General features: G+C 34.3%; 2 protein-coding genes across 6 annotated transcripts; both read left to right on the top strand.

The window, feature by feature from the left end:
* The first annotated feature begins 1,516 nt into the window (after window positions 1-1,516).
* LOC142339891 (uncharacterized) lies at window positions 1,517-22,753 on the top strand. Of its 5 annotated transcripts, none has more exons than XM_075390224.1 (7): window positions 1,517-1,541; window positions 2,226-2,450; window positions 10,398-10,543; window positions 11,011-11,514; window positions 15,034-15,237; window positions 15,536-15,758; window positions 22,452-22,753. In XM_075390224.1, the coding sequence occupies exons 2-7, from the start codon at window positions 2,257-2,259 to the stop codon at window positions 22,570-22,572; spliced, it is 1,392 nt and encodes a 463-aa protein (XP_075246339.1). In that variant the 5' UTR covers window positions 1,517-1,541; window positions 2,226-2,256; the 3' UTR covers window positions 22,573-22,753. The 5 variants fall into 5 exon arrangements, with proteins under 5 accessions (XP_075246339.1, XP_075246337.1, XP_075246338.1 ...); XM_075390222.1 differs by having other exon boundaries at window positions 1,521-1,541; window positions 2,209-2,450; XM_075390223.1 differs by lacking the exon at window positions 1,517-1,541 and adding an exon at window positions 1,699-1,925.
* Window positions 22,754-26,854: 4,101 nt separating this feature from the next.
* LOC142339890 (uncharacterized) lies at window positions 26,855-60,939 on the top strand. The gene is made up of 7 exons (XM_075390218.1): window positions 26,855-27,489; window positions 33,132-33,266; window positions 40,659-40,875; window positions 43,936-44,078; window positions 55,283-55,585; window positions 55,847-55,938; window positions 60,755-60,939. Exons 1-7 carry the CDS (start codon window positions 27,231-27,233, stop codon window positions 60,773-60,775), a joined length of 1,170 nt encoding a protein of 389 aa, XP_075246333.1. The 5' UTR covers window positions 26,855-27,230; the 3' UTR covers window positions 60,776-60,939.
* Window positions 60,940-72,089: the final 11,150 nt, after the last annotated feature.

The following is a 72,089-nucleotide window of genomic DNA, read 5'->3' as shown; positions in this document are numbered from 1 at the left end:
ACTTGTGTGATCATAAACGGTTCGAGTGCAACGAGCTCGGTTCAAAATGGCTCAAGCGCAAGATAGTCGACAATCTTGTACTCAAAACTTCTCGATCAGAGACCATTTCGAGCGCATTATTTCGTCAGTTTTGTATTTTATATTTTCTACTGAGAGATGTTGGTTCGGCCACGAGACAGAAATTAAGCAGCGTTCTTAGCACAGACTCTTCTAAAGTCCGATGGTTCTCATCGGTACAAAGGTGTCTAATACCGGTCTCTTTTAGAGGAATTTAATTTACTGCAGATCAAGACGGTTCCTATGGACTAGTGAATATTTTTAAGATTTGTGCCTTTTAGCGGTGAATTTTTTTTTCTGCCTTCACGGGAGTGTGATCATAAGTACAGTCTTGCCCAGGTGGGTCCGATCAGGAACGCAGGTCTTTTGAGCGCACAGAAACTGTCGAGCGCGCATGAGTCTGGTGAGAGGCGGATTCGAACGCACTGTGTGCGCAAAAAAACTGTCAGCGCGGTTGAGTCTGATCAGAGGCATTATCGGTCTGGGACGGTCTGATGAGGACGATTTTGAGCGCACACCTCAGCCTGGGTAATAATTGCCATGAGCTGCTGTGAAGACTGCTTTTACTCAAATCACATCATTATGCAACTTTTATAACGCTCCGCAGCGTTGACCGCAAGGCGGATCTCTTATGTCCCTCCTCCCCACTGTTTTTATGACTCCTGCTTCTCAATTATATTATGTTATAACACTTTTCTATTTAAAAACCCTCTAAGATGGGGTTGGCGTGGGAGTGGGTGCTTAGTCGGAAAATAGGAAACTAACTGAAATTCAATTGGTCGTAAGGTGTTTAAAATCGTTTCCGGAAAACTAGAAACCACATTAGAAATGGACAGCAACCCAAAACCATGAAAATTATATCGCTTCACTGAATTCAATCCCACTCATTGTTCGCAGATTTTCAGCCAAATCATATTTTGGCGATTGGAAATGATTATCGAATCCCCGGTCTCCTCATAAATCATTTCACGCAGACCTCTGTCGCTATTTGCCACCAGGTTCCCCCGTAGTACAAACCGGGAATTAGGATTACTACCTATGGTTGATTATAACCATTGTCAGGCCGGCAAGAAACCTAAGACGAGATTTTGTTGGCGAACATGATAAGAAAACAGTCACGGCTAACTAATACGAGAAAATTTTGCTCAAGTTACGTTGGGGGATTTTGTTTGGGAATTTTGTCATGGAAAAGTTTAACTCCATTATCAAATTTAAACCCGACAATTTGCCCATTCAAGATAGCCTCTATAATGAATGTTTGTAAACCAAACTACCCGATTCGCCGGAAATACGGGAAAAGTTAAAATTCACACCGAGCTTAAATAGGCAACCTAAGTGAAGGTTATAAACTTTCAAAGTTTTCTTGAGTTTGTTGAGAGTGGAACTAAACTATTGAGCATGTATTTCTTGTTTATATTAGGCTATAGTGTTTTGTGGCTGTAAAAGAGCAAAGCAAGCTCTAGGCTTTCAAAGTTTAATTTCAGGTAATTCTAATCAATTTATTCAAAACGCATTCGGAACAAAGTTTTCTACGAATTCAAAACGAATAAGGATATTTATTGTCACACTGTTCTTTTTTTTACCAATACACGATTTAGTGATTATGATATAACGTTTTCGAGTCAAAATTTAAATTCTGTGTGGTTTTTCTCTCTGTGAAGCCGAGTTTTATTGTTGTTAGAATAGCTAAAACGTTTCACGCACAAACATTAGCGTTATTTGTTTTCATTCAAGTGCTTTTGTGTATATATCGTATACCATTTTATACTAGTAAAACTTGTTACCATTCGAGAACGTTAAGTGCGCCGACGAAAGTAGACTGAACACGTTTCAGATCTTTCGCACACAAAAGTTTATCGCGTTTTGAGGTTATTTCTTCACTAATAAAAGATTTTCTTAACAGTCTCTCACTAAAAAGAAAACCGATTAAATTCCGAGAAACGACTATAACTTTAACCCTAAAAAGTTGCAACGCAAGCGAGAATTTCAAACCTTTTGATATTAGAGTTTGTTCGAAGGTAAAAGTTCAAAATTCAGAATTTTATATCTGAAATTCAGTTTGATGAAAAAAACTTTGACAATCAAATCAACATGCTGAGTTTCATTTCCAATTCTAGAATTTTAACTTTTTGCATGCGTTGAAACTTTAAGGAATTGACTTAAACTAGAAAACTGCGAAACGTGAAGTCATCAGAAGAAATGCAAAATAGCCCAGGATATTCGCCCAATCCAGATGGTTATTATTCCCCAAGTGGCAATGTGAACAACCCTCCTCCGAATCCAAGGAATCGTGCTACGACTCGGGTTACCCTGAACGTTCCGGCCGAGGACAGACGGCCTCGAACCCCCGACACTTTTGAGAGGGATTTCAACTCGTTCTTTCAGAGGAGCGCGTTAGTAGTTAGGATTTTCATCCCGGTTGTAATGACGCCTATATTATCAGAATATATTTAAATTTATGGGGGACTTTTTTTGGACGGAAGCAACGGAGTGAATAGTTTTATAAGAAATCTGTGCTCATCTTTGTCTTAAATACCAAAACGTGATGTTTGTAAAAAGTAATTTGAACTTGGTATCATATTGATTCGAGCGCACTTTTATCAATTTTGCATTCAAAGTCACCATTTTGGATTTTGAACGCAAACCAAGTGCATCATGTTGAAAATAGTTCATTTGATATTTTTAGGCTTTTCGGGCTTTTCGTGGACAACCGTGACAATACCTGGTCACATATTTTGTGTTTCGTCACTTTTATCCACGATGGAAATTTGATACGTAAACTGCACACAGCAGTGTCGAGAAAACCATAGTTACGGTCACTCGTAAGCACAGATAACTTATACCCATTTTCCACTATTTTGATCATTTTTCCTTCACAAAACGCTAGCCGTGATATGTGAAGCTGCAATATGGTCTTCTTCATCCTCCATTTGCATTGCAGCGGACTTTTCTGCAATCACAAACCAGTTAGATTTTCGTCATTTCTGTCCAATTGACTGGTTGATAACTGTCGATAACTGTTGAAATATGATACTTCAATCCTGGATAACATTGATGGTGTAAAATATCTTGACGAATAGCGGGGACAACAATGGCAAAATTGGTTGTCACCGTGGTCCATGTTTCCTTGAGATTAGACATCGTGACAAATGAGACGGATAATTGAAATATTGAATAATTGACGGATACTTCAATATACAAATATACAGGAAGCATTAGGCGGTGCCCAATCCAAAAATTTTTGGAATGAACTGACCCAAAAACGCGGAAATAGAGTCTATTGGGCCAATTCTTATTTAAATTGTTACCAATATTGTTGAGCTAAAAGGAAACTATTCTACTCTAAACGAATCCTGGTTGACACTGAAATACTGAAAAGTAAAATTTTTGATACTGCAACAATTTTATATCTTTCACGGTCCTGATAGACACTAATGCCATGTTTTGTTTTCCTTATTGCCTTGTACAACATTTTGCAGAACAGTTAAACCCTATTTTCGTCTTTCTGGAAAGTTATCGTTTAAATCTTTTGAGACTTCAACCGACCAATTTTTGTTAAATACGTTGCTTGAAAATGTGAACGCAAAAAAGTGAAAGACTCACATTTAAGCTTAACTTCTCGATTCTCACTCAATCATGTCAATTAATTTTTTGGGCGTTGCCTGCGCTTCTCTTTTCTCTAGTTTTGATTTCTGCCTTTTATTGTTTTTGCTATCTTGTTGCGTTTTTTATTCTATTCTGACATATTTACTTTTGTTTTGTGTGCTTAATCTCCCTTTTGTCTTCATTTGTTTAACGAACACCAGTTAAATTAAAATTAAATGATGTTCAGCTAAAGCATAAATAGATGATGTCCTGCTAAAGCCTATCTTGGTAAATTGGGCCTTAGTCAGATTGGGTAATTGCGGTTCAATTGCAACTTTATTAAGTTTGATTTTGTAATTTACTTTCAAAATTGGGAAATCGCAACGAGAATGACTAGTTTGGTATCTGAGATGAATTTTGAAACTCAAATTATAATTTTTAATTGCAACTGTTTTTGAACACAAATGAAGCTATGAAATTAAAATTTACAAATTAGATTAGAAAGTAGCTCATACGGTGATAACGCAAAAGAGAGGAACTTGAAGTTTGTTTACAGCGTGAATAGACAGTTTCTTGGCTAGAACATGAAAAAACTGGAAATCGAGACAATTTTGATGAATGAAATAAAGATAAGGGAAAATTGAACCAGATTACTGCCCTTGAAAATAAAGAAACATATATAAAAAAAATAAAATTAGAAACTTAATGATTATTCAACCGTTAACTAGTAAGAAAATAGTATTTTATAAAAATCGAGTTTGTCGAGTTTAAATAGTTTAAATCTGAATTTTCTGATTGTTGTTTTTCCGCTCACATTACCGTTATTTCCATTTCTGTGGAAATATTAGAATTTGGATTCACTGTCCAACGTTCATTTGGTTTCTAGATAATGCCGTTCCAATGAAATTTTGTCTCTGACAGGTATTTCAGTCCAATAACCATGGGTTTGTTGAATATCCTGTATTTTCGTATCCGTTAGTTGAATTGTCTCATTTCGTTGTTTCTTCATTTTTCTCTTACTTCGCCTGCCTGAAGAAGATTCCGAGTCAAATGTATCACTGTTTTGCAGTGTACGTTGCTCTTTTCTGAGAATTGAGGTTAGTTGCTGCGCGGATGGTCCTGATGAGGATTTGTGAGTCGGTGGTGCTGCAATTAGCTGAATCGGGCTGTAGTGTAACATTTGTTTGAGGTCAGGTCTCTTCCTAAATGATTCGAGTTTTGGGTTGCTCCTCGAAAAGCGCATTTTGAGAGCTCTGCCATGTTAATCATTGAGATGCAATAACGAGTGCAACAGACCACGCTGAAGGGTCCAGTTGTTTCTTAGAGAGTTTAATTTTTTACCATCTAGATACTTTATTCTGAGGAAGTCTTTTCTGTGGTTAACTTTCTGTTCAAGTGTTTTTTCGTTGCTTTTAGGCGGCTTTTTGTCTGCATGTTGAGCCAGGTCGGTGTCTCTTTGATGCTTTGCTCCAAAATTTGCGATGTTTGAGTTTTGCACCCCCACTTCTTCCTGCTTATTCGGTTTCTTATTAACGCTTGTTGATGGGTTCTATTTGACCAAGGTAACGCCAGGTGCTAAAACCTCATACAGTTCATACAGATTTTTCTGTTGTCTATTGCAGGGTGCATTCTGCGGGCTATTTAACTTGAACACTTCTTTCGATGCGTGGGTTGGGTCGCGAAGTTCCATCTGACCTGTAGGAATCCGTTATCTTCGTCTTGCACTTTTTGTTGTTGTTCATAAGCTCGCGCATTCGCGGTGCAAATAAACTTCTCACTCCACATCTGAACAAATTCCCGTGTCCGCCTACTGTTCGTCGGTTAAATAAGTGCGGCCTGGGTTTGTATCTTCGTCTAAATAATATTTAATCATTTTTGGTATAATTAAGATTTTTACTATTTGATTTAGTTGCTATATTAGATGCTCATGTATTACACTTTCTGCCAAAACCAGCTTTAAATGGTGTTATATTAGTTGTTTTGTCTTGGTTATTCCTAATTTGTTAATAATTGCATATATTACACGTTGTAAATTAATTTTTTCTATTAAATGTGGCTTCCTACAAGATAATTGTTGTCTTACAGTTTGAATGAGGCGTTTAACAAGACCTATTGCTCTATGATCATGAGCAGAAACATTTATTGGGTCAATTTTTTTTCAGAAATCTTCAAATGTTTAACCTGTTAAGCTTCTAGCTTGATCTAGTCTAACTGTTTTTGGTACCTTTGATATATTAAAAATTTTAGTACAATCGGACTGGAGGCAATTTTTACTTTTTCTATTGTAAGGTAATTGGATTATCTATCAATGCCTATTAAAAAATATTTTTCTGTTCCTTTCTGGTTAATAATAGGACCGCGAAAATCTTTGTAGTTCGTCATTTGTTTCAAAGCAATTCGATTGTGGTGACCGTTAAGAAATTTTAATGAAGTATTATAATGTGGCAAATGCTTTGCAATTACCTTAATCTGTAATTGTAATTTTCCACTTTTTAATATGAGTGTTTGCGGAGCAAATGGCCTGTTTTATTTTGAATTGGATGAACTCTGCTTTAGAATGCTTTTTATTTTCTGTAATGGTGGTGGTCTATGTTTAATAAGTTGTTTGAAGGAATATCGGTTTTTAAAAATTGCTACCACAAAATGTTCGTCGTATGCTTAATTTTTCTCTGCTTTTGAAAAAAAATTTCTAGAGATACAGTCTACAAGGCCTATTTCTGCTCCTGGCATGATCTATGGCAAAATAGTAGGAAAGTAGTCAATCAGTCTATCCGGAAAGCCGACTTTTGCAAAAATTTGAACGATTTTTCTAGTTGCCCTAGTTTTGATACTAGGGCTCTGTGATCTGTAATTACTGTAATATCGTTACCGTAAAGGTAATGCTGGAAATAGTTATTTGACCATCCAATTCCCAATAGTTCCAATTCATTTACGCTATATCGTTCTTCTGTGGAATTTAGAGGAGTTGCATTTTACTCTAACATCTATTTGGGGATTATAGTGGCAGCTTTCGGTACTTTGTGCTATTTTATCTTTAATTGTACTGAAATGTTTGGTATGTTATATAGTCGAAAGGCATTTGGCGGACTTTTCCAATATTGTTCTGAGAGGGTGACAAAGTTGTGCTAGATGTTTTATGAATTTGCTAATGTAGTGTACTGATGATTTGCTAAGAAATGATCTTAAATTTTAAGTGTAGTTGGTGGTAGTATTGCTAAAACTGCTGGGGTTTCGCTTTCGAGTGACCAAATACCTGATTGAGTAAGCCTATAACCAAGCCATTCAATTTCGTTTTTAGCTAACTGAAATATTGGGAGATTGATGAGCAAATTGTCTTCATTTAACTTTTTGAGGCATTTGGTAACATAATTGATGAAATCGGATTCTGATCCAGTACTAACTATTATGATGTCGAAGAAACAATGTGTTTTGAAGGCCTTTCAGTGTATAGTCTATTGCTTTTTGAAATTCAGCTGGCTTGTCAGTGAGGCCGTAAAATCCAGTTTTAAGTTGACATGTATCTGTTGATTCACTTGAAATGATAAAATTAGTGTTTTGCATTGTTTTTATGTAATTGTAATTGTCTGTATGCATATTTAAGATCTATGGTTGAAAAATGATTATTGTGTAATTGTTAAATGTAGTGAAACTGAGTCTATTAAGGTTTCTGTTGGACTTTTGATATTTGTTTTTATGATTTGATTTGTTGAGAACTTCGGAATCTAGTGCTTATTCTAAAAAGTGATCTTTCTTTACCGTAATTACTATAGGTGAACTGAAATTATCGTCAGAACAACTAGACAGCTTTTCGATATGTCCGTTTGGTAATCGGTTCAACTCTGCAGTAACTCTAGATTGTAGGTTAATCGGAACGCGACAACTTTTTGATGCCTTGCTGTAAACTTTTGATGAAACTTTTATCTTATGACGTGTCTCTCTGATAGTCCAGTTGTTGAAACAGGTTCGGTAAATTGCGATTTGGTAGCTTGTTCTACTTTTGCGCGTAGAGTTATCAAAATTGTTAACACATTTGCCCTTTTTTTGCTTGTTGTTCTACCACTGACACTCAAAGACTACTGAACAGGCCCCTTCCAATGAAGAATTTGTGGCCATCATCTACCACTGTAAGGCATGCATCCTCACATATCCAATCATTTCTGGAGGCTTTAGTTGCTATCTTCTTGGGGACCTTTATCGGTTCCTTCAAGGGTGATTTCAGATCTTTTTCACAGGCCCAGGCAATCCATCGTGCTGTTGGGGTTGTCTTTAAGAGATTATTTACCAAAGTTTTGGTTATGATGCTATAAACACTACCGGAATCAATCATTGAATTTTCTGTGATTTTTTCAATTTGAATTTTTGCTTTGAGTGGTTTGAGTTGATTTGCCGCATTACTGGAGAGAGCTGAACTGTTTATGTAATTGACAGATTTTTGTCAACGCTTTTGGTAGTTGTTGCTTCAATCTGATTGACATATGGTTGTCGGGGTTGTGACGTTTGAGACTGCGATTTTTTAGGTTCCGACACTCTTTGGCAAAGGGGTTTAGGATTCCGCAGTTGTTACATTTCTTTCGTTTTGTGGAGAAAATTTGACGGTGATTATAGAACCACAATTTGCCCAGATACTAGTTTATTGGTAACTGTTTGAGACATTTATATTGCGATTGTAACCATGTTGTTGTTGGTAGTTCGTGGTGCGATTGCAATTTTGAAAGTTGTTGGCTACATTCACAGATTGAGTGTTTGTGTTAAGATTTTGGTTAATCTTTTGTTGGTTTTTTGTTGGTTTTGAGCTGCCATCCCATGAGAATATCTATTTCTAATGCTTTTGTTGATGACACCGTTTCCTTGAAGTTTTTTTGTCTCGTAGATCAACATAATCCAGATGAAATTATAGCAATTCTCTAAAAGTTCAATGGGTCACCCATAGAACCTCGCTACACATTCTCCTTTTCGCCGCTTCGATGAGAACACAAAGCGATCAAATGTTATGATGCGGGTTTTTTATGAAGGATTCCTCCATTAAAAACGCCAGAGTTCTTTCATCGGCGCCTTTTGCATTGAGGAGATGTGGATGTTTGCTTTTGAATATCCTGCGGCCTTCTGTTCCGATGCAAAGATATAGAAGTGAAGTTGTTTTTTGATCGCAGATGTCCCAAGGTTTGTCACCACGCAGATTGTCAATCTGATCGATCTTTTTACATCGGTTTTGCCTCGTCACCTTCAGTTGCTGATTGCAAATTATTGTCGGGTTCGTTTGCTTGTGTTTGGTTTTCCTCTGGTTCCTCATACACAAGTTCGGGAGGGTATATGACTCCTGGAGGTGGTCCGTTGAGAAGGGTTTTTAGTTGTACTCCCTCTTTTGCCAGCAATGCTAATTTCTTTTGTTGAGTCCATTTCTCCCATGAAAGGGGTGGAGTGTTAGTTGCTTTTTCCCAGAATGCGTCGATATGCAAGAGTTTTTCTTGAATCATTTGCTAACTGCGCCATGTTGTACTGCTAAAGCCTATCTTTGGTCAATTGTGCCATGAATGATTACCACTTAGTCAGATTGGGCAATTGCGGTGCAATTGCAACTTTATTAAGTTTGAAATTGTAATTTAGTTTCGAAATTGGGAATTCGTGATGCGAATGACTAGTTTGATTTCTGAGATGAAGTCTGAAAAGCAAATTGCTTATTTTTAATTGCAACTGATTTTGAGGAACACAAATAAAGCTTTTAAATGAAAATTTACAAATTAGTTTAGAATGGAAGTTAAGAGATCACAAGGTGATCACGCAAATAAAAGGAAGTTGAATTTTGTTTACAGTGTGAATAGACAGCTTCCTGTCTAGAAGATGAACAAACTGAAGTTGAAACAATAATGATGAATGAAATAAAGATGGAAAATTAAACTAGATTGCTACCCTTGTAAATAAATAAAATAAATTTAACTTAATACGGTAATGGATACTTTGAATAAATATCCAGTCCGTATGACAGTATAGATCATTCTTCATTCAGTGATTGCTATGCATATATTTGAGCTGCAGACAACTCCTAAGTTTAGGAGAGCATAGTAATACTCTGAATGTGAACCTATTGTCTCAGCTGCGACCAGAGGACTTGGGATGGCAACCCTAAAATTTCCCAAACTTTACTCTCATTGCGATGGTGTAGACATTCGGTCAACAATAACAGCTGATAGTGGCTAATAATTAATAAGAAAATTGCATATTCCAAAAAAATTGACAAAGTAAATTTATCAGGTCAATGATTGTTTCAGGTTTGCAGAATTGCTTCATAGGTTGAGAGTTTCTGTTTTGCTGACCATAGTGGTCTTAAGATGTGTCGTATTGCACATTTTTTATTTCCTTTTCAAAAATTTTCAGATAATTGCTGATTTGTACAACACAACAAAGACGTGAAAAGGATGTTTTCCTCCTTTGAAAAAATCCAGAGGACTTTTCAACTGTTAAAAATCTGTAAGAGCTAACTAAAGCCCTATTTTAAATTGCTTTTGTTGCTGCTGGTCAAAATGGCAAATTTTTTCGGGAAGGAGATTTCTTGAAAAGGTTCTGGAAATTTTAGATCTGGTTTAAATGATGCTGAGAACTTTTCGCTGTTCTAGAATCATCGAGGAACGATTGGTTTTAATCCTGATTATTAATAACCGGAAGCTGTTTTTCCTCAAAACTTAATTATTTGCAGAATTGATGTAAGGTAGAATCTAGCGTCTACATCAGCTAGTTTTTCAGTTTGCCTTTTGTCTTAGAGCAGACATGTTTGACCCCGGTCAAATGCCCTCTGCAGCCTTCCACCCGATGATGATGTCAGGTGGAATGACAGGTGGAAACCCTCACCCAATGAGTGGATTCTCTGACTTCGCCAGTCGTCATCACAACCCGCGAATGATGCACGGTAAATAGAACCAAAAGAGCCCAACCAATTTAGCTCTCAAGAGAGTAGACAATATAAGGTTTTTTGAATGCAGAACTAACCGGAAATTGCGTGAACTACAAAAATTTTTGAAAAATTGGATGGCAACGTATTGATCTTTTACGAGTTAATTTTAAACACTGTGTTTTACCCCTATAATTTACCACAGCATGCAGCCGTGTATTTAACCACGCCAAATTAGTCAAGTTATGTATAGGCAGCCGTGTATTATATAGCCACCTTAAAATAGCGAAGCATGCTATTTAACTGCTGAAAAGCGTGTCCAAATTGGTACACAAATTTGGAGACAGTGGCGTGGATCATATGCGAGCGCAACTTTAGAGGTCTGAATAAAATTTGATGTCATCAGTTAGACAAACTGAATTCAATAACGGAAATCGTTTGCTTTGCAAATTTTTCCCTAGTTTTATAACGCCTCAATGTTTCAGCTTTCCCTGTTTCCGGCTTCCAAGACGAATTCTTCAACCCGAATGTCTTTCATAGCCCGTCTCCGAAGAACTCCCCAAACTACTACAACTACCCTCCACAATATGGACAGGCCGGATACCAGAGCCGGGGGGAACCTATGACGTCACACTCCGCACAAGGACAAAATAGCCCAAATCATAACCAGAGGAGCCCACAGTTTAGTCAACAAATTTACAACCAAGCAAATCCATACAAACAAATGCCGTCGCCAAAAAGTGCCAACTGTGGGAATTTGAACGGAAGCGTCCAATCACCAACACAACGTGATTTAGTGGACCAAACGGCAAACATGAAAGTGAAATCGGCAGACGAAATGAAATCTGATCACGCCAAGGGCAATCAAGGTCAAAGTGTTGAAGACAGTGGAAATGTGTCCTCTAACCGAATGTCTCAAACTGACGAAGAACTCAGAACTCATGGACCGAGTTATACCATGTTTAAAATGGACAATCCTCAATTGGAAAGTAAGTTGGTGAACTCAATCTAAGACTTGCCCCCCCCCCCCCCCCAATTTAGCCGCTTTAGCCGCTCAATATTTTTCAGAGTTACATTATACAGCTTCATTTGCTAAACTTATTGTTGAAATCTTCATAAGCTGTTGAAATCATAAGCTTATTGTTGAAATCTTCAGAGCTGATTAAAGAACAGCGCGCAGACTATTGCAGACAGTGGTAGAAGATAGCCGTTTCTGATCCTAATCAGACGAAAACCGCTAACTTGCAACGGCTTCAAAAATTCAGAAAAATTCATTTCTTCAGGATGCAAGATCGAGTCTATTTTATAAGAGTCGTATAGTATAAGTTTGGAAACCACATTTGTAGCACAACATTAATATTTTTGTTTCAATTTGCAAGAGTTTTTTAATTTAACCAATCTATTTATCAAAAAATCTTGGTGTCGAATTGAATATCCTTAAAAATACACGTAAAAATCGAAAATCAATGACAAAAGAACCTACCCGGACTGGACCTGCAGTGTATTTCAGCACTGTATATAAAGTCCATTGTAAATATGAATGATTCAATTCAAATGAAGTAAAAAACGCAATTCCGGCTGTTCAGAACTACATCCGACCGTTTGACCGCTGGTTAGAACTTTAGGCCAACAGCCATGTCTCTGGACAGACTTTAGCACCGGACAGACTGCACTGACTATAAACAGAGTGCACGTCAGCTCTATCTGAAATCAGTATGTGCAGATTAAAACAGTGGAAAGTAGTAATCGAAAATTTCAAAATGAGCACAAGATGCTAGTCGTAAAGATGACGACCACACCATGCGTAAATGCATGCATTCCGGGTCGGCAGCTGCAGTCGGGGGAATAAGATTCTGGGTCAGGGGCAGCCGTCAGAATAAGATTACCGTACTTTATTATCTTCAAAATAAGGTTTCCGAAAGTTCTTAAGACCTTTTTTGGTTTTTAAATTATGACCGACTACATAACGAGGTTCAACTATACAGGACAAGCTAACTTGATTCTCCGTCGATTCTCCGGTCACAGATACGAAATTGAGTCTGAGCCCAAACTCAGTTTTGCTTTGAAAACTTTTGCATGATTCTAGTGTATGAATAGGTTGAACAGTAACTATCTTCCATATAATAGTCTGCTTCTTGCAAATTATTGATTATTTTGATACAACAACGAGTAATGTTGAGACCTCAAATATATTTTTTGGAAAAACACAGACAGTTCATCATTGTTCCGATACCAATTGTGGGGGAAGAACTATATGCTCAAATAGTCTTTTGTTCAATTTAGGCTTATTGATACTTCGTCGTAGAGAGCTGTGACGGGTATCAATAGAAAGTCCGTAAAGCATAGTGTGAAGTTCAAAAGGTTTTTCGAAATTTCGTCTTGAGTGGTTTTCTAGGTTTAAAGTTTTGTGAACATTTTTAACATTAATTTTTAAAAGAAATTTGACTTCTCTGAAGTTTGATTGTTAATTTTGACCAACTTTGTTGGCAATTTAACATCAACATATTTTAATAACCCCGAGGTGATATCGAGACAGATTTTCAATTGAAATTTCATGCGATCATTTGACTTCAATTTAATTTTTTCTTGTGACTTTCTGGCGATGTATACTAATTAGATTCACTTGTGTTAATGGTCAATTTGTGCTGCTGTCTAATTTGGTTTGTGCGCAACCGATGATTTTGTTGACGCAAACACTAAAATTTTTCATTAAATTGCAAACTTTCCTTGTTTTTTTTTGTTTATCACGTTGTTTCTATTTACTCAGTGGTGTTCCAATGCTGTAAGTTCCAATACTGACTGGTGTTGTTTAAGTCCCAAAATAGTTCTAAATGAACGTATATAACTTCCATAGTTGAAATTTTGTTATTGTGTACTGGAAAGCCATTCAATTACGTTTAATTTGCTCAAATCTTGAATTTTGAATACAGATTTCACTTGCAAAATAAAAGAAGCCTATAAGGCTTATGTTCATTGAAATGGTTTTTCTGTTTTCGAAAACTTGATGTTCAGTCTGAACAATTCTTGGTTTTTTTTTATTTTGTCGTGCATTTCAATCGCAAATATTAAATCTTAAAAGTAAAAAATTGGAGCATAATTGGATTCCAATTTCTTTTCCATTTGATGCCCTATCGTAGCTCAAACAAATTTCCTGTTCAGTTTCTCTGAAATTTAGAGATAAGGTCTGATTTTTTCCTTACTTGGTTTTTCACATATTTTGCTTGGTTAAACCTTGTGGTTTACAATTGGTCTTATGGATTATTCTGATTGCTTACAAGAACTTATTTTCGAAGGAAGCATAAATGAAGACACTGGATCTTTTCATTTGACACTGAATGGTTTTGAAACTTTGAATCAAAAGTAAACCCACCAGGGAAAGATTTTGCCATCAATAATGTCGACTTTCAAATTTTTCTCATTAAATGGATGTTTTAGATGCTTCAGGCCCAAATTTTTTGCTTTTTTTATTTTAGTGTTCAGAAAATTATGTGAGGTTGTGTTTTCTTTTTAAAATCTCAACAACAGAAAATCTAAACCTCGAGAAAGGGCTATAGAAGTGATATCATCTCTCTCGTTTCGTTTGCCGAGTGTTCACTTTAATGAAATAAGAAGTTGGTCTCATTTGTGCTGACCTTTTTGGGACCTTGTTATAACGAATCTTAAAGTTCAAACAACAAAATATGAACTAATTCTTTAAAGGTAGTCTATCTCTGCTTCCATTGGTAGACAACTGAGACAACATTGTTGATCAGCGAGTTCGGAACATTATGCGTCGCTGCAGATTAGCGGGCCTACTTGTTTTCTTTTATTCACAATTTTTTTCGAACCGGGCCTTTCTTCACTTTACGTGAAAAAGAGCTTAACCGCAAAATTTTATGAAATTACAGAAAAACCCTCATGGTTGATAACCGGTGTTCTTTTTATTATGTAAAAACTACCTACAATTGAACAAAACGTGTCATTTTGGACTCAAAGCCGCCAAATATGTTGGTTTGCTCATCTTTAACATTAAGTTGACAATCTGAACATTGCACTGTCAAAACAGAGTAGCAACCAGTTATGAATTAGAAAAAAAGAGCAATTAAGAAGGGCGGGCACATTTTAATGAAAGAAATTTTAAATGTTCATTAGGGTTCTGGCGCAGAACCTTGCCGCGGAGCCCTTACTTGAAACAAATTTTGCAGGATTTTTATCTAGCTCTGTATATATAGCCAACCCTTGTACTCTAGAATCTGGCAGTGTGGAGATCCGGCGTTTGAAAACTTTCACGGAGTGTTCAAGCTGTGAAATATTTTGTAACATTATATCTGACAATGGCTTCCCAAGGCGTACCTAACTCTTGCAAGATGTTGATTGGTTATCTTACACTCTTTCTTTTCGGACGGTTATCTAGCATGATTTAGGAACCACGATAGTCTGTCTGTATTTGACCACAGCACACCTTAAAATTTTTTTAAAAATTCTTTTTGATCTTTAATGTAATTTTTTTTACTTGAACGTTGTTTTAGTATCTGAGGAGTTTCCGAACAGAGAAAGAATTCGAAAACTGTCAATCAAGAAGCAGAAAGACAGAGAGAAGAGACAATCTCTGCAGAACCAACAGCAGGAGCAGAAACAACAAGAAAGTAATCAAAATGATGCCCCCAAGATAAAAGGAGTCAAAGAAGCTCAGTCCAGTGTGATCCACAATCAGGATACCGAAACTGCTTCACGTTAGTAAATTTGTGACGTCCAATAACTCCTGCGCAGATAATATGCTCCGCTCTCACTACAATGCCCCGTCATTATAGCCTAACGGCAAAATGTGTACAAGGTTTTATTACACAGTAGATTTGTTTATATTGCATATGGGGGGTGGGGTGGAGGGGGAAGGGTGGGTGCTTGAAACAGAATTGGTAGAATTCTATATATAAAATAAACAGACACGAGAGCCTTATATGTCACTGCCGTTAAGTACATTTGCTAACTCTTGATGTCAGTAGATTAACTTGGTCACTTGCACAATTTCAGATCGAAGTCTGGATTCTCCTTCCATTTCATCGGTAGCCTCCTCCGAAGATGCCTCCCCCTCACCACGTGGGGTGGTGCCAGACTGGCAGGCCAACGTGCAAACTGGGGAGCACTTCCAGAAGAGACACTTGAAGACCATCAGACAGGGTCACACTGTACACGTGAAGGCTGAGAAGACAACTGAGAGTGTGAGAAGTGGTAGAAGCACTGTCACTAGAGAGTGGTCAGTTTATTCAATCAAACGTCTAAATTGTCTACTAATTTAAAAATTTGGGTCTTTCCCATTAGAACCCCATTATCACACAAATGGTACCTGGGCTATGCTAGGTGCATTTGTGAGCAGAAATTTTCTGGATTGGTGTTTTCACAGGTCATTTAGAACACTGAGCACAACCTGGGATTATTTTAACTTGTGAAAGATTTCACAAAACAATCGTTAAGTGTGAAAGTTATTATAGCTGCGAAACTGTAAGCTAATCGTAGCTATGTTGCGGTGCTCTTGGTTTTTATTACGACTCGAAGAGGAGTATTGGTTTTCTTAACTGGAAGTACTATTCGTTCTAACCTAAAAGCGAAAGTGAGTATGTAGCTGTATAAAAACTCAATAATCAGACTACCGGAATGTTAATTCATATAAGCACTCTATATCATAACGCTGAGGCAACTGTATTCAAAAGGTACAATCTATTTTGTCCAACTATACTCGGCTTACATCAAGCATAAACATTATATCGAAACTTTACGGCATCTGTTTCGTAGCATCATCACGGCGAAAAAACATCGTTTACTTACAGGCAAATCTAGCTTGATCTTTTTTAGCAGGTATTTGTCTGAGTTGATTTTTGGCTCAGATCGGTCACCAATACGTTTTCGAAACATAAAAATATTAAGCCTAAAAGGAGCGCAATCGACTCAGTATATTAGTAGGCTCAACGAAAATAATGTTAAACGAACCTTTTCGGAGCTTTCTACGTATATTAGAAGAGAATTTGTGTGCATTTAAATGGTTAAGAAATATGACGTATTAGATTGCTCATTTCTCGCTCTATTCGAATAGCGTTGCTCATTTACTCGGTAACAGAGTAAAATTGCCATTTGAACTAATTTTGAGCGAGAAAAGTTTTTTTGATCAAGCGCTGCATTCAGTGAATAACTTTTCGACTTCGAAAACTGTCTTTGACAAAGTGGCGTAAATAGACAACTAGACAATCGTTCTTAGCTCAATTTTTTTGTTTAATTTGGTTCTATGTGGACATAATTACAACTCGTACAACTCGAAGAGGAGTATTGGTGAAGTGTCTTTTTAAATTTCTCTCAAACGAAGTTTGTAGCAATTATATTAGTTCTGTCGGGCTTTTTTTCGTCTAACGCATCGCCCTCAAAAACTGGATAAACAGGTAGCAACCAGTGGGCATTAAGTGCTCTTAGAGCCTTTCAGCTCTCTAGTCCTCTAGTATGCGATTCACCGAATCTGTTTTGGAGACCTATACTTGACCCCACCCCCAACTGTCCCCCCCCCCAGTGCTGCCACCCCATCAGCCCCCGGTGCTTCCCCCCCCCAACCCGCTGCGCGGTCACTTACGCCCCTTCAATTAAGCCAAAGCTAGCCTCACTAAACCGTGCCTAGCTACTGGCGAAGCCAACCGCTAGCCGGTTGTTTGAGAGCAATTCGCCCGACGTTAGTTGGTTATGTTAAGTCATTTCTGTTGGAGTGAATTTTGAAGCAGGAAACGAAAAGCGTGAAAATAGTGGTCTGAGTATTGAACAGAATTGTGGAGTGGAGTGAATTTGTGTTTTTCATGTTGCTGTTCTCGAGAGAGTGGGAAATAAAGATGCGAAAACAATATCTTTAAACCAGCCAAATTCGTTTTATCACGTTCGGGTTTTTCAAGCATTTTTTTTGTTAAGTTTTTTGGTTAATAGGTTTGAAAGGACTATGCTAAAAGCTTAGGGACTGTTTTGTTAGTGTTGTGAACCTTTTGTTAATTGACACGATTTTTAAGCTAATTTTGAGGTTTTTCAGCTATTTTGCTGATTTTGTTCTATTTGACCTATGATTTGTTTTTTTGAATTCGTTGGAAATTGGGCAAACGTTTATTGCTCAAAACTGTTTTAGTCAGCAATTGGTTACACTTTTGCTGGCAAAGAAACTGAGAGGTTTGTGAGCCAGAGAGGTTTTTGAGGTTATTATGGCATTCCTATTGTTGCTTGAGCCTTTTGCGTTTTGCATTTTTAAGCGAAATTTTTTATTCCACCAGGACAATTAAACTTATTTTCTCGACTAATTTGGTTTCTAGGGCTAAATATTTCCTTCATTGACGTAATATTGCATTTTTTTTTTACTTTTCATGAGTAGTTTCAATAGTGAATAGTTTTCTGAAAAGTTTCCAAAAAGCAGAGACGATTCTTCGAAACGCTTTTCAGATTTCCTCCGGCCAGTTTCTTATGAAAGAGCGAGTAAAACAAAAGAACCCTGTTTTTCAGGTGTACAAAGAGTTTGAAAATTTGTTTAAAAATTTCTTTCAGATCAAAACGGAATTGCAGAGAAAAAAGAGTGGATTTCGTTCATTTTTTTTTAAACAGAGCAAGAAATTTAGGTATAAAAAATGTTGCGTAAACTTGCGAAATATTCTGTTTACTAAGCGCTCTTTGAAGCTGGATTTGTTGAAATTCAAACGTTTTGCTTGTCTAAGAAGTCGTTTTAGACTCTAGAGATAAAAGATAGGTTTTTTGTTTGCGTTTTGGTACACAAGGTGTTAAGCAGTAACTTGAAAGTTTTTAAACTATTTTGCGTTTTTTTAAAATTTATCTTGCAATTTTGGCTCATTGTACTGCTTAATGGAACCTATTAGCAACTGAATTGGAGTCTATTGCTTATAAACACTGTAAACTGCAGTTTGAGTTAAATTTTTGAGTACAAATATTCCACTCTAATCAAATTTGACAAACGAATTGAGCAATTGGATTCAAATTTGACAGTCTTTTTTTTAATCCCTTTTTTCCAAAAAAAAATCAAACTTAGTTCTTTCATTTCTTTTTGATAAAAAGGACGTTGGTGAGACCAATATATCTTCCCAATTTTGTGTGGGCAGATTAATAGCTTTGCTGGTAGGAAACAAAATTCTTTGTTTGTATTTTTATACTATATAAAAAAGTAGTTGTTTTTCTTTTTTTCAGGACAAGGCCTATTTTTTATCTGAATAAGGATCGTAAATTGTCTGACGTGAAGCGTTTTGACAGGAGATTGTCATGGTTTCAGGTGTTGTTTTTTCGTCTACATTTTTTCAATTTCCTTTTTAGGAATTTTTCCGGCAATGATTAATTGCTTTACCAGAAAATAAAACTATAAACTTGATACCACAGTGTCTTTGGGATCCTAACAATCCGTTTTAGATTTAGGTTTAGTTCTTTTTTGTAGATTTTTTTGGTTTTTTTTCCTTAGTCTTTAATTTTTAGATTTTAAGAGTACTCTTTTCAAAACCCCATATATATGGCAACTTCAATTTGATAATTTGTGCATTAAACGCATCTATCCGCGGTTTTTTGTTTTATATATTAAAAATCTTGCACAGACTTATCAGTTTTTGGCAGTGTTTGCTCACTTTTTCTGAGGTTTTGTTTTGTATTTGGTTTTAACTACTAAAGTCGTTTTTGCACCCTCGGGGTTATTTTAACTTCGTCATATTTCAATTTTTGATGTAATTTCCAGCGTTGAGTTTTTACATTCTTGCATGAAAAGTTTTATAAAAGCAAATTTAAAAAAGTTCTGACGTTTCTATTTTAAAAACTGTTTGTGTTCCAATTTTCAAACTGTTTTGACTAGACATGAAGATAGCTCGTAACATGAGGATAGCTATGTAATTTTTTAAGCATTGATTGCGAAATAAGGAAATGTATGTTTTTATATTTCAATTTTGATCAGTTTGATTTCCAACTGTCAAAATAAAAAAAATGGTTTAATTCTATGTTTTTTCACAACTTGTCCTTGTTCTCCACATTCTAGCTTGCATCAATCTATCCCTAAACTCAGAACTACAGTTTTCTCTGATCTACTTCTATCAGTTGTCTAAAAAAATTTATAGTTTGAGCTCTTTTCTTAGGCTTTTTTCAAATGTTCTGGTTTGAAATTTATTTCTAAAAATTAAGCACTTAGAATCTACTGAAACTCCGCTTAGATAAATTGCCTTTTTTTACTTTCAACGACAATTTCTGGGGCCTCATTTTTGGTGATAAACTAATTATTGCTTTGAGTCTTATTCCTTTTTAGTCTTATTACTCGCATTGTTATTGAATGATGTAGTGGTTTTTGTTTATTTTTACTTTTTCCATTTATGTTAACGCTCAAATCTTTATCGTTATAAGTTAGGTGTGAATATTACTAATTTTTTAATCAATTTTTGTGATGTAAAACCTTAATTTTTCAGACAACAGATTATGGTTTTGCCTGGAATTATGGTTATGTGAAGTTGAGAGGTTGCGAGGCTCTTATGGATTTCTCACGGCTACTCTTTTCGTTTCGTCGTCTGACGCTCTTTATTGTTTCATGCAGTGAAACAAAATCGGTTGTTTGAAAATTCGTGACCAGAACCTTATAACCGAGTGATCAATGCTCTCATCATTACGCCGGAAAATGAGGTTCAAACTTCACCCTTGTCAAAGTTTGTTGCGCCTAAAACTCTTCTCAATGATACACTTCCCTGGAATCAAATTTGTAAGTTCCGTAACGGCAATTTTTTTCACAACTCCTTTCCGTATCTGTGTTTGTCGGATTTTTACTTCAAGCAAGTCTACTTGGCAGCTATTCCGGTAGTCTATCGGCTTTGTTTTTACTTTTTGGACATACAGTGGTCCACTATTGGTTGCAGCTTTTTGTCTCTGGAAAAGTTATTTATTATTAGTCAGTCGGCTGGCAACGACAACTTCTATTGAACTGTTTTATCTGGACTCGAAAGCGATTATTTTTTTTATTAACTGCTCGAACAACGGCCCATGTACTGAATTGATGCATTTTTTTTTACTTATGAGCTATTTTACATCAAGAGATATTACGTAGAAGATATTACCTAGGTTGAGGTCTCAGAGCAACGAAGCAACGTCTGATGAAACCATCCTCGCGGGCTCTTGTTTTTGTGCGTTCCATCAAATTGTCTGCAAAAGCGATCTGGAGGAATATGCAAGAAAGAATAGTCAATTATCGAAGTGTGGTCTGATCAAAGAGCATTTGTCTTGAACAGCCTAATAGAAAGTCATTTTGAGAGCGAAATAGCTATAAGAGCTTGTTTCAATAACGGCTGAATAGGTTACCATTGTGAGGGTGGTTTTAAATCAAGGGCAGAGCCAATTTTTATTTTTCAACTGTTTCAAGAATTTGTGTTCCCAATTTAAATTACGAGTGATCATTTGCAGAGTTCTCTAAGTCCGCTCAAATTTATTTTGATCTATATCCCCGTGTTGACCTTTCTTGACAGCCATATCCAAGAGCCATATATGGTTCCATACACGCCATAGAAAATTTTCGTTGCATGATCTTCCATGGTTGCCAAGTTTTCTATGCAATTTTTTTTGCGTTTCAGCGAATCCATCGAGTGGTTGGTATACACGAACAAAGTAAACACGGTGCATCACAAACATAACATTTTTGGTCTCTATGGTTCTTGTATATATCTTTCTTTAATTGATTTACTTAAAAAAATCGAGATTTAAAAAAAATTCTTGGCAACCATATCCAAGACCATAAAGTTTCATGGTACCTGTAAGAACCATGAAGATGCATGGTCTTGCATATGGTTGCCAAGAAACCATAAACAACAAGCTTTCTGCAATACGTCTTCAAACACTTTTTTAGAGAGAAGGTCTTTTTCGGAATCTGCTCAAAATTGCATTTGAACGATTGAAATTTTACCATATATGGTCATCCATGGCACCATGAACGTTTATGGTCATATATATGGTTGCCAAGAAACCATGAACTTGAACTTTTTTCAAAATTTCAACCGAGACTTTTCACCACTAAAATATGTCAGAGGCACTTATTTCACGCTTTTTCAACCTAAGTTTGAAATTTCGTATGGTCGGGTATGTGGTTGCCAAGTTTTCTTGGTCACCATATATGGCTTGGATATGGTTGCCAAGATTTATTTATGGTGGTCAACCCGCCTATGGATTTATAGCTATTGTGTCTACTTATTTTTGTTGTCCAAGCTTAATCAGTATTAATCACTCAAAGAATGTTGCTCACAAGAATGTTGCTTGAGCTCATTAAATTTTATATTTTTTATTGTTTCTCAATGTTATATCTCCCTAAAACAATAATATATACACAAGGAAAACTTTTTGAAAAAGTTTTACGTCGGTAGTGAATCGGCCGGAGAGAAACCTTAATGAACGGGAAACATAAAATTGCCATCAAAGTCGCGTCGAACGACGAATTCTGGAACTGAAAACAGCTGACGTGCAGTACTTGCGCAGCCACGCAGGCCTACAAATTACTGGTTATAATCCTACACACTCAGTAGTTCCAATTTCCTATAGACTCCTCTAATACGCTTTTTTTCAAATTGACATTCATCGCAACCTAGAGATTACGAATACCAAATATTTAATTAGAAACTTATCAGTAATAAGTAGATTATAATAATAATAATATGAATTAATGACCCTATAGGTTTTAGTGAGCCTGGTGGTGTTCGATTGCCCATCGATCAAAACTGAACTTTTTATGCGAAACAACTTTTTGCGTAAATGATTGTTTTTTACTTGTTATTTTAAAATTTTGTTGTCTATCTTTAAAGAAATATAGTAAATTGGTTTCGCGGGCATTAAACAGGAAAACTTTGAAAAAATCCCATTTCAATAGTAAAGGACGTCCCAAATCTCTGATCTGCTTTCATAATGGTTAGTTTTTATTTTTTTACAGGCGAGTGGTGGCACCCGAGGTGGTTGATCAATTCTCAATCTCGGCACAATTCGACGAACAAGAAAAACGACTTGTGATCACTGGCTTCTTTGACACAATGCACGACATCGAAATCAAATGAAAATGGTCCATCCATTCTCTAAAATTGTGACGTCCAATAAAGCTCGGTTGTCTGGCGTAGTCTTAATAACTCATAATGTAGTAGTGAAAGTTTTGTCAGTTTATTAACAGAATGGTAATGTTCGATGCAAGTTTTGTGTTTAAATATCCTGTCTAAAATTTATTCTTATTAATATGGTAAACGGATATTGCCTTGATGTTGTGCAATTTTGGAAGCTGAGCAAGGAGGCAAAACAAAAACGAAAGTTTATATGCATGTACGCTGAATCTCTTGGAATATATGAGCTCAAAATCTACTGTCTTTAAATAATTTTGTAGCTGACAGTTATCGTTCTCAAAAAACGTTGTTATGGTGGTCCCCGACTCCCTGTAAAGCTAGAAATTGTGGCTTGATAATGAGGCTGACCCGGTGAGGGCTCCTAGAAGACTTTCCTAGCTCTCTGTTAATATTACTGACCGACTCAAGTTGTACTGTAAACACGATGAAGTATAACTTTAATTATTACGGCACCAGAATAAGATGCCGGAGTAAAAAAGTATGCATACATGCAGTAGTACAATAATTACTGGAAACTAGACTACTAAGTGCGAACAATCCCTTTTTCTAAAATTGACAAATGTTACTTCGTTTGTTCACAATGATAATCTGCTCAAATATATTAAACAACAGCAAGACCTAAGCCAGCCGGAGAGTGGTTCAAACAATTAGTCTTTTAGAAACCTTTCGCGGAAAACGCCAGATTTCAATCAAATTTTTTGACAAATCAGATTTGTCGACAAAGTGTTAAAAGGCTCAGCTGGCAATTTTCAAGCCGTAAGGGTCAATGAGAGTGACTATATGGGGATGACTCTGTAAGAAATCCGCTGAATGCGTGGGAAGTATGTAGGAAATTGTGTAGCGAAGTCGCGAAATAGTCAAGAAATGTGAAGAAATCGTAAAACGTGAGGCAGAAAGTGTGTTTGTTGTGCATGTAAAGTGTTTAAACTTTTGAATATATTTGCTGAGACCTATAAGAGCGTTGAAGAGCGTTGAACGTTTTGTAAGATATTTGCTGATCGGCTCTGAATTGAAAAATCGGGAAAATCTTAATGTGTTGGCGAATGATGAAGTTATAAAAATAAGTAACTCAGTAAAACTGAAGTCTGGAGGCTCTATTAAGGCTTAAGAATATATCAAAAACGCAAATAAAGACAGCAACCTAAATTTTCGTATAAAAAAACGTGTAGGAATGCCTCAAAAATTCAGCTCATTAAGCGAATCATTGTAAAATTTATCCACTCTAAAATGTTTTGGTCTGAGATTCTGCACATTTAGAAATAAAATCTCGCAATGGTGATAAAAATATATGTTGAAGAAAAATTCAAATAATTTAGCTTCAATTGTAACAAAGTTATTAATTTGCGCCAACGATGATGAGTTCAAAATTATTATTCTTGATTTGATCGGAACAAGTAGTAATTTTTTTATTTCTTTTTAATCTGAAAGGCAAAAAAAGTGTTACACAAAACCGCTTCTATATTCAGCGTTATTACAGAGATTAAGAAACTGTATGGATTTTCACTGTTTTTCTGAACTACGTCATCTTTCACCTCCACTTTTATCGCTTATTGTCTGAATTTTGTACATTTGCATGTACTATTACGCCCAAACTCATTTTCGGTTTAAAGATGCAGCGAAGTTTTGAAACAAACACATTTGCTGCAGTGAATAAGATTTGCTTATAATAAATGTAGGCAAAGAATTCTGCGCTTTGTAACTTCTTTTGCTCTTACCTTTGGTCGGAATATCCAGTATTTTTTTTACAACCGGAAACCAAACTCCATACAAATTTCTACAGGTTGCAGCCATTACGACGCAGAAGTATACCCAAATCGTCACGGGCAGATATGCCCGATGCATGTATCTCGTGTTCGTTTTTACTGTGTTCATACATTGAAAATGGAACAATATTGCGGAAAATAGCTACTTTAGCAGAAACGGGCAAAATGGAAGAAAAATTAGCAACCCGTGTTCCCAAAAGTGTCCTAATCCTAGCAGCGAAATACAAGTACAAACTTTATAACCTATTTTTTGCACGGCTTGTATCACACATCTGCTCCATTTATGTATCGATTTTTTGCACGCAATGTAGCTCGACTTCGCATACAATCCGCAATTAATCCTTAACTTAATTACTACATATTTGATTAAGCCTAAATTATTACTACTAGCAGTACTTCATTACTACTTTATTACTACCCATAGTACTTTTTTACTACTTATTACTACATATTAGTACCATTTATTACTACTTTTTAAAATCTTCCAGTCCAGCATTGATATACATGTGCGAGGGATTTTTCGGAAAAAAATCAGTTTTTGTAGTTGCACGTATTTAAAGCACTTTAATGCTTTGAAAGCTTCAATTAAACCTTTATTAAAGTGCTTATTGCATGCTCAAAATGCGCGCGAATAATAGATACCTAAATTGAGCGGAAACGTGCTACAAGATTGTAACCTACTTTTCGTTCCGATTGTTCTTTTATTTCGCAAAATTGGCGCAACCCCTTTTGCGAAAAGTAAGATACAAAGGATGTCTCCTAATTTCGTTCATTGTATGTATCTAATTTTCGAGCCAATTTTACTAAGGCGGAAATTTTGGGGTATACCTCTGCGTCGTAATGGCAATTTATTATGATTAAAATAAGGTATCCCTGAGGACAAAAAAAAACATTTTTGGGGGAAGGCAGTTTTATTTCTTAGTGTTTCTGGATTATATTCTAGTGTAAATGGAAGTCATCCATGGGCAGGAAGAATGGTTGGTTTTGCTGGCCTTTATACACATACGATCATACGATGTATACAATTAGGATATTTTCTGTTACCTATTGGCCCTGGTTCTACAGGGCCCCCTGGCAAAAATTCCCTTCGCCCAAACTAACCCAGTCGAAAGATAATTATTTTCAGCGCTTAGTGCACCTGCTAGCATTTTCGAGTTATTGTTTAGTTAGACCTTCGTTCACTCTTATTCAAATCTGCATGTATTTTCGACGTTTCCATTCTTAAGTAATTTTGAACACCGTATGCCCCGAGCGTGCGTTGATCTTCCGTCTGGACATACTTGATTTTGGTCTGGGCATTTGCCCTAAATTTCCAGCGTCCAATTAGCTCAGCCGATGCGAACAGGAAGGAGTTCCAGTAAGAAATCTAGAGTTGTGACCTTAGAAGTGGCTTCGATGTGACCTACAATGAGCAGATGATTATGTCCAAATGACATCATAACCAATGTGACAAAATACTGGCAACATAATGGTATTTGGATATATTGAATATTTTGGCATTGGGTATATTGCCATGTAACCTATAATCTAATCAGCTTTCGTCACACTAACGACTTATATAAGAGATTTTTTCTTCTCAACTTGCTATACTAATACGTTTTCTAACATGCGAACCGATAAAAAAACTTTTTAACAAAAAAAAAGTTTATTTTTTAGGTTTGTGTAATAAGGTCTGTTTCCGGCAATACGACATATTTTCAGTTTACAAAAAAATGCCAAATTTTTTGGCAAAAACACAGAGCTGCATGTTTCTATCTCTAATTGGTACGTACCACTCGCAGGTTTCGGTGACTTTATCAGTCTTGTTCAGCGCCAACCAACTTTTCTGTGCCGTTCAATTGATTTTACTCACCTCTCCTTTACAATTTACGCAGATTCGATATCTAAACTAAACAATGTTAACTAGATATTGCTCCAAAGTTTTTTCATTTTTTTAAAAAGAATCAACTCTACAACATAGATTGTGTGGCTTGCTTGCAACTATGCACATTACGTTATCGTCAACGCAACTGTCCATTAAAACAGGAGTTTGAATTTGGTACAACTAACTGAAAATTTAGAAAGATTTGAATTTCTAACTACTTTGCTGAAATTTTTTCTTCATAAGATGCATTTCATATATATAGGAAAAAATTGTTATTGAACAACCTATCTCAAAACAAAAATTGTCTTCAGTTTGCGTACAAATTACATTATCCTGAAGAGAGAATTCGTAGCTTATAAAACTTTGCAGCTATAAAGAAGATCGTACGTCTATAGCCATTCGTTATAGACATTACTTTCGATATAAAGTTGCTGCTAATTATCTCTTCAACTTGTTCATTGTCGAATTACAATGGCCGTCTATCTTCAATCAGGTTCTGCTGCTGTGTTTATGTGGAGTGGTAGTGGTGGTGGTGGTATTTGTTATCTCTAACAAAGCAAAACTGAATCGTCAATTTGCCCTAAATGGAGGCGAAAACTAATACAAACCACACATGAGTATCAAAACTGTGACAAGCTCAAAGATTGAATGTTAAATCACTCAATGTCATTTATATTGTTCATTCATAATTATCATTGATCTTTCCAAAGTTACGAACACCTAAAAAGTGAAAGAAAATCATCATCAAAATTACATTTTTCATAGTTGCAGCTTATTCGAAAAAATTATCAATTGTTCTCTTAATTATTGAGATCAACATTAATTGATTATTGAGTGAATATTTATTGTAATTAATTTTTGTATTGATATTAATTGATTAATAATTGTATAATTTTTGTACTTACGAGCTCAGATAATTGAATAATTCATCGCCGATCAGTTCTAAAAAAACAATTTCACAGTCTTTTCACATCATGAAATTTTCATTATTCCTTCTGGTAATTTCAGCAGAGATTATGCAATTTGTTTCCAGTCAAATTCTAGAAGAACCAAAAGATTTGATTATAGATGCCAACGAGAATGCAGAGTTTAGGTGTTCCTGCAATTATCCAGACCCCGACGATCCACCGGATGTGTTGTTCTTCATAAATGGCAATAAAATAGAAAATATAGGCGGAGGAGGAGGACCCGGCAATGCTGGGATTATTCCAAAACCCCGCAAGAAGGGAGATGGTACGAATCTTTTTGAGACTGGTTGGAATAAATGAAAGGGGAAATAAGGGGGCGGTTGTTTGTTTGAATACAAATGATCCAATCCGTGGAATGTCAAACAATTTATCATAAATCGGAACCATAAATTTATGATTATCCTAGATCGGTATCTTTATATATGTATTGCAACGTAGGTCTGCTCATAGTGCGATTTGAAGAACTGAAAATTAATTTGTTCTACATCGTGGCCAAACAGAAAAAATATTCCACCATTTTTCAGAAAAACAAAAAACGCAAAGCCTCAAAAATCTGAACCAATATATAAGAAACCAATCTAGTTGTTTCTGTCAATTTTGTGCTCTTTCACTGTTTTACTACCTTTGACTTTTCTGATTGTGTGAATTCATTCCCTGTCTTCAAAAGGAGATAATCAACATATTACTTTGTCCTTGAAAGTCAAAGGCTCTAGAAAATACTTACTGCTCTGACCCACTTTAGTGGGGGGGGACTATATAATCAAACGGGTTTTTGATCAGTAATTTGGCCGATCGATACAGTCATTATAGAGTTGTGAGTGGTATCATTAAAAAGCCAGTCGAACGCAGAATATGGAAATCAGAAGATTTTTTTTTAAATCGTTTTTTTACATGGTGTTACCGAGATTTCAAGATTTGTGAGCAATCGGCCTGATTACGACGCTTTCGTTCACATTTTTCGTAATTTTTATCCCGATTTTCTTCAATTTTGCCAAAATAAGTTTGTCAAAATTGTTAGCGGTAATAACTTGGTTTCATCTTCAGATGGAGGAGGGTAGTTGAATTGCTGGACCAGAGCTTTTTTGGAGCAAATTTCTGTTAAAGTTTTCAAAGTTCAGACTCTTTTGTCATAAATGGGAGCACATATTCCTCTTTAGCCAACTTTCTATAAATTTGCAGGAAGTCGATAACTAAAAACTGCAATCATATTCTTCGTACGCTCAAAAAGAAAGTTTGTTTTAGCCCGCCAGCCTTAAGAGCGTTTTGAAATTATAATTTTTCCAGTTTTTCGCAAATTTAAAACCGGTAATCACACAAATTGCATTATTTATTTTTTATATACTGAAATTTCTTGCTTAAAAAATGATCAACTTTTTAAGTAATTGAAAAAATTATGCTCTTTTCTTGAGGCGCAGCAATATCACGGCTGATCTTAACCACACCATGGATCCTTACAATTAAAAAAATAGATTTTTTTAAAGTGTTTTATCGAAAAGTTACGGCATGTTTAGTTTTTTATGTTAATTACTGGCTCACAAGATAATCAAATCAGGGCTTAATTTTGGGAAAAAAAATGCTTATTAAAAATGAGTCCCAACAAAAATATAAAATGGTTTTAGAGTTAAGCTCATGGGTTGCATGTCTTTGACCAGTTGTTTTTGTAAAGTTTGTTGGACTTTTTAGGTTTTGCTTTCTTTTTAAATATTTTTTGAAGTCCAATGACTTAGTCGCCCCAATTAAAGATTCACATGGTTTTTTAGGAGGTATTAGTGAACCTTTACAATGCTTTACGTTGTTATCTAATGTCTCTTATGACTTTGAAAATTTTTGATTAAAAAAAAAGTCGGTATCTTCAAAATTGTCTTTGTCTTATCTTAATTCTTTTAAATTTTGTCGTAGTCTAAGCAATGACAAGCCAAATCTCCATTCACCTGATTTATAAATTAACGTCTGCAGCAACTTATGTTCAATTGACGGTTTTTGATTTTGATACTATGAGTTTTTTCTTAAAAATGATTTTTGAGCAAAACTGCAAATTTTATAGGTTCATTTTTTTCCTTATCGAATTTTCACACTATTGATAGGTCCAATGGAAGCAATAAAAAGTTGTAAAATTCCACAGCGTTAAAAAAACTGCAACTGAGTTCTATAAATGTGTTTGTTGAAAGTTTAATTCTTCATGGGCTGCGACACAGCTCTCTCTCAAAATTTGATGAAGTTTTTTATTCTTACCTTTGTTTATTTTTTTCTCGTTGCTGTGCAACATATTCCTGATAATAATAAATTTCAATTATTTCCCCAAGACGTATATTTAAACTTATTTAAAAATTCCAATTTAACCCTATTCGTTTTAATGACTTTCAAGTTAACTTTATAGAAAAAAGTTTCTTTCAATAGTTTCCCCTTTGCTCAATCCAATGTAATCAATTTATTAGGAAAACCAGTTGAAATTCAGATGAGAGATGAGTGATTTTTTACAGTTCATGCAGATAACCTCTGATAATTATAGTGTCTTGAACACTGTGGTGTCGTAAAATCGTTTCTGAAGCTTTGACTTATGTCTGTGTTTGTTGTTATTTTAGAGTTTTGTGACTTAGTCTCATTAATAACTGGCAAAATTGACTTCCCGAGATGTTGGAAAATGGTAAAACTCTTCTCGTTTAAACTTTGTTTTTTGCAACTTTTGAAAATTTTTGTTTTCAAAAACATATCTGGATTTTGAGCATAACCTTTTTTAAATCAATTTGTTCTGTCGACTTGTAGATAATTCTCTGTAAAGACATTTCAAAAGCTGTTTCCAGTCAGCAACAATTCAACCTTAATAATGCTTTCACTTTCAACCATTTGGTTTTTGGATTTGTTAATGGGAGATTTCACAAATTGTTTGATGTTCATATTTTGTACATTTTTCAGGTTTTTTTGTTTTTCATTATTATAACATTATCGGTAGGTCCCATTGGCTTCCAAAAACTGAGCATATAAAATGTTTTAACACTGGATGACAAACTTATTGTTTGAACGGCCTTCTTAATATTTTGGCGCAGAGTTGAAATGAATCTTTCATTTTTGCCGGTATCGGTCCTTCTTTTTGTAGTCGCCTAATGTACACTGGATAATAACAAATAACAATAATTCCTATGGAGAATTAAGTGAACATTTTAGTGATTTAAGCTAATATTTAGTGATTTCAATCAAGTCCCATAACTTTTCTTATGAAATATAGTTCAATTTGTTTACTTTAAATTTTATCTTATGCGAGTTTGATTTTGAGGTTATTTTTTATTATAGACTTTGAGTCGTAATCAATGTTTGTTTATTGATTTTTTTTATTGTCATCTCTAGTAGTCCAATTAACCAAAAGTTTCGTCGGCCCTCTTGCGTGGCATTTTTTTATGGCATTGGTGGATTTTTGAACAATATGTATGTTTTTGAAAGTTTTCTATCTCGTCCTCATTTGGTAGCTAATTAATTCAAGAATGTGCTCGAGCGGGGTCAGATTATTATGTGCAAACTCACATTAGCGAGCCTCCTTATTTCGTTTAAATTTTATTTTTGTAACGGATGACAAAATCTTCACTTTTCAGACACCAAGGGAACATATTTGCTCTACACGAAAACCAACAGGACAGCGCGCTCAAACTGTTTTTTTGAGAATCTACGAAAAAGGTGGAAAATTGTATTGTTTAATTACTGAAATTGATAAAAGCTATTAAGAATATGATTTTAAGAATATCAAACCAATATCATTTCAGGCAGAACATTCAACTTGCATTAAGCTGCAGAACGCAAAATTTTGACATTGACCTATCACATCTCAGTTTGAGTCAAAAGTATTTGTCGCAAAAAAGTTGACAGTGACATTGACCTGTCACATCTCACTTTAAGTCAAAATTATTTGTCGCAAAAAAAGTTACTTAAATGCCGATACGTGAAAAATATGCCAGAATTTTGTCAAAACAATTCATGAATTTTTTTCATATCTGTCTAATTGACATGTTAAATATCGTGGCACTGAGATACTTTTATTGTGAACAAGAAAGAAGGTCTTGGTAGAGTAGATAATAGTGACAAACAAATAGCTGTCGGTATTTTTCTCGAACGCTAAAAAATTGTATCTTGGGTAACAATGATAATTATTTCCATTTTTGAAGCAAACTTGAACTAGTTTCCCTTGTCACTTTTTTCCATATACGCTGGCAATACATACTTAAAGCAGGTATAGGTTTTTTGGCGTCTTTCGAAAAAAGTTGAGGGCCAAGAACAGCCTTATGTAAATTTGATGCTGACACGGTAAATTTGTTTATACATAAAAATATAAGCAATCGGGTTTTCGGAAAAACTTAGTTAATTAAAACTGAAATTGCGATTGAACTCTTTTTTGTCGGGTTCTCGACGAATGTCGGATTTTCTCCGTGATTTTTGTATAGTCAAGTTTGCTGTACATTTCCCCTGAAAAAAAACTCCTTGAAATTTGTGGCCCTCCAAAAGGCTTCTATGAGAGACGTCGATATGAGGTAACATGTCTATGAGAGAAGTCGATAAACTTGCAAAACGCAATGTATTCTTTCTCGAACCCGCCATTGTTTGGGAACTGTTTTCTTACCCCCATCCCCAAAATGTCGAATGTGTGCAGTGCCAGAAGTTAAAATGTCAAAAGTTCCTATACAGCCAGAAGTTTTCAGCCATTTCAAACTCTCAATTTGCGTCTTTAAGCAAAGTTACGTGACTTAATATCCTGTCACTTTGGAATTTGGACTTAATATCCTGAACCGCTTCGCAGATCGCGATAAACGTCAGAAGTTCTTAGTGGCTTCAACCAGAGGCTAGCTTGAATCATTTTTCATTCATGGTTGAAAACGTACTCTATTTCTGACCAAAACAACTTCCCGGAAAATTCCGTTCAGGGTAATTAAATAAGCATTGTAATTTAAGAGCATGTACAAGCACTTAAAATAATGTACACTATTGTACAAACGATAAGTACATCTAAAGGGTTTTAAAAGCGCCACAATTATCAAATGATACATTTTGAGCTTAAATCAGTTCTCCACCAACGGGCCACTGCGTTTTTGCGTTTTTCAATAAATAATAGACAATTTGTACAATTTCACAAAAGTTTGTACAAACGACATCTGAGTCATTATTCCTATTTTTTGTCTTCCAAAAGTCCGTTTTCTCCCAAAAATCAGTTTTTGTAATTGTTGCTTTGAAATAGCCCATCATTTTACGATTAATTTCAGACCACGAATGTTTGCTTACTATTCCCGTACCTCCCGCTCTTTTTCTTTTACAAAAATTGAGGACAGTTTTATATTTATGCAACGGAGCATCATATTGTTGAAAAATACGGTTTTGAAAATTTTAATAATCTAACTAGAACTGTTTGAACTGACTTGTTCGAAGATTTAACAAACGTTTTTCGCAAATCTGATTGTTTTTAACCCCAAAACACAAACGATTGACTGTCTGAACTCGAATCTGTTGTATTTTTGCGAAAAACTCGAACCATTTCTTCAAAGAACTCACATTTTCTTCGCTGGAGACACCTTGCGCTTGTTACTTTTTGGTATCGTTTTTTGGTATCTTTTGGATCCATCTTGTGTACTAGATCTTGATTTTTTGTTATTTCTTTTTTCTGTCCATGAAAAGCAAGCATTTTGAATCGCAACAGCGAAGGAAATAGAAATCGATCAACGCAGCTCAGCCATCTTTTCTGTGCAAGCGGAAAAAATGAGAAAAAAAACTCGCTTAAAACTACACAATTTGACGCCTTTATTCACGCGTTAGCGCGAATTAAACTAATGGAATAAAAATAACGTTTACAGAGCACAAAATTCTGCTGTGCGTTGCGTTTTGGTACTATAGTGTATACATTTTGTTCGGCACTAAACAGCGGTGTGATTTTAGGAAGCATATCAAGGCATTTGAAAATAGAGAGGGCAACAGTTCATAACAGTTCTGTCATCAACTGTACTTGTCAGTATTCTTCTCTGGACATTGCCTCTGACAGCAGAAATGCCAGTCTATATGTCAGGTCACCCGGTTCGTACACTTTTCTCTATATCTATTTGGATCCTCTCGCTCAACGACCCCCCTTCCCTTCCCACCGTTAATCTGCCACCGTTCAGTCCATTATCTATTCAATAGTACCCAGCAGCCTTGCCAAAGAATTATGTAATCTTTTCCTCAATACGTATTAAGGTGCGCATCTTTCTTTTTAGCCCGTCGATTTATTCCTACCATAATCTGTTCACAATTTTGGCAGGTATGTCATACAGATTCGCAATCTGTAATCGGGGTTGATTCGCGGTGTCGAATTATTCAATTACTATTTCAAATTAATTGGTTAATTCGCGGGGCGAATTCACTATTAGTTGTTTAGCTGAACGATTCAATATTCTGAATACAGAATATGCGTAGATTTGGCGGACCGGAATCTAGTCCTATTATTAAACTGGTGTTTCGCTTAGCGAAATAGGACTCAAAATCGTTTGATACACTTTATTGCTTTGGCGGAGCAAAATCTAGTTTAAAAGAGAGACAACTAATTTGAATTAAGAAAATGAGCAGAATGAAATGAATTAAAATAACTAAAATTGATCAACAATTTGATCACGACATTTGTATTCCAATTGCGGCAACTCAAGATCACGAGACAACATGAATAGACAAAGTTATCAGGCACAGGATATAAACAAATTGTAAAACGTGAAAACTTAAGATTTGATCTTCAAACAAGAACTCAAATTATGACTAAATTAAATGGCGAAGGAAAATGAACTAAATTAAATTTAACTACATAACTTGATTTTCTATTCCAAATCATTAGCCCCAGAATGAAATGTACCACTGTACCACATTTCCCTCTTGACAAAATAAATGCCGAAGTTATTTATCATAAAATTAATAACTTATTTACTAGTTACAACAATTACTACTATAATGCTTTCATTTCAGAAAGTTTTAGTTAAAACAGTTTAACGTTCGGCAAGTTTTAATCACTGTCACTCTCATAAAATTTTTCCGCCTCGCCGACCGTCATTGAGGCCTCTGGTCCCTCGTAGTTAGGCGAAATATAGTACTGAGTGGGGTAAGACTGTGCAGGGGAGGTAGGAGCAACTGTAAAGTCTGTTTCGTTGTGCTGACTTTGAGCTGCGGCCATCTTTATAGCCGAAATGATGGACCTGTTTTGGATCTGTGTTTGCTCAATAATTTGTCTCCTTTTGCTTCGCGAGGGTGCACTAGAACTTGAAGCTGTGGATGGACAATTTTGTACAGACGCAATTGATTCGTCTGACGCAGCTACTAAAGGCGTTGTACGTTGTCTTTTTGACGGTTTCAATTCCGCTGAAGCCTGGGTAGCTGCTTTCCGTTTTGGTCTACTAGGGGGCTCCGCGATTTCAATGGACGACGACGGCATTCCCATTGGCACCGAAAAATCACTCGTTAATTCTGCTGGTGGCTTTGGGGGCGCTGTTATAACTGTTTGTTTTGGTTTGGTGGGCATTCGTACTCGAAGAGCTCGAGTTACATTTGAATGTATCGAGGAGACCGCCTCCTTCTAATTTCTTTCTGGACTCTTTTGCATGATGACTAATAAGATCTTCAGTAATCTTTCCCGTTAATGTTTTCGGTCGTCGATATACATACACTTGTAATTCCGTTTGGCGTTCGGCCTTTGTGCCAAAATTAGCCAAATCTGAATTACGAATATTCACATCTCTTTTACCAGGCTCCTTTATCACTGATGTAAATTTATCTGTTTTCACCACCGAAGAACCGGGTGCTAACACATCATATAGCCCGTCCTGGCTTTTCTTGGAGCGTTTTGCTCTTGGTCTCTTTTGGCGATCTTAATTTCTAGGGAGGCTTCATTTCGTGGACCCGACAGTCCGACTTCTGGATGAGGGATCACTCTGGATTCGTTGTTTGGGTCCTCATTTTTCCGTTTTCCTGCGTCCTTGCTCAATCTGTCTCTGTTCAATTTGAGTTCTGTGTCACTCCGTTCTTCATTGTCCCAGTTTTCTTCGGAAATGAGCTCCTCCCATTTGACTGTCTCCAAATCCAAATATTTATTTAAAAAATTTTTATATGTCAGACTACTTGAGTCAGGTGTCGTCGATATATTACTTAATGGAGTATTAGCCTTTCTACCGAAATGTGCTTCAAATGGTGATATATTAATAGTCTTTTGACGGCATATTCGTAGTTGGTAAATAATTGAATTTATTGATGCTTTCACATTAAATTGATTTCGCGCCGCCATTTTATTACAAGCTAGGCGATTCTTGATTGTTTGTATTAGCCTCTCAACTAAATCAATTGCTCTGTGATCGTGTATTGGCGCTTCAATTAACTGTATATTATTTTGAATAAAAAATGCTTTAATTTGTTGTCCCGTTTGTCATCGAGCTTGACCTAGTATAATTGAACGGGGTATTCCGTGTAGCAAAACATACTCTTGAAGGAATTTCAAAATATTATCTGCATTAGCTCTATCAAATACTTCTGCTGTTGGAAATTTTGAAAATCGATCTATACATGCCAGAAAGTAAACCTCTTGATTTTTTTCATTATAAATTGGTCCTCCAAAATCAATTTGAATTTCTTCATTTGGAACTTTACATAACTTTAATGGTGCTCATTCATTAGCAGGATTAATGGACTTAAAATTTTTACCAATTTTAACACAGGGATTGCACTTTGCCGTCTTTGTGACTATGTACGGCATGTACTGTGCATGTACGGCCACCATGCGTGGGTTGCCATATCTGTCATCCCCCATGTTCCAGGGTGAGTAGCATGTATGGCTTCGACGTAGGCATCTTTGATTGCATGAGGGAGAGCTATCCTGTCGTCGACGCAGACACATCCATTCTTGACATGAAGGTCTTTCCAGATTGAGTGTATGTACGGTGATATCTGTTTACAACGATCTTCGTTTTCTGTTAAGATGCAATCTCGTATCTCCTTTAATATCACATCGTTGGTGGTGAGACTGGCCATTAGTTTGCTAGAAAAGATCTCCGAAAGGGCGAAGCTAAAGGTGTCCAAGTAGAGGTCGTGTACTGAGGGTGACGTTACTGTTGTTGTGTCCGTATTAGGGGTCACTGGCGTTGCGGATACCACTGGGGCTGTCGATGGTCCTGCCTCGTCCGCAAATCTCACTTTGGAGAAGGTCGATTGCTTGATTTGCAGCAAAGTTTCTTCTTCATCTGAGTTTGATTTTGACCTCTTGTAGACTTTTTTAAATTTATGGGCAATTAGTTGAAAATTGTTCAATTTGGATAGCGACTGATCGGTAGGGCGAGTTAAGGCAAAAAGAGAGTGAAGAATGATAGCTGTCTCGATTTGGATATTAGAATTTGAGTTATTTGGTGTTAATTTGTTAATTGAGTTATCACTTTCCGTAATTAAAAATGTTCTGGATTTCTCGGTGCGAATTCACTGCATAATTTGTTTGTGGAATTTGGATTATTTGAGGCTTGTTTTGCAAGCGGATTTTGTCCTGCGAAATCGACGTAAATTTCCACATTTAATAAGAAGCGTTTCGCACTGGGTTTAATCACATCCAATTTTGCTACTATAAATTGCTCGTCATATGCAGATATATTAACAGCTTTTTGTTGCGGGTCGCGAGAGATGTAATCTACTAATCCCATTTTGGAGCCAGGGAGATGATCAACTGTAAAATCAAATGGCAGTAGTCTATCTACCCAACGTTTCCATCGACTGTTATAGGATTTATTAGCTCTATTCTCTCTCATGATTGAAAGAAGAGCCCTATGATCAGTTATTACGGTAAATGGTTTGCCATATAAATAAAATTTAAAATTTTCAACGGACCAGACAACACCTAACAGTTCGAGTTCATGAATGCTATATCTGTCTTCCACAGAATTCAAAAATCGCGATGCGAAAGGCACAGTATGCCAACCATTTAGAATTTGTTGTTCTAATGCACACCCCAAAACTTTACGTGAAGCGTCGCATTTTATACGTGTTTCTAAATCCAGGTTGAAATGCTTATTTTCGGTTGTTTCAGCAATCTTCTCTTTAATTAATATGAACTGTTTTTCATGTTCATCCGTCCAAAGAAATTTTGTACTTTTTTTAAGCAAGGTCGAAGTGGGTAACATAATTGCAACAAGTTTGGAATGAATTTTCCTAAGTGATGAATTGAGCCCATAAGAATCTGAGTTTTGGAAGGTGCTGATAATTTTCCGATTGCATCTGTTTTATTTGATAATGGTGTTATACCTGTTTCTGTAATATTATGTCCGAGCCATTCGATTTTGTCTTTTACGAAATGACATTTTGCAAGATTTATTCGGAGATTTTCTTGATTTAACTTTATCAGACATTTTCGTACTAAATCGAGATGTTTTTCTATGCCTCCTCTGCTCACTATTAATATATCGTCCAAAAAACAGAAAGTATTATCCAGACCTGCAAGAGTACAATCGATCGCTTTTTGAAATTCAGCCGGCATATCCGTAAGGCCCTGATATCCGGTTTTAAAACGATATGTGCCGGTCATATCCCCGCTTACGAGGTTGAAGTTGCAATGGCGGGCCGTATCAGTGTATAAAATAAGCCGTCTCTTGCGGCGCGGCTGACAGTGTTTGAGAAATGGTTTGAATTAACGAGTCTATATTCGGCATTTGATACTTGTTTTTGTGAATAGTTTTGTTCAGGATTTTGGAACCTAATGCTATTCTGATTGAATGATCCTTTTGACCGTAATGACTACTGGAGAAATAAAAAATTGATCAGAGCAATTAGTGAGTTTTTCAATATGTCCATCGTTTAGCAATTTTTCAAGTTCGATTTTCACTTTTGGTTGGAGATGAATTGGCACTTTTCTTCCTTTTTGATGTATAGCTCAATAATTTTTGTGGAATTTTGAGCTGACCGTGTGATGTTTTGATTTTCCTTTTGGGACATTAATTCTGGAAATTCCTTTGCAAACGATTTTTTAATTGCACACGGTGGTCCTATATTATTGACTTCCGTATTCGGGCAAGGTTTTTGTGATATTGTTATGCCTAATTTATCGAAGAGATCTCGTCCGAGAATTGGTCGAAAACCATCAGCTACGACCGTGATTTTTGCTTTCTAAATTTTCCAATCATTACACCGAACTGGCGTTTTTAAAGTGCCAGGAGTTTCGACAATATCTAATTCTAAAGACTTTAATTCTAATGGTTTTTTCTCCGACCATTGTGATTGCGCACAGTTATACAATATTTCTCCGGCGAGCGACATATGGATAATCGTACAACCGCTACCGGAATTGAGGAGCAAGTGACAATCTGTGTTGCCGATCGTTATTGTCATATTTTGTAACGCTATTGTTGGTGATCTAAAATTTTCTACTGTCGCAACGTAATTGTCGTCCGAGGAATCATAGTCAGAAATACATTGTTCATTATAAATAATATAAATTATGTTTTGATTTTCCCGACTTGTATTTTGATCTGTAGTTTCAGCAATTTCTACATTGTTAATACGAATACTTTGACGTGAATGTCGTGCATTATTAAATTTTTTCCGACATACCTTGGCGAAATGGTTGAGTAAACCACAATGATTGCATTTCTTACCCATAGCGGGGCAAACCTGGCGGTGCGCTGTTGTCCAAGCTTGACCACGACCTCTACATTGACCAACTGCTGCACGTTTAGCTACTGCTCTGCCTGATTGATTTCCACGTGCACCCGCGCCCCGAAATCGATTGAATGTTTGTATTGCATTCACCGTATTGCCAGTTGCACCGTTATTTGATGATATTCTTTGCTGATTCTGATGGCTCATTTCCATATTGACTGCAATACTAAGTGCTCTTTCGGGGTCAACTGTGTCGCGGGGAAGTTCGCGTTCAACATGTTTGTGATGAAAAGGTCCCTGATGATCGCCTCCTCACAATTTTCAAAATCGCAATTTTCCGCCAATTCTTTCAAAATGCTGTAGAATTGTTCTACCGTTTCAACCTTTTTCTGCTTCCGTGAGAAGAATACATACCGATCGAAGGTGATATTTCTTGGGCGGATAAAGGCTATCTCCATCATCTCCCAAAGTTTGAGTGTAGTCAGGTCATAAATAATGTCATGAGAGAATTTTTGTGTTAGTAAGCGTTTTCCCTCTGTACCGATGCTAAGGTTCAAAAGAGACACACATTTTTTATCACAAAGATGCCATGGTCGTTCCCCGCATAGTACTCCCGCTTCTGTTATCTTTTGACATTTTAAGTCCCATTGCAACTTCAATTGGCTGTTTCGTATCTGACGGTCTCTCTCCGTGTCATGTGTTGCATCTTCAATTGGCATCTCGTACTTTGTTTCAGCTGGTAATCGTACCATCGTTGGTTTCGGTTGCAGTAGAGTGTCCAGTGTGATATTCTCGCGCGCGAGAATCGCTAGCTTTACTTGAATCCACCATTTTTCCCATCTGATTGGTGGGTCCGACGTTGGGCGTTCCCAAAATGGCTCTATCGACAATGGTGTCTTTCTAGATTCACGTGCTGGCTGCGCCATGTCATAGATATTCGCAATCTGTAATCGGGGTTGATTCGCGGTGTCAAATTTTTCAATTACTATTTCAAAATAATTGGTTAATTCGCGGGGCGAATTCACTATTAGTTGTGTAGCTGAACGATTCAATTTTCTGAATACAGAATATGCGTAGATTTGGCGGAGCGGAATCTAGTCCTATTATTAAACTGGTATTTCGCTTAGCGAAATAGGACTCAAATTTGTTTGATACACTTTATTGCTTTGGCGGAGCAAAATCTAGTTTAAGAGAGAGAGACAACTAATTTGAATTAAGAAAATGAGCAGAATGAAATGAATTAAAATAACTAAAATTGATCAACAATTTTATCACGACATTTTTATTCCCATTGCGGCAAGTCAAGATCACGAGACAACATGAACAGACAAAGTTATCAGGCACAGGATATAAACAAATTGTAAAACGTGAAAACTTAAGATTTGATCTTCAAACAAGAACTCAAATTATGACTAAATTAAATGGCGACGGAAAATTAACTAAATTAAATTTAACTTTATAACTTGATTTGCTGTACCAAATCATTAGCCCCAGAATGAAATGTACTACTGTACCACAAGGTAATTAAAAATAACAGGATTGGAAATTATCGGCCTCCTTGGGACAATTTTTCACTAACCAAAAATACAACAATCCAAGTTGGAACGTCTAAAATCCCTCTCAACAGTTGCAAATTTGTTCAATAATTTTTGCATTCGTTTTCCCCCAAATTGAAGCCATTTAGAAGTATTAGTGTTAATGAAATTTGCTTACGAAGTCGAGCAACTTTATGGAGCCTGCTTTAGAGCTGTAGTGATGAGAGCTGTAACAATTTGTAAGTTTGATGTTAATTTGTAAGTTTGATTTGTAATTTGATGTTTTCAGTCATCAGAGTTTCTCTCTCAATTGACGGAGGTTACAAGATACCAACGAAACTCATTCCCCAGGAAGATGGATCTGTACAAGCAATGCTTATCGTAGACACAAAGCAGTTCGGCTACCAGAGGGAAGACATTTCTGGTTACGTAAACTGCTCTGTAGATGTTACTCTGGCAGACGGGAAGCCCGAACTGACAAGTACAGAGACGGGTCAAAACTTCAGGTATCATTAACCAGAATTTCAACAAATAGTTAAATCTGACATAAGTGATTGGTAAAATGTCAGTTTCCATAGTTAGAACAGGTAGCAGATTTTAAAAAATCTGCTTGCTGCGTAAAACGTAAAACGTTCATTTTGCACACGACAATTGTTTTGATTTTGCTTATGCTCTTTTCCACAATAGCTGGTAACAAGGATCTCAATTGGACAGAAATGAACGGAACCTTAATTGATAAATAACTGAAAAAAATCCGTGCATTCCCGGGTTGACCTTTCTTGGGAACCATATCCAAGAATCATGTATGGTTCCATTCAGGCCATACAGAAAGTTCCAAGAATGATTGCCAAGATTTGCATGTAGACATTTTTCCGGCAAACTGAGGGTTTGGCATGCATGTATGGGTCAATTAAATCATATGAGTCTCAACAAGGTCACATCCATGGTTCAATAAATGAAGATTGAGAACATATATAAACTCTAGAGTGGTTTTCACCCAACAGCGCTTAAATAATGGTTTTCTAATTGAATCTAAGTATGTACAAAACTTGAAAAAAAGGTCAAAACGTCAACTTATAGTCTTTTCTAAGCAATTTTTAATTGAGGCAAAACGCTAGGTATACTAATGAGCATTTTTTTTCATTTGCGGCTTATTTTTATCGATTATTTTCTATCAAATTTTCTGGCTCATTCTGTTGTTGGTGTTTTAGAATGCAGAGTTCTATTGAATTTACCGAAATGTTAATTATGACATTCATAATACAGTCGATGATCGAGCCGGGCCGTAAAATTTTTACCCTTGGTGACAAAAATTGTTGACACGTGTTTCTGAAAAAAAAGTTTGAACGCTTTTTTTCTGTCATTTGTTATCGTATTGTCTATTCTGTTTGCAAGAATTTGTTATTTTATTTGGTTGTTTTGTATTCTTTGTAAAAACCTTGTAAAAACCGCAACATTCTTTTTCATATTCATTTTTCTTCTATACTAATTTCTGGATCGTACAAGAGTCTTCCAATATTATACACTCATATGCTTATTGAAAATCGTTATATACTCGTAGACAAGACGACGTTTGCAACAAAAAAATAGAAAACTGACAAGAGTACTTACTGAGAACATCCAGATATAAGTTTATCAGTTGTCTGTAAGCACCAGTAGGTTGTAGTCTAAGCAAAATCTGTTAAACTTCAACATGAAAATTTTGATTTCACAATCCAAATACTTGCTTGAATCCAAGGACGCAGGATAAAGCTGACAAATTTCACGTAGGATTCCACTTACCGTTGCTTACAGAAAATCTACAAGTATTATATCTGGATTTCCTCCTTAATTACTTTCGTCAATTCTCAAGAGTTCAGAACAATTAAACTTCTCTAAATTATAATTCGATTCGTGAGAAAATTAAGGGAAATAAAAAGCATGGTAATAAATATCACACAGATGCAGTTCATCGTGTATTTTTTAATTCGAATAATTATAATACAAAGGCTCTTACAATATTTTTCAAAGTAACCGTAGTTAAACGAGATTCCGGCAAAATTTGCTCTGCAAAGAATAAGACGGCTATCTTGAAGTTCAAAAACAGGACGGCTATCTTGAATATTTTCAAGATAGCCGTCCTATTTTTGCTTTTCAAGATAGCCGTCTTATTCTTGACAGAATTTTGCTGCGAAAATTTTACAGGAACCTTGGAAACCTACGGTTACTTTGAAAAAATTTGTAAGAATTTTGCAAGTTTTTGTATTATAACCATTCAAATAGAAAAATTACAAGCAAGTAGATGACGTTATCAACAGCGGTTATAGCAAAACGAGGCAGTCACTTTGCAATACTCTTGCAAAATTAAAATTATCACGTGAAAACACTGCAAAATTACCTTGGAAGAATTCTTACTATACTTTTTTGACGGCTAGAGAGACTGCTTTATGAAGCTCTTAAATGGGTACAACTAAACCAGAAATATACTGAAACTAAATAAGAGGACCCAAAAATTCTTCGAACAAACTACACAAAATAACGCGGACAACCGAAAAAGTGCGCTAAAGGAGGCACTACGAATAAAGGGTTGAAGTTTCAGCAATTAAACGACACGCATATTGACATTGTCAAAGAGAAGGGCACGTCAAAGAACTAACGTCTCAACTTTTCTCAAATTGGTTTCAGTTCTTGTTACGGAATTCATTCGTGAACCACCTATTCGTACCTAAAACAACTGCCCACTAATAACTAAAACAAGTGAGAAATAGAAAGCACGTCAATTTCTGAAACCGATAAAAAAAATAGTTTTATTGAGTTTTTAGACGTTTAATCGTAACAATCTCAACTCTTATTCCGATTTTTGCAACGGCTTCAAACATAAATTGTTTAAAAAGTGTCCCCATTACGAGCATCTACCAATACCGAACTAAAACTACTTTCAAAGAATGTGGCTGGCGCTTATGGGTGCCGCTTTGTATTAAATGCAGAAAGCGCTTAAATTTTGTGAAAATGGTTTCCACAAAGCAATTGAAAGCCTTAAAATGAAAAACCAGGATCGAATAAGTTCGAAAAGTTCTTACTTTCGGCTCTAAAGGCATTTCATAAAATTTTAATAATAATAATTAATTATAATAATAATTATTATTATTTGACGATTTAATATTTGGCGATAATAATAATTATTATTATTGACGCACTATTTGACGATTTAGTATTTTAAGATTACTAAAATGAGGTACTTTGCGGTTAAAAGCAGTTTTCACTTTTTAACTTCCAGTTTAAAAGTGAAAAACACTGCCAAGATTTTCCATATAAGGAACTGTCTTTTCGTCCTCAAATTTTGAGCGTATGTTTCACGCGCACAATGTATTAACATAGGAAAAGTGAAATCTAGCAATAAAAAAGAGTAAATTTACTCGAAAAATTGGTACTGGTAGATTGCCTGTAATGCCCTAGCTTGAAATTTTTTAATGAAATCTTCTTGCTAGTGACGCCGGGATCGTGTTAAGTGTTGTTCTGTTATGTCTAATGACAGTTATTTTCAGTTTAACTGTTTTTAAGTCGCCTGTAAAGATATCTATTTTCAGGTCAGCAAATGCTGTACAAACAATCGATTCGAAGCAGTTCGAACTTACAAGAGAGACTTTGGATAGAAACTATGGCTACTACAGTTGCATCGTATATGACAAAAACAACAACAAACATCACAGTGAGACAATAGCCATTGGAAGTAAGAACTAATTATATAATAAAAACAAGAGAGCTCGCCTAGTGCTGTTTAATTTTGCCTAGAAATATCACACATCCAACATTAAACTTGAAGGATATGTCATCACGATCCGCCGAGAGGCTATAAAAATGAGTCCATTTCTCCGAAATAACGTGCTTTTGATTTCTAATGCAATCACTCCAAGAAATATTAAACGAAGAAACGGAAAATGGTTTTTCTATATCGCCTGTTTTCCTTATATTTTTGTACAAAACAAACTGGAAATAAAAAATAGTTATTCATATGAATGAAATAAAATCCATGCATTTTTCTTATATTCAACAATTTACTGGTTTTACACTATATTACAAATTTACAAAAAAAAAATTTTCAAGGACATTTTTCTCTATTTTTTAGCTCAAAGAAAAAACAGCACAGATCAAATGCAGATATTTTTTTCCATTGATTTACAAAAATTCCACAGTATCAAAGAAACACATTTTTTTTGTAAAAACCCTACCTAATGATGTAAAATCACTGAAGTAAATAAAGTTGTTCGATCATTGCAAAAGTAGTTGTTTTTGAAAAAAAACCCAAAATTGTTGCGAAATAGCGGAACGAAACAAACGAAATTCCCTAGCATTCTCTTTTTTAAAAAAAACTGAAGAATCCAATCAACCAAAACTGTGTTTTGTGCTTAACAATAACCCAGGCTGAGGTCCCAGGCCGAAAGTCAATATGCCCGACCGAAATGAACGCACAAAAGGGGGTGTTGTGCGTTCAAAAATACAAGGTCTGGAAACACGAATGAACACACGATAGTCTGGACATAAGCAACTTTGAACGAACGAAAGTCTGAACATAGTGACCCTGGAGTGCACAAAAATTGTTTGAATGGAAACAAGAATGCCAAAGACTGATAATTTCGCGACTAGAATTATAGACCATTGCAAAACAAAATCAATCTTTAGTTACTGGGGGGCTGGCACCCCCTTCAACCAATACTTTCTTCGAGCACATTTTATTAATTTAACATGTAACAACTGCTGGGACACTTCATCACAACCATCAGCCTAAAATATCTATACTTAAATTGAATACATTATAAAAAAAACTTTTGTAAAACTTATATGAACTTATGTGAACTGGCGATAGGTCTGGACATAAACGCCCAAAAATTTGGCTATGCGCACTTGTGAACGCATGAAGAATGCACAAAAATTTCTGACTGCTCGAAAGTCTGGACATAGGTGTTTCTGATAGATTGATAGTCTGGAGATGAACATACAAATTATCAAAATTGAGCGCACGAGTTTTGGTTTGGAAGGCAACAAAGTCTGGTCATATGTGATTTTGAGCGAACGAAAGTCTGGACATAGGGACTTTTGAACGCACGAAATACGCAAAACTATTTTTGAACGCACGAAAGTCCGGACGTAGGTACATTCCGTCTGAAGCGGTCTGGAAATAGAAACATTTGTCTGAGATGGTCTGGACATATGAACTTTCAGTCTGAGACCTCAACTTGAGAAACAATTCGTAGTCGAGCGACACAAAAGACGGTTCATTTGTTTTTCAAAAGGCCCACACCGAAGTGAAAAATGACTCTTTTTTATAGTTAAACCTTCTCCTTTGCGCCTAAATTTTTTTGTTCGGACTCCGGGTTATTTTAAATATTTTCCATTTCTCTTCTTTGAGCCCCTATATTTTAGATTAGGTACAAAAAATTGTTATAGTAAGACATTCTCGTGGTTGAAAACAATTGACAAGCAGTACACTTCTTAAATCATTTCGTGTTAATGATCTTATAGATGTTTGGATATAAAAATATAGCATCAAAGCTTGCAGAAAGATGCTTGTTGCAGTGATTAATAAACTGCTGATCTATAAAAAAGACATCAAAAAGAGTTTAAAAAAATTTTGAATCTGAGCTCGTGTTGTTGTACCACTGAAGGAAAAATAAACCACAGTAGGTAAGTTGATTGAAAAGATCAGGCTTAGAAAGTAACAGACTTTTTTCGATAGTTTCATGAACAAGAGCCGTTTCCTTTCAACTATAATAGTTTTTGATCAGTAGCAAATATTATTCGTAAGAGCCGACCTTAAGAAAAGCACATTTAAACAAGCGCGACATTTACAGTGAAACAAAGATAAAATTCCTTCTGTCTAATTTTTTTAAACTTTGGTGCAAATTATGTTCATTGGAACGTAAAAAACGGAAAACTGATGATCTTTTTCCGGCTTTTCCAATTAACTCTGACATCAGAGCAGTGCCTAAAACTCGCATTCAAGAAATTTAGAAGTTTTCACAAATTAATGGAATATATTAAGTTTGAAAATTCCAACTATCGGTTTTTTCTACAAAAATTGTTATCCATCTTACACTTTTTGCCCGGAAAACTCTTCATATCACTGATCGTAAAATATACAAAAACAAAAAATAGTGTTTGGTCTCTGTTGAAAACGATTCGCTGGAATTAATTTTAGTTGAAAAATTTCATACAAAAAAAATTGTATATTTTTTCACTTTTTACTGTTTTTGTGCCGATCTCAATAAAAATTGGCAAAGGCAAAAAAATTTTGTTTGTTTCAAGTCTTTTTGCTTTTTGCTCCAATAAGTATAAAAGCGAAAAAACAAGAAATTGAATCTGCTAAAAAGCGACATTTTGATTAAAAATAATCATGTTTATGCCAAAAGATGAGAATAAAGCCAAGCAGCAAAGAATTAGATAAAAAACACATAGATGGAACAAGTTCAAAGTCGCCGGCAGCCAACTGTTTACATGTCTTGGCATGAGGCATCAATTTTCGTTTATTTACCTGAACTGACACTCAACTGATTAATAAACGTATGAGAACATTAGTCAGAGATCAAAATTTTTATTTAGAGACAGTCAGCAATAATTGCTGATCTATAAAAAAATATCCGCAAGAGTTACCAAATTTTGAGCCTGAGCTCGCGTTGGTGCACCCATGAAGCAAAAACTAACCACAGAATGTAAATTCATTGAAAACATAACGCTCAGAGAGGAACATTTTTTACTTGATACTTTCGTGAACAAGAGCCGTTTCCTTTCAACTAAAATAATTTTTTGATCCGTAGCAAATATTTTTCATAAGAGCCGACAGGGTAATTATAAAAAAAGAAGCACATTTGAACAAGTGCGATATTTACGGTGAAACAAAGGTAAAAATTAATTCCTTCTAATAATTTCGTTTTCAAATTTAGTGCAAACTCTGTTTACTGGAACATATAAATCAGAAAACTGATGAATTTTTCGGGCTCCTCTGATTAAGTCTGACATCAGAGCAGCGATTAAAACTCGCATTCAAGATTTTTTTCACAACATGATAGAAAAAATTGAGTTTGAAATTTCTTAGAAATTCGGTTTTTTTCTACAAAATTTGTTACGCATCTTACACTATTTTTGCCTTGAAAAGTCTTCTTATCACTGATTGCAAAATATACATAAACAAAATATTGTTTTTTTAGTGTCTGCTGAAAACGGTTAGCTGGAATTAATTTTAGTTGAAAAGTATCGTAAAAAATGTTTTTGTATATTTTCTCGCGTTTTACTGTTTTTTTGCCAATCTCAATTAAAATTGGCAAATGTGAAAAAAAACTTGTACGTTTCAATTCTTTTTGCTCCGACAATGGTAAAAGCCAAGAAACAAGAAATTGAATCTGCTAAAAAGCGACAATTTGATTAAAAATAATCATGATTATGCTAAAAGAAGATAATAAAGCCAAGCAGCAAGGAAATAGACAAAAAACACATGGATTGAACAAGTTCACAGTCGCAGGCAGTCAATGTTTTACTTGTCTTGGCATGAGGCATCAATTTTCGTTTCTTTACATGAACTGACACTCAAGTGATTATTGAATTTTTGAAAACATTAGTCAGAAAGCAACAAAAATATTTGGAGACAATCAACAAAAATTGCTGATCTATAAAAACGATATCGGAGAGAGTTAACGAATTTGGAGCCTGAGCGCGAGTTGGTGCACCTTTGAAGCAAAACTCTACCACAAAATTTAAGTTCATTGAAAAGATCAGGCTCAGAAAGTAACAAACTTTTGCTTGATACTTTCGTGAACAAGAGCCGTTTCCTTTCAACTGTAATAAATTTGTGATCAATTGCAAATGTTTTTCATAAGAGCCGACAGGGATCTTATAAGAATGAAAGCACATTCAAACAAGTGCTACATTTACAGTGAAACAAAGATAAAAACTGATTCCTAATAATTTCCATTTTTCAATTCAGTGCAAACTATGTTTACTGGAACATAAAAATCGGAAAACTGATGATTTTTCCCCGGCTCTTCCGATTAACTCTGACATCAGAGCAGCGATTAAAACTCGCATTCAAGAGCTTTACAAGTTTTCACAAATTGATAGGAAAAATTGAGGTTGAAATTTCTCAGAAATGCGGTTTTTTCTACAAAATTTAGTTTCTGGACTCTGTTGAAAACGATAGGCTGGATATAATTTCAGTAGAAAAATTTCATACAAAAAATTGTATATTTTCTTACTTTTTATTGTTTATACTGCCAATCTCGATTAAAATTGGTAAAACGCAAAAAAAAATGTTTTACTCAAGTTGTTTTGCTCTGCTTAGGTTAAAGGTGAAGAAACAGATGTTAAACATACTCACAATCGCAAAACAAAAATCTCATTATTCAAAAGGGACTAATCTCTCATATTGAAAGTTTGATTTTGTCAGCAATAAGAATGTCGAATTCATAATTAACTCGAACAAAACATGCAGTGGTTTATAGAAATAAACTGAAATATAAAGATCTGCAGATTTTGAGTACGATTTTGTTTTTTACGGTTTATGTTTTTTGTCATCGCTCACATCTTCAAGTTTTGCGCAAACAATTGCATTCTCCTATCTAATATGAACAAGCAATCGTTAGGTGCATTTTTCTTTTCTGAAAAAAATCCAAATTGTAATTAAAATCGGAAAACTATATACAAATTCTCTCTATTTTTGTCTGATTTCAATCCTATATTTATTATTGCAATACCAAAGTATTTGGCCTAAAATGGAAAAGGCAAATTTATAAAAAAAATTGAGAGTTTTGCCAGTTAATCTGCTATTAAACTGGTATCAATAGTATCAGTACAATAGAATCAATCTGAAAACCGTAGAAATTATAAGAAGACGGATCTGCTAAAATGCTCGATTTTGATATGAAATAATCATGATTATGCGAATAGATGAAAATAATTCCAAGCCGCAAGGAAATAGATAAAAAGCACATGGACGGAACAAGGACACGTTCAAAGTCGCAGGCTGCCATTTTTTACATGTCTTGGCAGGAGGCATCAATTTTCGTTTCACTGCATGAACTGGCCCTCAAGTCTTAGTCAGTTCTGATTCAGTAATTATGCAACTTTTGGATCTGTACTGCATTATGTCACTTCTTAATATTGGCATGTATTGAATCAGGTTTTAAGCCCTGGCAAGACATGAGTCAGATCTTGGCTAAGACTTCTCAACTCACGAGCAAGTCTTGGCCAATACTTGACAAATCTTAAGCTAGTTTTGGGAAAGATTTGACACGTTTTGGCCAAAACTTGCACATGACTCAACAATTTTTATGGGAAGTATTGATCACAGTTTTTAATGTTGGTTTTCTTTCGTTTCGCAATGAAAACAAAGACGCTAATTAAAATGGTGTGCTTTCAAAACACTCCAGAGTGACAAAAAAGCAAAATTTCGAAAAAAGCGAAAAAATTCTAGCATCTCTCAAGTTTACTGGTCATGGTCAATCATTTCTGCCCATTGACAAAAGATTGGCTTCTGCGTGAATATAAGAACTTATTAAGTAACTAGATGCCCAAGTCTGTAATATCTTGATCAGATTAACAAATCTTTTAAATAATTTGAAGAAACTAGGCTAAATCTTGAAATGCAACAATTACAAATAATGCCTTCCTGAAAAATGTACTTTGTTTAATATTTGCTCAAAATTCAACACTTGTGAAATCGCAGTCAAGACTTGACTGAAAACTTGCCTACTCTTGGCTCAGATTGGAATCAATACTTGTCGAGTCTTGGTCAGGACCTGACTTCGACTTGACAAGTCTCGAGCAAAACTTGAAAAATCCTGATTCTTGAAAAAAGATGTGATCAGTGCTGATTTGTCAATAAAAACGCGGTGTTTCACCTGAGAAATACTGATCGATACTTGATAATCGTTCTGGGTGGGTACTCCGGTTGAAAAAATGGGTCCAGACTTTTTATTAAAGTTACACAACCTTCGCGAAACTCATATTTCAAGATTGAAAGGAGTGCATAAATACTTAAGAAAGAAATTTTGAGATATAGCAACTAATTAATATGACTAATTAATTCTTTCATTTAACTAAACCTATCTAAAGACGACGGCCGTTCTCCAAAATACAAAAATGTCAACAATTTGCGTAATGAGCTCTTTTGTACTAAAAACCTCAGTGAAATGTGGAGAAGAAAGTAGGGATAAACCAATTACAACGCGAACATAATAATAATAATAATAATATTAATAATAAATAATAATAATAATAATATTACCTAGATTAACAATAATAATGAAAATAATAATAAAAATAATAATAATTGTAATAGCAATAATATTAATAATACTGATGATAAAAATAACAAAAACAATAATAATAATAATAATAATAATAATAATAATAATAATAAAAATAATAATAATAATCCTAGCTAATCCAATACCTTCAGCTAATCCAATACCAATAAAAAACATTAGATATCAAACATTAGATATCCAAATGTTTTATTATCACCGATGTTTATTTAGGAGGGCATTAAGACCTGTCTTTGTTCAATTTTTTACGCAGTTACAAAAAAACGATAAATAGAGCCTACAAATTTGTTCTGGGTGGGTACTCTGATTGAAAAAATGGGTCCCGACTTTTTAAAAAGTTACATAGCCTTCGCGAAACTCATATTTAAACCTTGAAACGTGAGTTTATTTCCTTAAGAAAGAAATTTTGAGATATAGCGTCTAATTAATAAAACTAACTACTTCTTTCATTTAACAAAGCCTATTTAAAGACCATGGCCGGTCTTCAAAATACAAAAATCTCAACAATTTTTTTAATGAGCTCCTTTGTACTAAAAATTTTTGGGGAACTGTGGAGGAAAAAATACGGATAATTCAATTATAACGCGAATATACAAATAAAAATGGTGATAATAGTATTATTATAATAATAATGATAATAATATTAATATTAATGATAATAATAATAATAATATTAATAAAAATAAAAATAATAATAATAATAATAATAATAATAAATATAATTAGACTAATAATAATTGTAACAGTAGTTCTATTAAAAAGAATAACAAAAAAATAATAAAAACAATATTAATAATAATCATAACATTTACTATTATTGTTATTATTATTATTATTATTATTATTATTATTATTATTATTATTATTATTAATATTATTATTATTATTATTATTATTATTATTATTATTATTATTATTCTTATTATTATTATTATTATTATTATTATTATTATTATTATTATTATTATTATTATTATTACTATTATTATTATTATTAATATTATTATTATTATTATTATTATTATTATTATTATTATTATTATTATTATTATTATTATTATTATTATTTTTATTATTATTATTATTATTATTATTATTATTATTATTATTATTATTATTATTATTATTATTATTATTATTATTATTATTATTATTATTATTATTATTATTATTACTATTACTATTATTATTATTATTATTATTATTATTATTATTATTATGATTATTATTATTATTATTATTATTATTATTATTATTATTATTATTATTATTATTATTATTATTATTCTTATTATTATTATTATTATTATTATTATTATTATTATTATTATTATTATTATTATTATTATTATTTTTATTATTATTATTATTAATACTATTATTATTATTATTATTATTATTATTATTATTATTATTATTATTATTATTATTATTATTATTTTTACTATTATTATAATAACAATGATAATAATAATAACATTACTAACAGTTCATTTTTTCCAAAATATTTTTTCGCGATCAGCTATTCGTACACTCGATCGAAATACAAAAGAATTGCACCGTTAGATCATCAGTTGGTCTATTTTCAGGTGTATCACTTCTATTAAAAAAACTTTAATGAAAAATGTATTCTTAATGAAAAAGTATTTTTCATTAAGAATACAAATATGCACTATTTTCAGTGGTGCTTAGTTCAACTTTGACTTAATTTCTCAATGAAACTTTCAATTAACCCATATCCCATAAACATAGATAAAAAATTTATATCGGAAAATTATTTTTGTCAGAGCAACCATTTTGATTCCATAACAGACTTAGAGTGATTTTCAGAAAAGCTCTGCAAACATGTTCCTACCAATGTACCAGTATACTAAATTAAAATAGACTGAACGATATATCAGTCAAGGATAAAGTTGAGCCAAGCAGACTCAGTAATGTGCTTTCGCAAATAAAGTTTGGACCCCGCTCATCTTCATTTTTGGTATAATTGTCTAACAAATCAGGGACAGATAGAAAACTCACAAAAATTCAAGTACTTTTCAAAAAACTCGGTGTATAAACAAAAAACATTGCCTCTAACGGAAATACTTCAGTGGAGTAAAACGAAGCCGCATTATATTTATGAAATCTGCCATTACTAAATAAGCGAGGCCAGACGAACAACAAAATCAAACAACAACAACAACAACAACAACAACAACAACAACAAAAATTATATGAATCCAAAACTTTATGTCCATTTTTTAAAATGCCCCTCAAAATGTTCTCCATCTTTGAATGCTAATATTGGGATATGAGATCTCTCATTAATGAGACTAGGTAAAGAGTTGACAAAGAAAGAGAAAGGGGGAAAAATTAAGAAATACTTTGGATTTTTTGAACAATTATGTTCACAGTCATGAAAGCCAAAAAAAGTAAGCTAAAAAGTAAAAAAAGTTAGCTAAAAAGTAAAAATAATAAATAGGATTGTTTATTCGTCCAAAAGAAAGCCTTGAGACATTTAATTGTCGAAAAACTTCAAAAACAGACAAAAATCAAAAATAATTTACTGTTTATTTGCAAAAAAACCAACTTCGAAGCTAGTGAACTCATAGCGAAATCTTTAAAAGCTTTGGATGTTGTATATTTTTGCGTGCTCCAACACAGATAATGTAATATGTGACCTGTAATTAACGAGACTAAGTGACAAGTACACACACAAAAAAAAAACATAAATGCGATGTTAAAAAGTGTTTGTTTTGAAAAAAAAATTTCAAAGTCATGAAAGCCATCAGCAATCTCTTCAAATCAGAAAATAGGCTTATCTAATTTTTCGTGAAAAGTCAATGAGATCTGGCATTCTCCAGGAATTTTCATACGACTAAAAGAGAAATTGAAAACCACAGTTAAATACAAAAGAAAAAAAAGTTCAACTAAACTCTTCGTGAAAGTGGTGTCGAAGCGGTTAGAACCGTAACCAGTACCTTTTAAGATTTTGATGTGTTCAATTGCGTTTTATTTTGAACAGCAGTGATGTGTTATGTGAATTCTCAATAGTGTGACAACATGAAAAAAAAAAACGAGAACGAGGCGTGAAAAATGAGGGAATGCATAAAAGTCAAGAAAATTGTGAAACCTGGTAGTATCAAAGCTACAAAACCATAACTTAACGCCTAAAACCGCATTAACGATTGATTTTTATTTCAGTAGAAAGAAGAAGCATTCTTTGTTTGCTGACACTAAGCTACAAGTTGACCAATTAAGAGAAAACTAATGGCAAATTTCAAAAAGCCTTAGTTTATTTAAAAATCATATGGTTATAAAAGTGAGAACGACCACAAGCTTTCGATTGAAAAAATAGATACATTCATTTTGAACTGCCATAGAAGCCAATTGGATTTTCCATCACTAAGCTTTGAATTGAATTGTTCTTTTTTTTCAATTAACATAAAATGATCGAATTTTTTTAAAAAAAAGTGACTGATTACAATCGGAGTTATTTTTGGATTGTAACAGTCAAAGGTTGGACCAAAACTAGCCTTGTAAATGGTGTTTGTCCATTGTTAACACTTAATTGTTTCAAATGTTATTGATATTGATAATTTGTAAGAAAAAAAAACAAAAATAAGTGCCACGTGTTTGATAATCATCAAGAAAAGGTTGCAAAAAACGACAAAACTTTAATTCCAGAGCACTCTCAGTGGAAGTGGAAGTAAAACTAGCCCCCTTGGGAGTTTACATAGACTTTTTAGTGGTTTGTGGGTGTGTACTTCCGGCTAATATAGTCAAATTGGATTAAAAAAAACTTATTTCGTGCAATATTTGATGAAAAAGGCTGAAATTTGAAATATTTAGCCAAAATTTTAGCCGAAATTTTTAATCAAAATAGTCAACAATCCTTTTTTGTCTTTTGAAATCAAATCAACAACACTATTGTTAACACCTTTAAAATATTTCAACGAAAATAAAAAAAATTTAAGCAAAACGTCCAGAAAATGTGAATAAAAACAACGCAAATCAGTCTCAAAAATAACAAAAATTTAAACCTTGATTATCCGCTCTGGAAAACAAAATTCAAAAAAAAATCTTTATAATTCCATAGTCTACGCTGGATGAGCTTTTTAATGATACCACTAACAACTCTCTACGATGAATATATCATCGGTCAAAGTTGAAAAAAAAACCATTTGACTATATAGTATCCCCTCCCCTCAAGAGGGGTCGGAACAATGAGTGTCTAATTAGCTGAAAAAAATATCGAATGACTCATAAGTTTATTAATATATCACTTGCATGTAGCCATTTTGTAGTCAATGGCTATTATTGTTGAACTTCAGGAGAAGCATTATTAATGGAGAGGCAGCGCCCAAATTAAGACAGCTTGCAAATTTGCCATAACTACTCCACACTTTCTATATCTTTTTAAATCTTAAAACCAATTCTATCTTGGCTCATCCCGATGATGCCGAATTTTTGTTAAGATGACAATAGACGAGACTACGGAAAAACAAGGTGCTTTTGTCGTTTTTGCTGGTAGTAGAATGTGATACCGCTTATTTCTTTTTTAAAAAAAAAAAACAAATAATTCTCAACCAAGGTTCCATCTTGTAGCTTGACAACCAATATTTATCAATAAATTTAGGAGCCCCGAACCCTGGTGAATCAACAAAAACCGCTCTGATAATTGCCGAGTCTAGAAAGGGCGTGTTGGGTTTTACTGAAATGAGCGAATACGACTGGGGTCACCCCAAAGCTACCATCACGTGGTACCACCGTCGGAACAACCACAACGTTCAAGTGGAAGAAAACGAGCGAATCTCATTTAGTCGAAACATGACAGAATTGCAAATCACAGATGCAATCAAAAGTGACTCTGGTGTGTATTACTGCTGGATTCAGAATGATTTTGGACAGGAAATTCTCACATTTACCGTCACAGTCATAGGTAGGCCCAAATTCGACAAATTTTTATATAGAATTTTTTGCACTTTTTATCGTTTGTAAAAGAACGTTTCTTGTTGCTTTGGGGCGCGAGAAATGTCATTCGTAAGTCTATACAGACATGAGCGATATTTTTTCGATTAAACTAAGAATTATAGTTTTGGTTTTGAAATGTTCTTTTTTGTAAAAATTATATGAACGAGTGTAGAGAGCATTAAAAAAATGGAAGCAGAATTTTTCGGTGACAAAATGATCCTTGTTCCAGATAAATACCTGGCTGTGTGGCCCTTCTTTGGACTAGTTTTGGAGGTTGTGTTCTTCGCAGTTGCAATCATCATTTACGAGAAACACTCAAACGTAAGTACTCATGCTCAACACACCCATTTCAAAACTATTTTTTAGCGTATATTGTTCTCATTCATTACACATTTCGTTTGACGTTAGTGTTCTCATAAAAGTGACGTCCATGAGGCATGCAAAAGAAGCAGCCATATCCCTAGTCTGAAGCTCCACTTATGAAAAGAACGTCTTCGACATATATTGCTTGTGAAAAGACTTTGGCTCGGATTTAGTCGTTGTCCTCGACTTCGATTGAAACCAAATTGATCATCCATGACTGAGGCTTGACAATATATAATGTCCTTTGGGTAGGTTGAGAGGACAGAGGACAAGCTCGAATAAGCAAGAATTTTTTTTGAAAGACTCAGTTTTGAATAAGAAGACATTGACGCGACTTAATTAAGAGATTTAAAAAAGAATTAATATTGGCTTTATTAGTGTCCTCGGCAATGTAATATTGTCAATATTTACCCCCACCTGGAATTATTAAATCTTTTGATTAAGTCGAGCTCCAAACTAGGGATCGAAAAGATCAAACCGAGGATTAGGCCACGCTAAAAAAGAAAAAAATCCGGACCCAAATGAGGGCATCGTGAGTTCAGACATTGGCAATTTTGAATGCACGAAAACCTGAACACAGGGTTACGTGAGCGTACGGACAACTTATTTTCCAATTTAAAAAAGCGCTCAAAAACTATCGATGACTCAGTGTTGTTTCTGCATTCTTGGCAGAGTGCTGATTCAATTGAAAGCTTTCAAAGAAGGATACTTCAAAGCACTCGAGTACAAAAAAGGCGAAATTTTGAACTAAGAGTTGCATTCAGAAGAGAATTCTGCCTTGTATTGGACAAGCTTTTTCCAGAATTGTAGAACCCTACTGAAATTAAGAACAACAAGGAGTCTCGGTAATGTGAGTTCGCTCATAAAGTTTTGACCCCGCTCATCTATTTTTTTCACTAAATTGTATACCAAAAAAAGAGATTTAAAAAAAACTAACATATTGTTCAAAAAACTACTAAAGGAATAAAAACAATCTACTATAAAAATCTACCTTAGAGGGCCGATGAAACCTGTCATTAATATGACCACCAGAAAAGACGGCGATAAAATCAAAAAATTGCAAATATTATTTACGAACAAAACTCATTGTCTTTTTTTAAAATCATTAATAACCAAATCAAAATGGCATCAGATGAAACTTATTGCGAAGAAGTTTAACTTGTACTTCATTTGAAAAAAATATGGGACTTTTCCACTACGGGACTTGGTAACAAGTCGACAAGAATTGAGCAAAGAGCAAAATTTAATAGAATGTTGCTCTTTTTGAGAAGAATTAATGTCAAACTGATTTGAAACATTAAGCATAAACTAAAATCAGTTAGAGATTCAATTGTTTCTCCATAGAGAGTGAGGTGAGTGAGACCTTTCATTATCCAGGATATGTCATACGACTACAAAAAACTTGAACAAAATAGGCACACAAACAAAATTCAAAATTTGCACAAAAACGGTGTCCCAGCCAATTAAACATTACGCTGCTCCCTAAGGACATTAACAGAATTTGATTGCGTTATTTTTAAATGGACAGAGGACCGCGCATTATTTTGATACTGTGAAAACAAAACATAAACCTAACGAAATGGGCGGAGTTTCCTTGTATGGACACTTTTTTCAAGAAATGTACAACGCTACTGAAATTAAGAAGAATAAGGAGGCTCAATATTGTGCGTTTGCGCATAAATTTCCGAGGCTGCTCATCTACATTCTTCACTAAATTTTCAACCAAAAGAGAAAGAGGTTTTAAAAAATGAACATATCGTTCGACAAAACGCTTAATGAGTAAACCAAACCTTTTTGAAGGGCAGATGAGATCTGCCATTAACATGACTACCAGGAAAAATGGCGAAGAAAATGAATAAATTTAAATATAATTAATTACGTCCAAACTCGTTGTAAATTTTTTTAGAACCATTATAAACCAAATCAAAATGGTATCAATTAATACTTATTGTAAAGACGATTAACCTGTACCTCATTAGAGACAAACATGGAAAACTTCCTCAATGTGACTTGGTGACAAGTTGACAAGAGATGAGCAAAGAGCAAAAACCATTAAAATGTGCTTTTTGAGAAGAATTAATGTCAAACTTATTAGAAACGTTATGCATCAATTGAAACCATTGAGTGATTCTTTTGTTCCACCATAGAGTATGAGCGAGACTTTTCATTATCCAGGATATGTCATACGACTACGAAAAAAACGACCAAAACATAGAATTTGCACCAAACGGTGTCCCAAGCAATTAATAATTAAGCTGTTTACTAAGGACATTAACAGCTAGCTTCTGATTGCATTTTTTTTTAAATTTGCAGAGAACTGCCCAGTGTTTTGATACAAAATAAAAAAAACACAAAATTACAAAAATGAGCAAAATTGCCTTGTAATGGATAGTTTTTTCTCTGAATTGAAGAAACAAACTAAAATTACGAACAACAAGGAGGCTGGGTAATCTGCGTTTACACATAAAGTTCGGATCCCGATTGTCTACATTTTTTACTATCTTGTCTGCATATAAAAACTTACCTATTATTCAGCAAATTACTGATTGAAGAAAAACAATGTACTTTAGGGGGCCGATGAGACCTGTCATTAATATGAATAACAGAAAAGACGGAGATAAAATCAAATAAATACAAAAACCCAGCAGAGTCTTAGCTCAGTAGATGTAATAAATGTCACGGAGGGATTCAAATCTAGTGAAGTCTCTGGCGTGCCGATCTATTCTTTTCTCAGAGTGACAATGTCATCAAAACGAGAAATTATTAGCGAGAAGTCTCTAAAGTACAAACTGATGAGAATAAACCATGATGATGATTTTAACTCGTTCCTTTGATAGACAGTTTTGAACATGACTAACCAAACTAGTAATTTGATTAAGAAATGCTTGCGTGATTTTGTGTATTCATGCGTTCTCAGAAATCTTTGTGGTTTAAAACTTTTCAAGTTGATCTTTGCACAATTAATTTTGCTCAATTGTAAGTTTGCCAAAAAACATTGAATTATAAAGAACCTTTTTTCAACTGTTGCAGTGAGTGATTTAGTTCTTTCAGGTTTTAATTGTGACTAAAGTAAAACTCATTTTTTACCTCGACTCGTATAAAAAGTGAAAACGTATCTCATGACTTTTCAGGATGCATCCGGGGTTCCTGCATGATCTTGGCATGGTTGCCAAGAGGACCTTGTATGATATTTCAATGGCTGCAAAGACATCCATGATGGGTTTTTCATGTTTGCCTAGAACACCATGAACAAACCTCGTTTTTTACCCCAACTGGTAAAAAAAAGTTGAAAACGTACCTGTTGACATTTCAGGAGGCATCTAGGGTTCCGTCATTATAACCGCAACTTATTTTTGGCAACTTTAGTTCCGTCATTATTTTTGGGGTAAAAAACGAGTTCTGTTCAGTATGTTCTTGTGTTCTTGGGAACCATGAAAAACCCATCATGTATTTCATGGCAACCATTGAAATGCCATAAATGGTTTTCTTGGCAACCATGCGAAGATCATGCAGGAAATTTTTCATGGCCTCTATGGTACCATATATGGTTCTTGGATATGGTTGCCAAGAAAGGTCAACCCGGGCTAGCAATAGTCATTTTTGCATTTAAAAAACTATTTAAAAAATCCATAGCATTGTTAAAAACTTGAAATTTACTCAACTGAAATTTTTTGAAGAGGTAATTTCTTTTCAACAACTGTTGATCTAAAAATTTTGTCGTAGGAAAATATGACTGCGCGTAACAAAATTTTAATTTTGTCAACAGTTATTTCGATATCAAACAGTGCAGAGAAAATATATCCGAGAAAATTTAACAGAGGGTAATCTTATACGCCATTTTCGACTTCGTCTACCTTTATCATTTGTAAGAACTCTAATGGACTTTTCTTGAATAAAAAACTTAGAAAAGTTCAAACTATGGCCGCATAAATTCTTCAAAGGCTCTCCTTGTTTTTTGTTCTTGAAGCTTTTTGATTAAATTACATACAGATAGAGCGATTCAGTATCTTTGCATTGGCTTTGAGGGCCAATTTTTGTCAAAAATTCATAACAAGAGAAAGTTGAGAAATTATAGAGTTGTAAAATAATATCAACGCCGTCTAACACAAGGCGGTTTTTCAATTTAGATTATTTAATTATCATCTCAATTGCTAAGAACGAACTTTTGTTCAGTTAAAAATAAACTGTCAATTTTTGCCCCTGTGCAGATGAAAAATTCATTTATTTATACATTTGGAGAATTGGGTTATGAATTTGACGCCAAGTCAACCAGTTTGTTTATTCTTTTCAATAAAATCATCTGTATTTTGTTCAAATTAATTTTTTTCAAAAACTTTATCATAGAAAATAGTCTTGTAAAAATGAATAGAATATATTAAGTAAACTTTGGCCTTGTTACAAACATTTTTTTATTATCTACCTTGAGTTTCTTTAAGTCCTTTAAAAAATCATTTATCTGAAATGGAAGTTATATAGCAATCCATTTTTTAATACTATTACTGAATGAAAAATTTCCTTGTTCAATTATTAACCAAATTTGGAATATCCGTTGCCATTTTGAGCTCAATTTTGATCTTCAGTTATAGGTCAAAAAGTTGCTGTCGCTATTTGAGCTCTTAATAAACAATTTCCCCAATTTTTAGGAACTGGATTTTTACCACTACAATGCAGTTTAATTACATCTGAGATATTTACGTTTATGACACTTTACCTAATCCATTCTCAGATTTCCTTGTGCTGAAGTCCTCTCAGCTGAAGTCTATTTTTGTTTCAGAAGCCAAGAAACAGACACTGAAGACAACTTCTAATAGAGCCTTGATCGACCATTATGAAAACTGCCTTTTCCATCTTTAATGCAAAGCATAAATACCCAGTTATCATTTTGTTTACAACTATCATTATTATCTCAATTTCATTATTATTGCAAATTTCAAGATGAAAGATTTGTATTACTTACAATTTGTGATTAAAAATGGGCTAATAGAAAATAAAACTTGGTCTCCGAAAGACCAATATGATGGGGTATCCCTGAGGTTGGTAGCAGAGCAAATCAGCTCTGAATCAGTCTCCAGACATTTTTTTTCTAGGTGGCCAGTATTTAATGTATTTGTTCTGGTCCCAATTTACATTGGCTGGACTTGATTTTTGAGTAAAATTTACTGGATGAAAAATAATATGTTCACATTAACTCCCGCAAACAAGGTTTCCTCTATATGCGATTCGAACTTCTTCGTGGATACTTGTTATATTTAATTTGCGTAGCAAGTCGTAACAACTTAGCTATGTGGGCTTTGTGATAATTACCTACAACCTAGCTTAAGAATGAATAGCGTGCACACTGCTATAGTAATTACCAGTTGTAGAGAATAAAAGTGGGGCATTATGCTTCTCAGACTTAACTTCGGCAAATGAGTACATTTAAGAATATACAGGATAAATTTATCTGGATGAACTCTATTACCTCAGTAAAATAATAATGTAGAACAATTGCACATATACATAAACGTAAAATATTCTTGAGATGCAACGTTTCAGAAGTGAATTAAGTTTTTACTCTTGAAATGTTGTGGTTCAGAGCTGAAATGCTCTGAAACTCAAATCTGGGATTGAAAAAGATGTTCCTCTTCGTATCTTTGTGATCTATGTTGATAGGCTAGAGCGTCAGGCACAATGCATGTTCAATATGATCATTTGCAGTCATTTTTGCACAGTTGTTTTTTTTGCTATTTTTCTGTATATTTGATTGCTAATGATTATATTGAATATGCATTGCGCCTGATGCTCTGGCTTTTCAATAGGGACCACAAAGATACGAAAAGAAACATCTTTTTTCAACCCCGGATATGAATCTCAGAGCATTTCAGCGCTGAAGCAGAGCATTTCAAGAGTAAAAACTTAATTCAGTTCTGAAAAATAATATCTTTAGAATATTTTATGTTTTCTTATTTTCTCTGTTGTTTGTCTTGATCTGCTCCTGTAAAATTTATCAATTGTTCTTTTCTGGTGAAATGAAACTTTTATCAAAACCATCAAAACTGAAACAGGTGGAATTAATGTATTGCTGAAGTTTAGGGAAAGCTTTCTTAAATTTCATGAAAAATTAATTATATCCGTTTTCATTTTATGAAAGGAGCAGAAATAAAAAAAATGCAATTTTATTTCCGTTAAATTTGAAATTGATGAGCGCATGCATAGAAACATTTTAAGTTTCTGCGATCCCTATTCACGGTAATGTTGGAATAAAAATTTAAATAAAAATTCATGAAAATGGAAAATTTAAATTCTAATATAAATGATTTGTAATAATGTCCCTGGCGGTTTCCGTTGAAAACAAACGTTTATTTAAGTTATTTTTAATTTTTTTAATTGTTCACGCTTCTAGTGACGCTGACGCCAACAAAAATGAATTATATGCCAAATTTAAATTTCTTGTTCGTTATTTTCTCTGGAAAAATTGTAGGTTTTTGTACAACAATAGCTTCTCACTCCTTATTTTTGTGCAAATTTTGACAAATTTAACTAAAAATTTAACTAGGAGGTATGGTTTAGGTTGATAAAGAAAAAAGTTAGAACATAATTTTTTTGCTGCGCTTTATCCGAAATTTCTAAAAATCTAAAAATCCAATTGAGGTATTATGAGGGCAGAAACCAACTTGAAAAAATAAAGCGGCAGTGAATTTTTTCTTTTCCTCCCAACTTTTGTACTCTATTATGCTTTAATCAGCTTTTCACTTTTTTTATCACTGTTTTTCCTAAGTAACTTTCCAGGAAACTTGCGAGCATAATTTGAGTACTAAAATGATTTTTTGACAAAGCTGCAATTGGCCACCCTCGATCCCCTTCTTCACTATAGAGACAATATCGTTTTTTTTTGTTTCAACGTCTTTTTCACTTTTGTTAAAAAACCATTTTTCCCAACGTGTGATAAACTCTGTTTACAGTTAAAGCAAAGTAGGTTGAATTTATCAGTCTCAAGATTCTCTTCGCCGTCTTAGTCTTAGTCCGTGGGCATCTCAAAAGCAAAAAAGAAAAACCGTTCGATTGCTTTCAAAAAAGTGTCTTTTACTCCTTCCAGTGCATAAGCATACATCTTAATGAAAGTTTGATAGATATTATTTCTGATGTATGCTGTCGAGCATAATAGGTGTTTTAATAAAGTCCAAAACCGCGTGAAAAAAAAATAAACGCTCACAATTTATATTTTGGGTTTATATATATATATATATATATATATATATATATATATATATGTATTTATATATATATATATATATATATATATATATATATATATAATAAATTGTTTTCAAGTAAGTTAGCATTGCTGTACAAACTAGGCCGCACAGAACCGCCACTTACTTGATAGGTCATCAAAAGGTCCGATGGTCCTCGTCAAGTGATGCCAGTAGCAGTACTAAGAGACTTTAGAAGACAGATTGTCAGATGCTTAAGATGCAAAGGACTTGAGATGATCAGCTCAATATATTAACGAAACTATTTGTTGATTATTGCTAATGTAATTGTCTCTAAAACTATACTGATAACGTTTCAATTCTTTTTTATTCAAGTTTTGCACATCTGAAATGAAATTGGGGTTAAATTTTAATATAAAGTTCAACAGTTTTCTTATTCTTACTCCTAACCGTTTAGGGCTAAGTCCACTCACGGCGTTTGTACTTTTCAACTGACGGGATGATGTTCTTTTTAACTCAACTGACTCTATTTCTTTCTCTGTTATAAAGAATTTTAGACTATTTATTTCGCATTCCGATCTAAGTATCTCTGTTAATTTTTTAAAAAGTTCAAAAATGTGCAATTCCTTGATCGAATGCATTTTATACTTTTCTCGATTTTGCAGTGTTGATTCCGTTTTTCTTTTTTTAAACATGATTCTGGCAATTTGTTTCATTTTGCTTCTAGAGGCTGAAGTGTTGTCTTGCTACTGGTTCCATAGACTAAAACACCATAATTTAGTATTGGTTGTACGTAAACTTTATATGCTACAAGAAGTTGTGCAGTTGTCAAAATTGATCTCAATTTATAAAACAATCCAGAAAATTTGGACAGTTTTGCATATCATTCGAGGATATGCCTATTAAAATTAAGTTTTTCATCAATATGTACTCCTAAGTATTTTAAAGACGTTTTTTGACTGATCACATCATTCTGCAAATTTATCTCTTGTTGAGAAGATTTTCTGATTGCGTTCAAATTCACAAGGTGCGTTTTTTCTAAATTGAGCTGTCAGTTTGTTTCGCAAAAAATAGTCGGCGACAGATTCGATTGACTTCTCAAATTTTTCTGTACTTGAATACGCATTTTGCTTCAAAACAGTGTCGTCAGCAAACAAAATTGCAGTTGAGTCACCGCAGAAATCCTGAATATCATTATATAAACTAGAAAGAGCAGTGGACCTAGCATCGAGCCCTGCGGCACTCCATATTCTATTGGTAAGAATTCCGACCTAAACTCAACCGATTTGACGCATTGTTGTCGGTCACTCAGATAGGATTTCAGTAATTTATGTACAGACCCTCTCATTCCTGTGTTTTCTAGCTTTTCCAGGAGCAAATTTTGTTCAATTGTATCAAATGCTTTCTTTAGATCAATGAAGACAGCCTTTACTTCTTTAAATCCATTTTCCCAGTCTTCTCTGATTCCCTCGAGGAAATTAACTAGTGCATCAGTAGTCCCTCTTTTTTGTCGGAACCCAAATTGATTTTTATTAAGCAAATCGTATTTATGGAGGAATGTGGTAATCCGATCACAGAGTATTTTTTCTAGTATTTTTCCAATCGTTGGTAATAAACTAATTGGCCTGTAGTTCTGAGCTTCGGAAGCATTCCCGCACTTATGTATTGGAATTACTACTGCTTTTTCGAAACATTTTGGGAAGGTTCTTTTTTCGATACACTTATTGACTAAAAACGTCAATGTAGGAACTATAGCATTTTCCATTTTTTTAAGTATAAAGTTATTTAGACCGTGACAATCAGTGCTGTTTTTTTTCAATTTTTTAATGACTAGTGATATTTCGGCTTCATTTGTTGAGGTAAAAAACATGCTGTTTAAAACTCTTTTTTTGTCTTCCACTTTTTCCAGGATCAATTAATTTATTCGATAAAGTTTTTGCGATAGTTGTGAAGTAAATGTTAAAATCTTCAATCTGATTCTCTGACAACTCTTTTTGATCTTTTCGTGTATTTCCACTCAATGTTTTCGTTGTGTTAAAAAAGCTGCTGGAGTTGTTTTTTTTGCGTTTTTGTGCAACATTTTCTGATAATAGATTTTTTTGTTCTCTTTTATTTTCCTTCTCAGCTTATTCCTGAATTTATTGAATTTTTCCTTGTTTTTATTATTTTTATGTCTCAAAATGGTCTGCAAAAACCTCTGCTTTTTGCTGCTAAATTTTTTATGCTGTTGTCAATCCAATTTTGTTGCTGAGAAGGTTTTGATTTTTTCAATGGAATATAATTGTCAACTTCCTCAATGATAGCCTCTTGGAACTTTTGAAATGCAAGATCACAATCCAAAGCATAAAAGTGCGACATAAGTCTGCCTAATTTGTCTCTTATTTTAAAAACCATTTTTTCTAAAACTAAGTGGTTTTCAAGAACCGTCCAATCCCTGTAAACTTTGTTTTTTTTGTGGTACAGCTTTTCCGACGTAGTCCGAGAACACGATTTGGACAGTATAGTGATCCGTTACCGCTGACTTGATGATTTCAGTTTCTACTTTCTTCGAGCAGTAAACTACGTCAATATTAGTTCTCGAATTTGCGCTTTCTCTAGTATACCCAGCGTTTGACATATTACTTAAGTTGTAAGAACTCAAAACGTCTTTTAATTTTGTAAACTTGTTGTTCTTGCTACTATGGTCAATGTTAAAATCTCCGCAAACAATGTGCAACTGTTCCGGTTCCGGATTCAGTTCTTCAAAAAACACTTGAAAAGTTTCCGATATTTCTTTTATACTTGTATTCGGTATGATATAGATCACTGTTAATAAAGAACTTTTGCCATTTTTTGTGTTGATTTTCACAGTTAAAATTTTGAATACTGGTTCTGCCAAACTTTTTATTAATTGTTTGTTTTAAATCCATCCATACGAAGATCCCAGCCCCTCCTCCTTTAGAAGTATTACGGTTGCTTGTAGCAATCTCCTGTTAGCCATCAAGGTTAATGCACTTTGTGTTAGATTGGTCCTTGAGCCACGTTTCCGTCAAACCTATTGCTAAAGGCTGACTCTCCTGTTGTTTCATCAACACTTCAAACTCGTTCAAATGTTTGTAGATCGATCTGATGTTTTGCAAGATTATTTTGTTTGCACTCATTTTGAAATTTTTTCCTCCCTTTTTCTTTTTTTCATCTTTTTCTCTTTTTTTCCTCGAACAAATTATCAATTTTCATTTTTCTATCAGGGTTTCAAATGCGTTTTGGTCCAATATAATAAAATCTAATATGTACAATTTGGACAAGAGATAGAATAACAACAAAAAAATATGAATGTTTGAAAGTGAATGTGAATGTGAATGTGAATGACCGCGGATATCGCAGGCCTCCACATAATTTAAAAAAAAACTGAATTTATTTCTTTTTCTAACCTAATTTAAATTCAGAGTTGCGGATATCGCAAACTTTGACTCTATAATTTCAAAAAATTATTTTATTAAAAAACCTAAAAATGCAAATCATCTAGGACATCTTTGTCTGCGGATATCGCTAGACATATATTGCCACTAGAAAAATTTTAAAATTGCCATCTTTTTTGTCTCTTTGCTGCGCATATTGTAAGCAGTAAGGGGTTTGATTTTTCTTTGTAGAGCGAGAGGTATAAACCTAAAAATTTTTCATTTCTCATCTTCCCATTTAGCTGCGAATATCGCGAGCCAGAAGGACAACGAGAACTTTCTAGGACAGTGAGAAGGGGGACAAAGAGACAAAAATTCTAAAATGAAAGAAAACATATGCCTTAAACTTACTACCATTCCATCTTGCTGCAAATATTGCAAGCAAAATGAATGAATAGGGACATTCGAGCCTATAGTCTCATCATTTTAGTACTGCTACTTTGTGGGGTTAACATGAAATTTACTACAGAAATTTATTTAATAATAAGAACAAAAAATTTAAGTTTCCACTGTTAACCATAATAAGCTATGGACTTTGGTTTTTCGATTGTCTCTTGTTATCATTTGAAAACTTCTCTCGACCCTTGTCACAGGAGAGCTCATCCGCTTCCTTCATAAATTTTCGCTTGTTGCGTCCACTCTCCCGTAAGACAGGATTTTGGATCTTATTCAATTCGTCCACGTTATTTACTGCTTTAAATGATGTTTCGTTTTGCAGATTCTTAACCATAACTGACACTGTACAATTTTTTGTTGGAGTAATCATTACCATTTTCTTCGCCTCACTGTTTATTTCTGCTTCATATTTAGGCATTTCATTAATATATATATATATTAAGATTATTTAGTGGACTCTTGATTTTCTTAAGTTTCCTTTTTGCACCAAAAACCCTATCTTTTTCGTCAAAGTAGACAAACTTGCAGATCACTGACTCTGGGCATCCATTAGCTGCTGTGCCGGGTAATATATGACATGCTTTAATTCTGTTTTCGTCCAGTTTGATATTCAGAACATTTTCAAAAAAATTCAATGTGTTTCGCAACACATTTCGATTGTCTCTTGAGTCAAAGGGTGGATTGCAGATTATAACACAGTCCTTGCTTGTGTAACGTTCCTGAGCTCTCAGTCTGTCGTTTATTTCAACCTGTTTTTTTCGAGATCAATAATTTTTTGTTCCTGTTTTTTGTTCGTGTCTATTAATCCGGATACTACTTTCGATAGTTCATGAACTTTTTTTACTCAAAACAGTATCACCACTCAAGCCTGTTGCAGTTTTTGAAAAATCGATGGAAGATACCTCACCATCCATGTTGCTGCCTTTCTCCCTCAGTAATTGATAAATGCTCTTTAAAAATAAAACAAAAGGTAATTGTTCAAGGAAATAAAGTAAATTACTCAACTTTCATTTGGTTTTTTTTGAAATTTCCAAAGCTTTTACTTAAAAAAATAAACGGGAATTACAGGGGGTATATATAATCTGTGCTTCTTTAAAGCGCACTTTGTCGGAATTCGAAACAATCAAGCACTATTGTTTTTTGTTTAGCAATGTTTAATAGAGCTTCAAGAAATATGACGCAATCAATGTTTTGTTTTCTACGCAGCCTGAATGAAAGAATTAAGAAAGAAAGAACCGACTGTTTGCTTTCACTGTTCGCTTTCATATATTCTTTCAAAACAATTCATTCAAAACAACCACTTTTAAGGCCTTATATAATTTGAGAGGTTTATCCCACAAACAATTCATAATGAGAATCGAAAAATAGTATTAATTTATAGTTTGCTGCAAAAAGTAATATGTGAAAAACAGGTAGGAAAGATTCAATCTTAAACAAAGTTAGCAGCAATTTCTGGCTGGCTGGTAACTAAAATTTTCTTCAAAGTGAATAACAGTCTGGTCTTCGTTCTTTTTATTGTAAAAAGATCAACCTTATAATCATAAGAAAAAACGGTACTAATTATCTGTGCATTTGTACTCTACATTTTTATTTTGAGTCAGTGCAGTGCAGTTTTAAAACAAATTTGGAGTTGAAAAGGTTGACCAAATTTCCCCCGGAATTGATTTCAATGATCAATAATTTAAGGCCAATTCCATAGTAATTATTTTAGCATTGCTTCATTCCTTTCGGTCTTGGTAATTTAAACGGGTCTTAAAAAAGTGGGGATGTTTAACTTCCATGCTAACTTTGAAATCCAGTAATACCGTATAAATTGATGGAGTTTATTGAATAGGTTATTATTCGGTTTTTACATTTGTATGTTTTTTTTCCTACCAAGTTAACGTTTTTCTCCTTTTCTTCATGAAATGAGAGATGCTGACCTCTGTGTTAATCAACTTCTCTTGAGCTATATGCAATAAAAAAGACAACATGCGGAGCAGGTGATTTCAGTTATGTTTATTCTTTACTCTTACTGTTTTCTGGAAATCCCCTTCCCCAGGTTATCCGTCAGCAATCTAAACTCCTTAATATATGATAAGTGACTCTTTTTCTCCTTTTTCCTTCAAAATTTTAAAGGATTTACTTTTTTCAAACTGAAACTTAAAAATTGGAAAAGATTGCAAATGAATAAAAACTAGAAACGAAAAGTCCAAGAATTGCGTCTCTTTTTTTCTCTACAATGCGTAAAGAAAAAGCAAAAGCGAGACTAAACTAAAGAAATAGAAATGCCTGGCGCATATACTATGGGTCAAAAAGCTACGCACCGCACAATTTGTACTCTTTAAGCATTGGTTTTGCTCCGAAATTTTCATTGCTCTAAGGCGTGAAAAAAAGCGTGAAATTTTTCGGTTTTACTCTCATTTTCTCCGCTTACACAGAAGAGATGTTTAAACTGTTGTGTTCTGTTACCGTTTGCTAAGCTGCTAAGATTCGAATTGTCAAAAACAAAGAAGAAAGACAACTCAGCTCGAAATCAAGTTCTAGTACACAGCATTACAACGATGCCAAAAAATTAAAAGTCACAAGACGTCTCCAGCGGAAAAATCGTTCAAGTTCTTTGAAGAAAACGAACTAAGTTTTCGGGCAAAAAAGCAACAAATCCGAACTTGGACAACCAAATACTTCTAATTGGGTACAAAACAATCAGTTGGCATAAAAATGTTTAATGGATGTTCAAACAAACTAAAGCTTCTAGTTTGCTTGATTAAAAAAAAACAAAAAAATGAATCCTCAAGACCTTTTTATTTAACAGGATAATGCTCCTGTGTATAATTCAAATATGGTGATCAGTTTCTTCAAAGTAAGTTAGCGGAACGCGCAGGAATGTTCTGCAGAAAGTCCCGAGCTAACAATTAAGAGAACAGACAGTTTTTATGAAAAATTAGGACAAAAGGGTGTCGGAAAATTGAATCAGATATTGCATTGTTAGATATTTGTGTGAAACCTGTACAAACAAACAGTCTGCTAGATGTTTAGAAAGCTTAAAACGTAACTACCCGTTACTAGAGAGCTCACTTCAACTCACAATGTTATGTTTTGACGTTTTTACTGCTTTTTAAAAATTCTGTTGGTGTAGGTAACTTTTTGGTACGATAGTGTAGAGTGTGCCATTTGTGAAAAAAAAGAAGTGATAATGCAAGATTTTTTCTTGATGAGATCCCGGGTCGACTTTGCGGTGAAGTTTTGTGAGAAATGCGGTGAAATGTGGTGAAAAATAATTTGCACCGCGCATTTCTTCCATCATTATTTATTTTAACCGCGTTCTCGGCATTCTCACAAAAAAGAGACTTCCAATCACGGGTTTGAACCTCTTGCCCTCGCAGGTCTTCAACTTCTTACTTCACTGCGCCACCTGTCACTTACTTCTGAATTTAAGTAAACGTTGGAAAACGAACACGGTGAATTTTTGTAAGAAATGCAGGGAAATGCTGCGAAGTGTTTTTTTTCACCGCATTCACCGCAATCACCGCATTTCTAACAAAAATTCACCGCATTCTTCGCATTTCTTACAAAAATTCGCCCAAAAATCTCTACCCGGGATACATACAAACTTTAGTTGTTAATACGTTTCGAAAAAGAATAAAGTCTCTCTATGGCAAGAATAACCATGGCTGACAGTTTGATCAAACTCATGTAGTTGCCAATTTTCACCTCTTTCGTGTGTGAATAGAGGTCACTCTCCCATGCTACAATAAACTCTGTGGAATTCATTCTACCAGCTGCTGAGGTTCGCGAGAAGTGTGGGTAGACAAAGCTGTTTAAAAAAGTTACTCTTTCATCCAGTTTTTGAACAATTCTTTGTCAATTGAAATGTTTCTTTCATATTTCGACAAGGTTGAAAAATCAATTTTGTCTTTTTTTTAAATCTTAGATTTCACCCTAAAAATTGATATTATTCCTATTATAATAATTTATTCTGAATAAAATGATTTTTAGTCATTGCAAAATTATTTCCTACTCTTAAAAATACTTTATTCAAAGGTATGGAGTCGAATCATTGCTCTAGTAAAAATCAAAAATTGGTATAAATTAGTGCGCATAAGTGTCAAAAAATAAAGGTTCGTTGAAATGCTTCTGTTTTTCTGTTTTTGGCTTCGGGTGAGTTAGAATCATTGAGTTAGAATCATTTTGGTGCGAAGTAACGTGAGAAAAGGCAGTCTAATAGATGGAAAAATTTTAGATCAATAATAATAATATCAATAATAATCAATATTAATAAAAATATTATCAATAATAACATAGTCTGGCAAAAATCTTATGCTTCAGGGCTCCTTTGATGTCCATTAAAAACCTAGGAATTCATAACACAAAACTCTTCTGGCAAGTGAGCAGCTAACGTTACTTCCTAGCTGAGATGGGATTATTTTCTCTTAAGATCCTACAAGACGAATGGCTATAGTGCAAGTGTATCAACTTGGGAGACGAAATGTCATATGGTGAGAAATTAGTGATTGCAAGCCAGCATTTCAAATCACGTTTTTTTGTTTCATTAAACGAAATTAACTTAGAAGCTGAACAGAAGCCCATGGACTTCGTTTCAAGAATTCTCTTGAGGGCTCCCGGGTCGAGACCGAATGGTCAACTTGTAAGAACATGCAAGTGGAATGGTAAACTTGTAAGAAGTTGCAAGTCGAATGGCTAACTTGTAAGTTTCTTGCAAATTCGTTCCGGTTGAGCTCGACTCTTATAAGTTAATTCAATTTAACACTATTAACACCAATTTAACAATTCAAAGCGCGTGAAAGCTAGTTGGTCAATTTGGATAACATATTACAATGCATCCTAAGTTGATAAAATGTTTACTTCTCAATTTTATCAACTCAAGAGGTCCTTTTGCAATTCAATTAATGAATAGTAGATCTCAATTGGCTTCTTCACGATTGCTTTTTTAAAAGCGTTCCTAACAATTTGTACCCTTTTTGACTTTGATTGAAGTTACAAATTCATATGTCAGCTTTTTCTCAAAATACTTTCTTAGCCCTTCAATTTTTTAGCTAATTTTCATTTTATAAATTCAATTCCCGCTTTCCAGATTCTATAT

This window comes from Convolutriloba macropyga, chromosome 5 (genome assembly GCF_964194025.1).
Source record: "Convolutriloba macropyga chromosome 5, txConMacr16.3, whole genome shotgun sequence".
NCBI classification, from domain to species: domain Eukaryota; kingdom Metazoa; phylum Xenacoelomorpha; order Acoela; family Convolutidae; genus Convolutriloba; species Convolutriloba macropyga.
This window is presented reverse-complemented; position numbering and strand designations above follow the sequence as displayed.

Excerpts from the sequence above, each read along its gene's own strand:
- LOC142339890 (XM_075390218.1), top strand. The coding sequence starts at position 27,231 with ATGAAATTTTCATTATTCCTTCTGGTAATTTCAGCAGAGATTATGCAA. Across the intron at positions 33,267-40,658 it reads TCTATATGTCAGGTCACCCG|TCATCAGAGTTTCTCTCTCA; the intron begins GTTCGTACACTT and ends TGATGTTTTCAG. Across the intron at positions 44,079-55,282 it reads TGAGACAATAGCCATTGGAA|GAGCCCCGAACCCTGGTGAA; the intron begins GTAAGAACTAAT and ends CAATAAATTTAG.
- LOC142339891 (XM_075390224.1), top strand. The coding sequence starts at position 2,257 with ATGCAAAATAGCCCAGGATATTCGCCCAATCCAGATGGTTATTATTCC. Across the intron at positions 10,544-11,010 it reads CAACCCGCGAATGATGCACG|CTTTCCCTGTTTCCGGCTTC; the intron begins GTAAATAGAACC and ends TCAATGTTTCAG. Across the intron at positions 15,238-15,535 it reads GGATACCGAAACTGCTTCAC|ATCGAAGTCTGGATTCTCCT; the intron begins GTTAGTAAATTT and ends GCACAATTTCAG.